The sequence below is a fragment of the Schistocerca americana genome, chromosome 1 (genome assembly GCF_021461395.2).
Source record: "Schistocerca americana isolate TAMUIC-IGC-003095 chromosome 1, iqSchAmer2.1, whole genome shotgun sequence".
NCBI classification, from domain to species: Eukaryota; Metazoa; Arthropoda; class Insecta; order Orthoptera; family Acrididae; genus Schistocerca; species Schistocerca americana.
Genome location: NC_060119.1, coordinates 201,148,384 through 201,220,472, shown reverse-complemented (window position 1 = coordinate 201,220,472; position 72,089 = coordinate 201,148,384).

Genomic DNA, 72,089 nt, shown 5'->3' with positions numbered 1-72,089 from the left:
ACGACATTCTTTGTTTCTTATGCTAGTCTGATGCTGCCATGGTCATGCTGACAGGAGAAGTTCTGTGGAGGTAATACGTTTTTCACCTGTGAGAAGAAAAGGAAAGGACAGTTAGGGGGAAACTACAAACAAGACTCCTTGTCTATGTGGATTTTTTAATTTAAGTAGACATTTTGCGCCACTTTCGTAAAGGCTAAATTTTTGTCTATTAGTAATTATTTTCTGTAAATAATAGAACTCATAGCCTGTATTTCGAGTTTGCAGCACTTCTTTCATCAGCATCTTCTGTTGCTGAATTTATGTTTTGTACCTGCACCAGACTTCAAAATGCAAAACATTTACAGGCGCACATGTAAGCATTGGCCACAATTTCTTGGTAATAAACTATTCATTAAAACTGCAGAAATTACAGAATGTTAAAATATGGCATATGGAGTAACTGCAAGTACCAAAGGTGGTTGGGAGTTTCAAAGTTAACATGAGTCAACATTGACTTTAACAGGAGTGAGGAACACAACAGAAGACGAGCAGATAGCATCGATAGATGAAATAGTGAAGACTTGAGCATGAATCAGCCAAAGAGACCAAGGTCAGTAGGAATTCTTGGAAAATGCACAAGATATTGAATTTATCTGACAAAGGGAGAAAGTATGTAAAGAGCAGCAGATGAAGTGGGTAAAAAGAAATATATACACTTAAAAACTTGTGCCAAATTGCAAAGCAAGAATGGTTAGATGAGAAGTGCAGGCCCCCCCACAAAACAGTTCGATGAAGCAGACCACTACTGCCCCAACACAACATGCAAGTCATGTGAGGCAGTATACATGCCAAGACCTGGCAAAACGTTTATTACCCTTGAAATGTAGGCTGCCCAGCAAAGCATGCCAAGAAGGCAGGGCGATACCACTATATAAGATTTCTAGTTTATTTCTGGTATGCAGTGACAGCGATATGAACTCTATTTACATTCTATGTGTTATACTTCATATCTGTATTCTGGATATTTTTCGAACAGTAGTTTTCAGTACTTGATTTGATGTGGCACAGACGATCTGAGTACAAGCACTCTGATCTTTAGGTGTCAGTTACATCATAGTTCCTATGGAATTATGTGAGTGTTGGCCACACTACTGAACAATCTGGAAACAGATTGTAGAACACAGGGATAATGACACAGAAGAGTTTAAATCTGGAAATGTGATTTTCAAAAAGATTAATCTGAGAATGTGAATATTTCTAGGTAATGTAGATGTTGTACTGATTCCATACACATATCTTATGATGTGTCTGAAAAAGGGACATTTTAGTGGAATTATTGTACAATTCTTCAGGTTAGTTAGTACAACTGTTGAAATGTGACTAAGCAAAATTATCTATTCACATGGCTTACGAGTAGTAGATTTACCGCTCCTTTAGCAGTCTATTAACTCATTTAATTCCAGAATCATGTTTTTCAGTCATATTTTTTTTCAAAAAAAATTTATTTTTGTAAAGATGGTTGCAGCTGTTAAAGAATCAGAGTTATAAAATAGTTTTTGGATGGTAGTCCCTTTTCAGTCAATTAGTAAGTCTAAATTCTACCACCGGCCCCTTGCAAATTTTATTCGTTGATTTTTGTGTTTCTCCTTTGCAGAATACTGTGATTGAAGCATGATCTCAACATAACTGTATGTCCTTACACTGCACTGTGAAGGTCTCCCTTTCCTTTAGCTGGGTTTCTGCTGCACTGTATTTTTTATGTTCATCGCTTTGACAGGTACTGAGTTTTCACTGCCATGGGTAAGGCACGATAATTTGTTAGTCAGTTTTACTTCACATTCATAAAAACAAAATCATTCATAGTTTGGTTTGCATTCCGAAATTGATATCAGGTTCAGATTAAGTAAAGCTGACTTTAAATTATATTTATTCTAACACAGTCGCAATTTTATAGAGCAGTCTCTTATTCGCATGTTTATCACTTGATGTTCAGAATTTTATTTAGTCATTTGTTCATTTAGAATCACTGATTATTTTTGGGAGAAACTTCAGTTTATTTATCCCTTCAAAATTCGTTATGTAATATCATGAAACATTTTTATTCTGTCAGTTTTATGTGTTGTAATTACAAGCATGTATTGAGATGTCAAGCCTTGATGCACTGTGCACTGTACTGTTTAACACAAGAGTTTCACAGGACAGCTTATTTAACACAGAGTTTTATGTTTTCTAATTAATTTGGTAAAATATTGATTCAAATATAGTTACAAAGTTTGGGTCAATTATGGGGACTCACTTGTATCAGGTAGCATTTCTGTAATCACTCCACTTGCATTGTTTAGGATTACAACACAGGCATATATGAAGTTAAAGTACGAATCCAGCTCAGTCCAGTACGGTTATGGTGGATGATATTCACTATGTTAATCATATTTATTAAGAAAAGTTTCATTTGGTGAATCCTTTGCCTATGATGTAAGATTTTAGGAACTCTGATTTTCTTAGTCATATGGTGGTAATGTCTTGATAGTGAAGTTACAACTACCACTTTGAAGAAAAAAATGCGTTTGGTTTGCTTTGGTGGTTGTTTGTAGCAAAGAGTTCCCTTTTTTGTTTGTATTATCACTTGCATATTCTTGTTTCTGCTCTTTTGGAGATTTTTTTTCAGTTACTTGGGGGACTTTTGCCAAAAAACCATTGTACTGACTAAAAGCATTATAGTGCAGATCTGGATTGTTTCTGTCTGATGCCCGCATCTCGTGGTCGTGCGGTAGCATTCTCGCTTCCCACACCCGGGTTCCCGGGTTCGATTCCCGGCGGGGTCTGGGATTTTCTCTGCCTCGTGATGGCTGGGTGTTGTGTGATGTCCTTAGGTTAGTTAGGTTTATGTAGTTCTAAGTTCTAGGGGACTGATGACCATAGATGTTAAGTCCCATAGTGCTCAGAGCCATTTGAACCATTTCTGTCTCATGCATTCTGGAATTTTATTAGTTATTCATTACTTGTAAATGTATTCCTTTTGTGGAGAGTGTATAACTGAAAGCTTTTATGTTGTATTTCACTTTTTTTACAAACTGATATCGTGACAACCGAATCTGTAGCCATATCACCCCCTATTGGCACTTCTCACTTCTATTGAGACTAATAAGGCCTTTATCGTAAAACTGGCAGTGGAGAAGCAAGAAAACTGGAAGAATATTATAGCAAACGGGAATACTGTTATAGGATACTGAAAGAGACAATGAAAAGTCATATAAATAGTTTATTAAGTCACTGAATGAATACAATGAATCACTAGAAGAATACAACAGATCATTGGAAACGATGAGTTGGTGAATAGTGAAGTATAATAGGTCACAGGAAGCATTTGCTATCTCACTATAGGAGTGAGATTCATGATAACTTTCAGCAAATAAAGAATAGTAATGAGGTCAGATCCCATTAAAATGAAACAGGACAGAGTCTACAGAACGAAAAACATTCATAAATAGATAAAACTTTAAGTAACATGAATTTGAATGTTGAAGGAAATCAACACCAGAACAAAGAAGAATAGTTAGGCAAGACACACAGCGTAATTTTTTTAATGCCAAATGATGTGACCTCACAAATTAATGAAAGGATTGAGCTACCAGAGATATTATTCTCGAAACATGTGATCGAAATGAAGCATTCAAATTACAATCAGGAACAGAGAAGGATCAAGTGGGGTACCACTTGTGAGAAAGGTGGCGATCTTACACGGACAGGAACAATTTGTCGACCAGTAAAGATGGGGATCACTTTCCGTAAACTGATGGATACAAAACTCCGAAACAATTTACAGATGGGCAAAAGAAAATCCACGTAAAACAGAAAGGTGAAGCACACACAATACGTGATCAGCTCACATACATCGAAAGAAAATTTGTTCTGGGTAACAATGCTAATGATTTTTGTCACTTCAACGCACTCAGTTTAAATGAACGTAGAAACCTATGGTGCATACGCGAACATTCTCGTAAATGTAATTTCTCTTGCAGATAAAGTTATTGATGGTCGAGGCCACACAACAAAGAGCATTCGAGTAGAAAGAAGAATGCCAGTTTTAATTACAGGCATTAGAACAGCCAAAGTATCTCGAGATTCTCTCAAAAAACTTAACATTATTTGCTGAATAGTTGATCAACAATTTTCTTTTTTGTATATTTGTACATTCTTGCATCCAATTCCCTATTATTTTTTATGATGGGTGAGTATTGCTATAGTTTTACGTTCTACTTTCAACCACGCATGCTGGACTATAAAGTAGGGACTATAGTGTATCCTAGAGAGTGCTTTCCTGTATAATGAAATATCTTTTTTATGTGAAAATGGATGTATAGGTTCAAAGAAAGTTAAAGTGAAAGCTGTGTTTTAAGAACAACTTCACAGGGAGAAATAATTACACTTACGTGATGAAAGTAACTGATGAAAACGATTATAAAACAGTGAAGAATAAGGAAAACCGGAAAGAAAGCATAAAGGAGCCATCCATCTTTTTATTTTGTAACATAATAAAAACGTTAAATTTTTCTGGTTTGAATTTTATTTTCTGCTGTGACACATTTCAACTGTTAATGTTATAAAATTACCTGTTGTACAGATATTTGTTTGTGATAACATTCTTTTCAGCATTTTAGGACCACAAATATTAAATGAACATTTCGACATGAAGCTCTAAGCCTGGAACAGAATCAGATGGAAGGAAGTTAACCTTCATTCTGCTTATCATGACTGAAAAATTAATATTTGAAAGTGTGACAGAAAATTAATATTTGAAGGGCAGTATCTATTTACGTTTTCTAGCTATGTTGTAATGTTGGTAGTTTTGAAGAAATCAGATAAAATTGGTGTAGGTTGATGGAATGTACCTAGGTTTTTCTAACTGCTTGTGGTGGTAGTCTTGAAGAAGGAAGAAGAATTGTGTAGAGGTTAGTGAGGAAGTTTCAAAACCGATATCAGGTTCAGATTAGGTAAAGTTGAGTTTGAGTTACACTTCTTTTCAGACAGTCTCATTCTTACAGAGGAATTTTATTTAGCCAGTTGCTTATGTAGAATGACAGGGCCTTTTTAGGAAATATTTTTCATTAATTATTCTCCCAAGATTCGTTTTGTAATTTCAGAATGCCTTATTTATTTTGTTAGTTTTGTGCTTCTGAACTGCAAGTCACATATTGCGATGTCATGCATTGTAGCACTGTCACTGCACTGCATAATACAGAGGTTCATAGGATAGCTTATTTAATGTGCTGCTTAAGTTTCCTAATTCATTTAGTAAAATGTTAATTCAGATAGAGTAACACAAATTCAGATTGCTTTGGCTACTCATTTTTATCTGATAGTGTTTCCGTAATTACACCACTTGCATTGTTTAGGATTTCGAAGCAGGAAGTTAAAGATAGCAAATCAGTTCAGTCCGGTGTAGTCATAGTTCACATTACCCACAATATTACTTATGTTGGTATACAAAAAAGTTGCAACTAGTCGCACACAGAACGCCTGTTGTGCTGTGCAGCCTCTTTGGTAAATTCTGAAAAACCACGTTTTCGCATTTATCTCCGCTCCTTTTGGAGCTAGGGGTCTATAAACACCACACTGCATACATTTGTGCAACTGGATGTTTGTGTGTGGAATTAGGTTGAAATCGAACCATGGATTTGAGAGTAGACCCCTGAATGTACAGGATAAAACAGACATAAATGCAGGTGTTTCTGTTTTTGACTGAGGAGAGTATACTAAACAACATTACATCAGTATTTATGTTATTTGCGTACTAGTAACTATAACTATTACAAATCGCATGTTTTCGGGTGGGGTAGTAAATTCAAGTCTGTGTTGCTTGTTTTCTTCTGTGCAGCAGACATAAAATGGTAGTCTGTATTGACAGTGGTCAGTAGTGGACAGTAGTGGTGCAGCTATGACTGCACTCGAAAAATCAGATAGTGAATTAAATGATTTTTTTTTGCAGGAACACTGTTCGGCACAGGGAAAACAGACAACATAGTGAAGTATGTACATTTTATGGTACCACATATATAAGTATCTCCTCCTATACTTTTTATACTTGTTTTGTTGTAATATGTTTTTCATACAAATTCCCGTCATGTGGGTTATTTCAACCTTTCTTGATCTGTGTGTATCCTAAAGTGATTGCACTCTACCTCTTAGGAATGAAATTCATATTATTTTACTAAGGTGCGTGCACCAAATTGTACATACAATCATCTGTTCCTTCCTCAATTCCTTCCTGTAAGATATCGCTTATGTTAATAATGTTTCGCTTGTGGTGAACCATAAAACTAAATTATTTTTCTTACTTACGTAAATATTGTTTAGGTAGTACCGGTAATTCTAATGTGGTAATAAAATATTACTATGTATGTAACAGATTGCCTTGGACCAGGTATACATACAGTTTATCTATGTAAAATGTCGTCAAGACTCAGACGGTTTTCGTGTTGGAACAAGAGAATATTAGTTACCTTGTTGGGAGCAGAATGCACCCAAAGAGTTGAAGATGCAATACGTGAATACTTTAATATAATAGTGACACACTGTGATTGGCTTGGACTTCAAGAAGTTTCGGAAGTGGTTCCACATAGACAAAGACTGTTGCACTTGGCTAAGTTACAATGATGTGGACACTGTGTAATAGCTACTTTGCACCCCACATTTTTGTGTAAATGGAGGCTACTGCTGCATTAACACAAATATGACAAGATTACACTCGTGTATTTGAACTTTGTGGGAGGTAGGAGATTAATTAACTTCCTATAAGAACTGCAAACTTTGTTAACTGGATGCTGAACTGTACCAAACTGTGATTTGTTCTTCAGGGTTGCATTAAGCAGAGACTGAGAGTTTAAGTGGTCGACTGAAGTTTAAATACACAGAAAGCAACTAAGCGTATGGGATGTTCTGCATTTGACTTGTTTTCTGAGTGAAAAAGACAATGTGCATGCGCTGATAAATTAAAGTTGGAATGGTCATGTACTGTTGATTGGATTAACAGTGTTTTGCACTACATGGATGTCAAATTCCCATCTTGGTAGCCATCCTTGACACTTGAGACTCTCAGCATGTTGCAGACTGTCGATAGGTGGGCTCTAAGCGCAAAACTCCACCATGTTGAATTTTAATCTAGTGTTTACTACGAGAAAATCGAGATAAGCTATTAGCAAGATCGTCCATTTTGTCTTGGAGTACCAGCGGTTGCATGTATTTGCTGCAGCATCAGCGACGCTGCATTATCCCACGGTATGTCTTCTATGACAACTGTCTCAACCTGTACGAAACTCAGCAGTGTTAAGAACTGATGATGCCACATTTGGAAATTCTGTATGCCAACATTTATTTTGCAGATATTAAAGTAGAATCAGAGTAAAGGCTAGAAAAACAGTGAAAAGGGTATTCGAGTGACGACTTGACATCACCATTCGACACTGTTTCAGGCTGAAAAGGATATCCCAGTAATTTATAATTTCATACAGATAACTTAAACAGAACAGAAAACAGCAAATCTTTATGAAGTCTTTTCAAGTGTCAGATATTGAATATCATAAAGAACTACCTCTCACAGAATTCTACTGTCATGACCTGTTTAATAACTTCCATCTGTAATCTTATTTACCTTTCTTTAAAATTTTTGTATGTTATTTGAATAACTTAATCAATAGTAAGATCGAGAGGGAGCACATGTATTTTGTGTGTGACAGCTACACTTACCTTTGACACACAGCATAGTGGTAGTAAATATATTTCGTGAGTGACAATGGCATCTCTGCCATTTGCAGATATACTTTTCTCTGCAATTCGTTTTTTTCTACAACAGACTAGTTGGAGCTGATTTCACTAAAACTGCCAATGAAATAAATATAGAACTAGAGGTATAGCAAATGAAACATCACTTGTTAGGATGAAGTAGTGTACCGAAGAACTAGTAACTGCCTTAAGGACACACAGTAAGTGAAATTTGTTGAAATTTGACATTTTGTGTTTGCTACTCCATAATGTACTTTGGACTTTCCTGAACATTTTGGTGTATAATACATTATTATCAAACAATCGTGAGACCTTCAAATAATATTTTTAATATTGATGTGTGACTGCCAGATATCGTGGAACTCAAATACTGCCAACGTTGCGCAGTCATATCTTAGGAACTACACCGTCTAGAAGGCTGTGAATGGCTTTGTTTTGTGCCTACTAGGGATGGGCAAATTGATACACGTAGCTGCTTCGAAACAAATGGGATAGTACAATGTAATGTTTCGATATGCTGTTTCAAAACAGTGAAACAGTTTGTGTTTTGTAATCAAATAGACCTAAATATTTTATCATTTTGAATATCTACTGTATAAGTAAGTCTATATAGACACAAATGAGGTGTGGGAGACCTAATCATATACCATAAAGTATGAAACTTTCACTTAGGTGTCTTGGCAGTTTTTGTATATCCTGCAGCAAATGCACTGCTTTCGTGTCGTGTTACTTTCATTCTTTTCAATTGGCTGAGGACAGAGTTTGTATGTATGAGATAATAGATTTTGCCAAACGCTTTTCCCTGTATTCTAACTCCTAATTTTGATAGGTTTTATGAGTGGAAAACCTTATGTGCTCTTGAAAAGTCATTTCATGAGATGTAATTTATTGAGATGGCATTCTGGCAAGTGGGGCACAGAATTAACATTTGTGAGTGTGCCACTCACAGTTTTCTTACAGTTAAATTTTCCATTGTTTGTTACAGAGAGCAGGCCTGCAAAGTGATTGGTGCATGCAGATCAAAAAATTACCATAACAACCTGGAGCATATAATGCAGTGGTCAAGTATGGCAGTCTTTTATCAAACATTCACAAGTCAGCTGAATACAGCTCTTAATATGTACACTTGATAGAACTGGAAAACATGTTAAAACTTTTCAAGGTAACCGAAATGCAGAGATCGGTATGTTTCCTTGAAATATAAAATTCTAATTAAAATTTGAAACGATTAATATAGTGCGATGCCCTTGTGAAACCTACATCATGGCAGATCTGGCTCTACACCACTTACAATTCTTGCTAATGAAGTTTGTTTGATGTACGGTTATGTGAAGTTCACTCAAGCACACAGCAAGCAGATATACTATCATTTTATTATAAACTTCCCCAGTAAATCAGAGATGAAGTGAAGTTGCTGTTGGAATGCACTTTTTATCATAGTATCTCAATGACAAAAAAAAGTATCAAAGTACCAGTGTTGAAATGTCTGAGAATTAAGACGCCTATATTGTGTAAATAACCAAATGTAGCACATTTACAAAAATACACAAACATATACATACATAAACCAGATAATTATTATCAAACACATAAATAAACGTAGATAAAAAATTATCTTCACTGAATGGTGAACAAAAACGTGTCTTCTGTGTGCACCAAATTTGAGAAATACATTCTTGTAAGGTAGCTACATGTACGATTTAGAGGACCAAACAAAATAAAGTCAGATACAGATTCAGTGCACATTGCCCAGAGAATAACAAAATCAACTGAAATTTAACTGTTTAATTTCTGAGTAGATCTACTTTACCTACTCTAAGTTGTAGTTTAGAAATATAATTTTTGATGCTGTTTTGCTTGAAGTACAGGGTCGTCTCTCTGTTATTGTTTGCTCCTGCTTTGAAAATATGTGCTCATATAGACCAGAGGTGGCCGTAATACATAGACGTCATTTCATTATTTCAAACAGCGGAGGACACAACATATGATTTTCTTTCCACCACGGGAATGGATCTTGTGATCTGGCATCTTCTTATCTTCAAGCTCAGCTTTACTTGCAGCACGTAGATTGTCTACAGTTTGGATCAATCCTCCTACAGCTTGGTCAAAATCTTGACAAATGTTGGCACTGCTCGAATTGAATGTCCTCACCACAACTGTTATGGCTGGTGGTGGAGTGTCTATAGAACACCTTGTGGGTTTCTGTTGTATTAAACAGCACTTATTAATTATAGCATCTTTTGTTTCTTTTAACTGATGCTGAGTTTATGGAAATCGAAACTCCCTGAAGTGAGGATCCAGTAATGTTGCCCCACAAGCAATTGCTTTATCAGCAAACGTTTGAACAAGGTGAGTACAGATTGCATCATCAAATTTATCAATTAGTGTATTAATGGCTTCATTGCTGTAATCTGAGTTTTTCAGTCTCAGACATTGACTTTGTAAACCTTTGCTTAATAAGACAAATTTTGACAAGGCTAGATTTCTTTTGCTGCTGATTTCTGTTGTGACTTGCTGAAAAGGAGATTGTGTTTCACAAGATTTTGCAATATCTGATCAGTCTTCATTGGACATTTTTGTTTATGAATCGAAACTGAGGATGGTGAGGGTGGAATGGCTGTTTGATTTTCAAAAGCCTGTCAACCATATTACACATGGAATGCCATCTCTTAGGGTAGTCTTGTCTCGGCGTTAAAATATGTAAGCCCATTTACTTCTGAATATTGTGCTATTTGACAAATGCTTGAGGACTTCTTTTGATAAATTCCACTATTGAGTTCACTTTTATTCTTGTCTCTGGAACTGCTTCTAGGCTTACTTGCACAATTAAATTCAGTGTATGTGCAAAACAAGGTATGTACCACCATCTGCACATCATCATGATCTTCACCATATTAGGTGTATTATCTGTAGTGCAAGCTATAATTTGATAGGTAATACCCCAAGTTGAAGTTGAAACGTCCCCTATGAACAATTATACATGACTGTGCTTAAACTGACACACACTATTTTGTTAGCGCAACGCAATCTGACTTTCAAAATTCCCTACAAAAGAATGGCCCTGACTAACATTAAACTATACCTTTCGCAAATCACTTATCTCACAAAAATCTTCGCTGCTCAAGCTACTGCAATACAGCGAGCGCCACTACTGCCAGCTAAATAAAAGATTCAAACTATGGAAGGCACTAACTACTGATAGGGATAGTTAGCAAATGAAAGATATTAATAGAGAACAAACAATGTATTTACCTTGATATTATCATATATAAATATAGCAGTTCATGACAAATTTCAAAACTCCGCCATCTCTCTCCCCACATCCACCACTGCTGGCGGCTCACCTCCAACTGCGCAACGTTACGCGCTGTTCACATCCAGCTGCCTAACACTACAATGGCGAGTATTACAACAATGCAGAGCAGCCACAGACTGCACACAGCACAGCCAGTGATTTTCATACAGAGTTGGCGTTACCAATAAAAAAACCTAACCAGCCTACTTACAAAGTCACATTTTGTAATTCACTGGAAATGTTTTCAGTTGTATGATGGTTATGGAATTTAAAACTAGATAACAAATATGACTTCAGATTGCAGTTTTCATCAATGAAGTGAGCAGTCACTAAAATATAATTCTCATTTTTCACAGATGTCCATCAAGTAGTCGCAATGCAGATGTAGGATGCAGCTTGCACTGCTGATCTTACTCACATTATTCTGTTGTCGAACGCTTGAGTGAGTTAGCTGTTGGAGACGGTTTTTCTACTGGAAGGAACACAGTTTTCATTTAATAAATAGTTAATTTTTCTAAACTCTATACTCTCATCTACATTAAACGGAAGATTTTCTTTAACAGCAAGACTTAAAATCTATTCGTCTATTATGGCTCACTTGGATGAAGGTCTTGGTGCAAATCCAGTAATCTTTGTTTATCTACCACATCTACCCATAACTGAACTGGCAGATTCCTGAACAGTTCATGTGGAAGTTGAACTGACTCCGTCACTGTCCAGATTCATAAAAACTGGTTTCGAACGAGTTTCACTTAAATTAACTTTTGGATGCTTATGGCGCAAATGTCTGCTTAAGCAACAGATTGACTACTTTTAAACGACAACACTGCGGAGCACAAGTTACACTTCATTTTCTCGGGATTCATCTTCGTAAAATAATCCCACATCATGCTTCATAACGCCATAGCTGAAGACAGATGAACCACCACGCACGGAGCAGGAGGTGGGAGCAAACTGCAGAAACTACGAATACGCTACTGGTATTCCCACATACCTTTAGTATGGGTAATATAACCATCCCACTAACTTCCATGCACACAAAAGGACTCATTGTGGAGAATAGTCACACTTACTATAGACTCACAAATAACGCCAAGTAATTCGAATAAATAAAATGTAACAGAAAAAATTTTTCGAACCATTACTATAAATACACCATACTTCTGAGCCCTTCTTATTCACCATTGCACCATCAGTGGTACGTCAAACAGATTGCTTGCAATTATGCCTACATTAAATTTATGCATGTGTATAAAAACTGTCAACCTACGCGTTTTTTAATTCAAAATCTTGTAGGCTTACTTGCTTTTCTTAATATGATTACTGTGCATGATCAGAGAAGCAAATGTTATAAAAGATGTGTAATTTAGCTGAATGATTTTCACACATTTTTGTTTTGAATGTGAATACTGTGCGTTATTTTATTATTTGGTTAGTGTTCATAAAGCAGATAATTACGCCATTTCGGAATAGGGCAGTCAGCTAGAAACGAAGCTTTATTTTCGGATATCTTAAGCATCATGCTGCTCCTGGTCAAAAAGATTTCGACACCCTTGAAAGTGCTTCATGAAGTGGTATGTTAAATGTGTTTCAGTAACTACGCCGAGCCCGAATCTCGCCCGACACATAGCGGAATGAAACATCACTGTTTCGATACAATTAGTCCGTTCCAAGTAAAAGCGGACTGAAACAGCGTTATTTTGAAACAACGATACAGTTTCTGTGTCTGGCTCGAGATCGAATCTGGTCCGGTTATCCGAGACAGGGCGGAATGAAACACCACTGTTCCGAAACACTGAAACAGTTCCACGTATCGATACATTGTATCGAAACATTGAAACAGTGGCGAAGTCTAGTTCCTACTGTTACGTCTCAGAAGTTGGCGTTACGAAAAAACAAATGAGTTATTTGTTTCTGATATTAGATTTCATAGAAAGTAGTGTGATTATCGGCTGTTTTTTTAGAAAGCTAACTTCTATCGCTTTTTATACGTAAATAAAACGCTAAGCGTAAAAGTAACTTCAAGAAACGCAAATTTGCGAATAACAGAGATGTGAGACCCGCATTTTCTTCTGAAGGTCTTGAAAACACCGATGAAAAGCAATGTCACGCTTTGTGTCCACCTCCATCAAACACTTGGTATAAATATAGGCAATCGGAATTTCCTGGCACCCTGCATGAATTTACACATAAACATCCTCTTCCTTTGGCAGCAAGGAGGCAATCAAACCTATTTACAGAGATTTGGCAAATCCTAACTACTGAAGAAGTGTTTAGATGCAAAGTCCCGGAATGTGAATAAGACCATCAATAATGTCGTGTGGTGCTGAGTGCCTAAAAAGGTATTTGTTGCCCTTTTGACTCTAAAGTTTGCAGTGTCTGATGTTGCAATAACTTTTGCCGGCCGCGGTGGCCGTGCGGTTCTAGGCGCTCCAGTCCGGAGCCGCGCTGTTGCTATGGTTGCAGGTTCGAATCCTGCCTTGGGCATGGGTGTATGTGATGTCCTTAGGTTAGTTAGGTTTAAGTAGTTCTAAGTTCTAGGGAACTGATGACCAAAGCAGTTGAGTCCCATAGTGCTCAGAGCCATTTTTGCAATAACTTTTAATGGTGGGACCTATGGAAGACTTAAGATTCTGGTGAAGTTGGGGGTAAGACTACGACAGAACATAGCTAAAGGTTTTGCAAGAACTGGATGAGCTTCATGTACGTGAAGCAGAGTTAGCTGCTCAGCAAATGACAAAAGAAGCACGAAAAAAAGGAGGAGGCAAGCACTGGGCTGTCGAGACACTGAAGAACAGACAGACTATGGGCCAAGGCAATTCTAGAGCATAAAAGACGCAGAAATGTAAGTCTGTATAAGAATTTGTAATTAAAAAATTTTAAATGTCAATATCTCTGAACTACATTTTCTGCATTAAATGACCCATTTTCGAAAAAAGGTATTGATGGTAGACACATGAAATTTTCACATCATGCCAAGCGTGAGATTCAACACATATGGAACTAGAATAATTAAAATATCCTGAGTTGCTTTGTTTTTATGTTAATTTATTTACAAAATTGTCAAAAAAAGGAGTGCTTGAAAAGAAAAAAAGATAACATGCCCCACAATACAATTTTAGTAATAATTCTAGTTCAGTGTATCTAGAAAGGTGCATTCAATAATTATGGAAAATTGTAAGTTAGTGTCTTAAAAAGTTGCCAAGATAATGGGTCACAAAATTCGATAATTTAACATTGGCGACATACGACATACAATATCCCCTTAACATCACTCGTACAAGTGTTTTAGCTTATTTTCAATCACAAAACACATGTTTATTATGTAAGCCTGAAAAGGTTAAAATTTTGTCCAATTAGACTTCAGCAGCTTTGATAAAAATTAATAACTGTGCCATGCAATACACAACTATACTTTTTTTTTTTTGAAAATTGATTTCGGTCACCCATCTGACAATCTTTGTTCTATAAAAGACTCTGTATTCCACAATTGCAATAATTGATCAACATCTTGAAATGCTCAACTTTTCTTTAATTTGGGTACATTTAATTATGTACTTCAGTCTTCCAATGTAAAATATCAATACTAGCACTTTACATGATTACATATATCACAATATGTATAGGAACATTTCAGCACCTTGTCTCGTTATTGCAGTTGTTGAAATCAAACTTGAATACATCTTTTATGGTTAAATGGACGAGAACGGTTGTCAAAATAAAAATTAGTGCTGCTGTGTATTGCATTATCCAGTTCCTTTTCAAGAGTAAAATTTTTCATAATGAATTCACGGCACCATCTTCTGCTTTGGCACAAGTAAAGGTACCTGAAGAATTGTGCATCTATTATGAGTGTCAGCGTACATATTTTAAACGATAAATGTTCATTTCATAGAAATAAGTTGACCCTATAAACAGAGCCTTGACATCTAATAAGTGGACCCCATTCACCTGTCAAGATTCGTGCTTTTCACACGTGAGAAATATTACTTTTCAGAATATTGATCTACTGCAGGAAAATATTTTGTTTAAAACACACTTATGATGGGGAAAACTGTTTAAGAACAATAAAATAGGCTATGACAGCGGTTACCACTGAGCCAAAGAAGTGTAGGTCAATGAGGAAAAAGCCACAGACAGAGAAACGCAATCTTTCTATTGGGACTTTGAGGACGTCAGTTGCAGTCCACGTCCGCAACAACAGCCGTACTCTCGCCAGTACATGCCCCGTCTGGACAGCTTGTTTTACTGCAGAAGAACACACCCAGCATGCGACTAGTAGGTGGCCTGTTACAAGTAGCAGGTAGAGAGACAAGTACCGCTGTATCTTCACTCTTATTTCTGGAGGAAGGGGTGATGCAGCTACCATTGTGATCACGTACATCAGAAACACTATGACGACGGTGTTGTAGAGGACGGCCAACAGCAACGCGGGGCCGAAATGTAGCGAGCAGAGGCGTCCCGTTCTATGCAGGACCATCCTGGCCTGCTGCAACGTACGCAGGCCGTTCTCCGCTGACATTGCCAGGGTTGGCGGCGCTGGTCGAGTCACCACCTCATCCAGGTCGTCCACGGAAGCGACCGGCGGCTGGACACTCCTCAGCATCAGCGCACTGACCACTCCCAGACGGCTGCGCACCGTGAGTACTACTCCGAGGAACTGCGTGTGCCACAGCAGGGAGTAGCCTCCCAGGCAGAAGTAGATCGTAGCTGACGGGTGCCCCAGAATTCCGGCCGCAGCGCCAGCTGTTGGCACTGCAGCGAAAAATGCAACTATTCCCAATAAAACAAGTGCCACAATCCACGTTTTCTTGTGGACTTTTCTCATGTATTTACCATCGACATGCGCCAACAAAGAGTCTACGTGTTCCAGATTTTGGACTATCTCGGTCAGATACTGATTTACAGTGATTATACAGCTGAACAGCATTGTAGCGGGTTCCAGCCAATTAAGCCATGTGATTGTCATGTGTAAGCGGTAGGTCGCTGGCACGTTGTGATTTTTTGAGAATACACACTTTTCATTGCCAATACATTGCATACCAAGTATCACGACAACAGTTAGCCAAGAAGTCGCTATAAGGATGTTTATAACTCTTCTGAGTTTGGTTTTGGGATAAAGTTCGGCAGATATAGTGCTGTTACATGTTACTGGAGCAAGACCCCATATTTGGTACGCCAGATACAGTGGCCTGATGGCGTGTCTAAAACAGTGTTCGTTTTTTGTGACGTTGCTGATAGCCATTTCTTCCCAAAAACTGATACAAGACAGTTAATAACAAATAAAATAGTTTAGCCAAGTGGTGTCGCAGAAAATCACTACCTCGTCGTGACAAACCAGCTTTACTCTTCGGGACACAGCTTTCTTTCAGCAGTTGCAGTTAAAGTTAATAATATATCCCAGGACGTTCTTCTCGTGCAAAAGCGGAGCACAGTCATCAAAAACAGAAACTGTTCAGTATAATTTTGCAGGCTAACGTTAGCATCCTGATGCTTGCATCAACTATGTCGCACTCGGGCAGCAAAACTGTGTGGCGCTTCGAGATGTTCCCTGTGGCAACGATCGAAAGACACTTGTGTCACTTAAGGAAATTAAACTTCAGTCATTAGGGTAGTGCTTTCACGATTACTTGCTTCTGGATATTGTTTTCTCATCATGAGAAAGCGGCTGCAGTGCCCTCGATGAAACACTGATAATCATTTTGTAGTTGCTTTTTGTATTCCACTCAATTTGCTTGAAAACATAGTTATGTGTGAGTTTTTAACGTTTCATAATACGATTTGCAGCAAAATTGGTAGTTACGATTTTGTATTTAAAAATTTGCTATTGATCTAGTCTTAGCGGAAGCGATGCGTTGTTAGAGTTTTTATAACTTGGGAGAAGATTTTAGTTTTTTCTTTTCTGCGACGTTATGTTAGAGCCAGGCGATTGATGTTCTCGTAGCGAGACTATCCACATTCTTTTCATTAGTGTCACAACGTAAGAGTACTTGCTAGGTGTCGATTACATTTTTCTTCCTATCAAGGAATCTCTAACTGCAGAAAACCAAAACTTGATCTTTTTCAGTTAGCTCTGAAGGGAGATACACTTTACAACAAAGTTAACTGAACATCTTGGAAATAATACGAGAAGATACAACACTTTCAGTTTAACCAAAAGCCTACCTTTTATTTCATTTTATTCTTAATTCTGGGCCAATATGCTACGTCACTTTAATGTCAGAAAACTTTCTTAATGTTGTGGAACAGACAAGGCAGAATGTAATGAAATAACGTTACACGCAGCTAGATGCAAACAACATATTTCAAGCAGGACTGTATCCCAAAAATGCGATTGACGTTGTGCTCCAGAAAATGGTTGACTCACGTATAAAATTTAAAAAAAAGCGCAATCTCAATTACTATATCAAACTGTCGTTCCATTTGTAACTGTGCTCACCCGTCACCACCAAAGGCAGCCAATAACAATCTGAACCAGTAAATACTGTCTCTATGTCAGAACCCAAAAGCAGCAACATAATAAAAGCTCAGACGACAACTGTCAGCAGAAAGCCGTATGAGTCAGCCAAGCTCTAGACACATCAAAATTCGTCACTCTTAATGTTGGGGAAAACGTCTGTTATTTCACAGAATCTTAACGTCTGAGCCACGTTCATAACACAGTCCATCCCTGATTTGAGGGAGGTGTGAGCATTACGTGCCTGCATAAGTTGGAAATACTTCCTTTCCGGCATCTTAAAATAAAATAAAAAGTCTAACAGGGTTTCCTTTGAGTTGTCTCTAAGGTGCCGCAGTATGGTATGCTTCATTTGGATGAGTTCTTACAGAAAGCAAATACAGTATGCAGCCAGGGTTAATTGTTCTGCTCATTAAGAAACAGCTATGTTTGCGGTTTCGAACCAATAGGTTCATCTACAGTCGGGTATTCATATATACGAGGGCGGTTCAGAAAGTAACCTCCGATTGGTCACAGTGCGGGTTGTGGGGGGAGTAGCGACGCCATCTGTGCGTTCACGCACTCAACAGGTCAGTCGGCATCAAGCCGTGGTCGAGTGAACTTCGTACCTGCGCTAGTTTAGTTTTTGTGGCAGTTTGAAATGTGTGCTGCAATAGAAAACCCCGCCAAATGTGAAGTGCGTGCTGTCATAAGGTTTTTACAGCCAAAGGATATTCTGCAGCAGCTATTCATCGTGAGCTTTGTGCCGTGTACGGACCAAGAATTATGAGTGAAGGAGTTGTCCGTGAATGGGTACGTTTATTTAAAAGTGGACGAGAAAACGTTCATGATGAAGAGAGGAGTGGTAGACCATCATTGGTGACTGACGAACTCGTTCAGACAGTTGATGCAAAAGTTCGTGAAAATCGACGTTTCTCAATGTCGGAGTTGTCTACTGGTTTTCCACAGATTTCTAAGACTCTCTTGTACGAGATAGTGACAGCAAGATTGGGTTACCGTAAGTTCTGTGCACGATAGGTGCCCAAAATTCTTACCGACCACCACAAAACTCAAAGAATGGCCTCTGCATTAGACTTTCTGTCACGTTATGAGGACGAAGGAGAACCATTGTTAAACAGAATCGTGACCGGTGACGAAACCTGGATTAAGTACGTGAACCCTGAGACAAAAGAACAATCAAAGATGTGGGCACATTCAAATTCGCCTACCAAACCACGAAAAGCCTCGCAAGATTTTTCTGCCAGAAAACTGATGGCAACGGTGTTTTGGGATGCCAAAGGGGTGTTGTTGGTTGAATTCATGGAACGTGGTACGACCATTAATCAAGACGTGTACTGGGAAACAATAAAAAAGTTACGACGGGCTATACAGAACAAACGCCGTGATATGCTGACTTCCGGTATCGTTTTTTTGCACGATAACCCCCGTCCTCACTCTGCTCGCAGAACAACGGCCCTTCTTGAGTCATTCAAGTGGGACGTTATCAACCATCCACCTTACAGCCCAGACCTGGCGCCAAGTGATTATCACCTCTTCATGCATTTGAAGAAATGGCTCGGGTCACAGCGGTTTGATGACGACGAAGAGCTCAAAGTTGCGGTCACAGGCTGGCTCCAGGCACAAGCGGGTGATTTTTATGCAGAAGGAATTTCAAAGCTTGTGAAGAGATACGATAAGTGCCTCAATCGCTATGGAGACTATGTAGAAAAATAGTGCAAAGATGTAGTTGTAAGATGTATATATTAAAATATTTTTATTTAACTTGGTGTATTTTTTTAAATCAACCGGAGGTTACTTTCTGAACGGCCCTCGTATCTTATGACGTGTACTTAGAACCGACTCTAAGGTGTCGCGGTGAAAAATTCTTTAGGTGAGACCTGAGTTTCTCCTAGCGTATACAACTTTCAAATAACTTCCGGGAATTCAGTCAGGTAACACTTTCGGCGACCGCCGATGTTTCGGCGACCGTCGATGTTTCGGCTGGAGAACACCCCGCCATTTTGAAGGCAAACTGCAACGGACAGGCGACGTACATGCAAATTTAAAACCTCGTTTCTCGGAGTGATGCAGGAAAGATAACACACGCACTGAACACTAGTGCCACCAAAGATGACAAAAGTCAGAGATATCGATAGGGAGACTACGAACTCTCATGTGAGTTACCATTGACTCTGTCCCTCTGTTTTTTCACAAGGGAGAGAGCCGGATTCCAATCAAAGTTTAAACAAAACCTCCATCCCTGTTAACGAGGTTGCTCGCTAATTTAATCTCAACTGCCTCCTTTATAACACTGTCCCAACAGCTGGACGTGGATGCCAATATCTCGGTGTTTTAATATAATATGGGGTGACCTGTATCCAAGCTATGTTCGGCAACAGCGGACCTACTTGGCTGCTGTAATCGTGTGTACCGTTTATGCTCAGTACATTGGTCCTCCACGGTCCTGATGGTTTGACCAATATGTGCCAAGCCACAGCAACAAGGAATGCGATATACACCCGTCTTACACAGACCAACATCATCCTTAACCGAACTCAAAAGCAGTCTAATTTTAGATGGAGGTCGGAAAACACATTTCACATCGTATTTCCGTAAAATAAGACCAACTGTACATCGGGTGATTGATGATAATTCTGAGTCGACACCTAAGTCTACTGCCTTTTTGCCTTGCGTAGGAAACACTTCGGACAAGATCGGTCGTATTTTACGGAAATACCATGTGAAATGTGTTTTACGACCTCCATCTAAAATTAGAGTGCATTTGAGTTCGGTTTAGGATGATCTCGGTCTGCGTAAGGCGGGTGTATATCGCATTCCTTGTAGCTGCAGCGTGGCGTATATTGGTCAAACTATGAGAATAGTGGAGGACCGATGTACTGAACATAAACGGTACACACGATTACAGCAGCCAAGTAGATCTGCTATTGCCGAACATCGCTTGGATACTGGTCACCCCATGTTATATAATAACACCGAGATATTGGCATGCACGTCCAGCTATTGGGACAGTGTTATAAAGGAAGCAGTTATATTAAATTAGCGAGCAACCTCGTTGACAGGGTTGGCGACTTTTGTTTAAACTCTGGAATCCGGCTCTCTCCCATGTCAAAAAACAGAGGGAGAGAGTCAATGCTACCTCACTTGCGAGTTCGTAGTCTCCCTATCGATATCTCTGACTATGGTCATATTTGGTGGCACTAGTGTTCAGTGGATGTGTTATCTTTCCTACATCTGTTACAGAACCGAGGTTTCAAATTTGCATTTACGTCGCCTGTCCGTTGCAGTTTGTCTTGAAAATGGCGGGGTGTTCTCCAACCGAAATATCGGCGGTCTCTGAAAGTGTTACCTGGCTGAATTCCTGGAAGTTATTTTAAATTTTTGAGGTGACGGAGTCGTGTATTGAGGGCTGATATTTAAAAAAATGATTACGTTATAGAAAATAATCTTTTTCCATCTATCAGTCGCTATTTTTGTTACAATAAAAAGAGTAATCGACAGACAGAAAATAAGCCCGTTTTCTACAAATAAGAAACACGGGCAACTTTCTGCGACAAGTGTGTTAACTTTTGACAGGAAATGATTACATTATGTCCTACGTTTACAGACCTAACCCGATCTGTAACAGGATAAACCGATTACTGATGGACAGATTGAGTCTACTGATGGAAGGCTTCATATTGAGCGGAAGGTTGCATCAGAAAGATTGTTTTTATGATTTAGAAAACCGAGCCAGTATAGCACACCATTTACATCACGCACAAGATACTCCTTTGTAGAGTGACTCCATTTTCGTAATATTCTGCCATTGAACAGCTGTCTACCATCTACTGACTTACCTACGACTGAGACTTCGTAATCATTCCATTTCATATCGCTAAATTTTTACAGCCACGTATTTGTTTGAACCAACAGATTCCAATTATAATTTACTGAAATTGCAGTCACAGGGTACTTCGGTTTCTCGTTTCGCGAACACTTCAGCCAAGATGCGAATCTTTGCACCACTTTGAAATCTTATGAATACCTCACTGAAGATTGTGAAACTTTTTTCGAGCAGTACTTCACTACAGAAATATGTATCATCTACGAAAATTTCGAAGTTGCTATTAATATTACCTGCAGGGTCATTAATATACAAAATGAGCAACAAGCGTCCCAACACAACTCCCTGGGTCACACACGATGCTACTCCGTACAACAGTCGACAAAACTGTGTCTTCTCTAAAAAGAAAACATAAATTCGGTTTCAAATTTCTCTAAATACACCATACGATATTACGATCAATCTTTCAGTAATAAGTGTACATGTGGGACTGAGTCAAACGATTTTCAATAATCAAGTAATACTGCAGCTCTGTAACTATCTTGATGCATGTCACCTGAGAAAAGAGCAAGCTGTGTGTCCGCATGTTCAATGTTTACGGAACCACTTCTGGTTCTCCGGGAAGCGGTCTTTCTTTCCGAGGTAACTCATTGCTTTTGAATTGAGACTACGTTCTAAGATTCTACCTAAGATGGATATCAAGGATATATGATGGTAATGTTGTGGATCCCTTCTGTTACATTCCATGTAGACGGTTGTGGTCTATGATTTCTTCCAATTAATGGACACAGCGTTTTGTTTGAGGGAATGCCATGGTGTCCTGGAGCTTTGATCAGTACTAATGAATTCAACCACCTGACAATAGTGCCTATTTTACTCATCTTTGCAATGTTGCCTGAGTTAAATTGAGACAATACGAGTGTACTTCCTTTTAAATATGAATATTTGGAAAAGGAGTTCAGCATGGTTGCTTTTGCTTGGCTACTCTCAATTACAGTTGCTGCGCCACTCATGAATGTCTTCACACTAACCTTGGTGCCACTGACAGTCTTTACATGTGACCGGCATTTATCTGTGGTTTGTGAGAGATCTTTCGTTAATATTGTGCTAGTGTAGTTATCAACCGCTTCACACATTGCCCTATTGACAGACAAACACGACTGGTCAAGGAAATTGACAACGGCCGGGCAAGCAGTATGCTCACTGCGTGCCTTCTATGTCCGCATCCAGTGACGCCTATGGGCTGATGATGGCACGGCGGTCGGTCGGTACCGGTGGGCCTTCTGAAGCCTGTTCGGACGGAGTGTAGTTTCAGTTTGTTTGATACGTAATGCGCAGCGATATTTCATTCTTTATAAGTTTCTTTAAAATGTAAATTTCTTTAAAAAATGAAATAATAAACTTTACAAGTACGTGGAATGAATGTCTTATCTGTGGAATGAGTACTGAACTCGAGTTGTCATGTTCCGTGTTGTAAGTACAAGTGGTGTGTTTACTCTGTGTTATTGTCAGCAAAGCTTTACACGAATTGATTGGGCAATACAACTCCCATTACCAATAAAGAAAACAGTCACTGCAAAATACATTCAGCCCCTTAGGGACTGAATCATCTGGCCCTGTTCAAAACTGCTAACTTTGGTCCCTGTGCACATAATAAATAAATTAAATTGTCTTACCTCTAGAGCAACAACAGTGGAATGCAATATATCCTGGTCTCTCATTCAAAAATATAAATGCAAGCTACATGCTCAGCAGTGTGGAATGCCGGCCATAATACTTTGAAATGCACATGAAATTCTTTTGGCTGATAAAAGAGAACATTTAAGAAAATCCAAGTTCTTTAAAGATGTATGACGTGGACAGGGAGGCGGAACTGATTGTGGTGAATTACTAACAGACTTCTTTAGCAAAATTATATTGCAAGTTAAGTTTGTCTTTACAAAAACATCTGACAATTGAAGTTACATTACTCACAATTGATTAACAAACAGAGATTTAAACAGCAAGTATTATCCAACTTCATTAATCCAACAAAAATGTAAATCATCAAATTAAATGTAGGACTGTTAACAAAGATTAGAAAGTGAAAAACTTAACTAGCCTTTCTATCAAAACAGTTTCCGTACATTCTGGAAGACTAATTGTGTGATTGGATTGAAGAGTTCCTAGATAAAAGAACGCAGCATGTCATTCTCAATGGAGAGAAGTCTTCCGAAGTAAGAGTGATTTCAGGTGTGCCGCAGGGGAGTGTCATAGGATCGTTGCTATTCACAATACACATAAATGACCTTGTGGATGACATCGGAAGTTCACTGAGGCTTTTTGCGGATGATGCTGTGGTATATCGAGAGGTTGTAACAATGGAAAATTGTATTGAAATGCAGGAGGATCTGCCGTGAATTGACGCATGGTGCAGGGAATGGCAATTGAATCTCAATGTAGACAAGTGTAATGTGCTACGAATACATAGAAAGAAAGATCCCTTATCATTTAGCTACAATATAGCAGGTCAGCAATTGGAAGGAGTTAATTCCATAAATTATCTGGGAGTACGCATTAGGAGTGATTTAAAATGGAATGATCATATAAAGTTGATCGTCGGTAAACCAGATGCCGGACTGAGATTCATTGGAAGAATCCAAAGGAAATGCAATCCGAAAACAAAGGAAGTAGGTTGCATTACACTTGTTCGCCCACCGCTTGAATACTGCTCAGCAGCGTGGGATCCGTACCAGATAGGGTTTATAGAATAGTTAGAGAAGATCCAATGGAGAGCGGCGCGCTTCGTTACAGGATCATTTAGTAATCGCTAAAGCGTTACAGAGATGATAGATAAACTCCAGTGAAAGACTGTGCAGGAGAGACGCTCAGTAGCTCGGTACGGGCTTTTGTTGAAGTTTAGAGAACATACCCTCACCGAGGAGTCAAGCAGTACATTGCTCCCTCCTACGTATATCTCGCGAAGAGACCATGAGGATAAAATCAGAGAGAATAGAGCCCACACATAGGCATACCGACAATCCTTCTTTCCACGAACAATACGAGACTGGAATAGAAGGGAGAACCGATAGAGGTACTCAAGGTACCCTCTGCCACACACCGTCAGGTGGCTTGCGGAGTATGCATGTAGATGTAGATGTAGATGTACTCAACAGTTACGAATTATCAGCCAACTCATCTATGTTAACACACTGGCAAAAAACAGAAATCATAAACATTTAACATCTTTACCTTGCTTGCATGAAGACTTGTGCTTCCAAGTTCCAGAATATTGACATACCTACATTAATCTACCACTTGGTGGCTTCACACATCACACCACAAAAACTGCTACTGCATCGTCTGTGCCTCACAGTCATCTACCTACAACTGAGCGCCAAGCGCTCTCTTACTCCGACGGTACAATAATCTCAGACCAGAAGCAGTACCTCTGGGTCTGCGGTCTTACACAAATTGGTTCCAGGACACCTCTTTAAAAAATATATCATGGAGGGTGCCTCCCAGATGAAGTATTTTACTTGGTAGATATTATGATTTATTTATTGGCTCTTTGTGTAGTTTGTTGAATAAATAAACTTTTTATTTTGATAAAATCTGTTCACTCTCCAGGCCTCCAGCTAAACTTCGACATCTGATGAACCATCCGACAGATAATGTCCGCCTCAGAAAGCAAGGAATATAAAGAATACCGTGTGCTTGTGGATAGTTTTATGTTAGTCAGAATGTGTGCACTGTCGAACAGTGGATGTTTCCGCCTACGGTATCCGTAGAAATCATCCGTAGCAGAGTACGCTCTGAAAAAAAAAAAAAAAAGACACGAAACGTCTATTATTAAAATGACATATGGTTTCTGGGATATCGTCATAAAATAAGCGATGGAAATCAAAATCTCTGGAAACACCATCAATGAAGACGACGGGATGCAGATATGCTTGGCTTGGGACCTCAGCACTGGGAGGTTTATATGGCGAAATATTAGCCATGGTGAGGTCACAGGAGATAGCGTCGCTATGTAAGAACGGCAGCAGCGAACACACGTCAGTCACCACTTCACAATGGCTGAAGAGTTCTCAGCCGAAAGCTCGTGGACTTGACGCTGCTTGAAGCACGATAGAATTCTGTCAGTATATGTCGCCACGAAACATGCGTTAACATTAAACTTTCTGTTTGTTTTGGTTAGCCTTTGTACTTTATAATTAATGTACCTACAGCTGCCCCATGTCACTAATATCAGTTTCAGTGTGGGTATTCTCAAACATGGCAGGTAGGTTTTTTTGTCATTAGATCTGATACATTTCCATCATGAGTAGGCTTCCGTGCTATTTCTTGTACATAGTTTTCAGATAAGGTGTTCAGTACTGTTGCACTGGATTGATTGTGACGTCCATCAATTACAAAGCTATAATAACCCCAAACAATCGTTGGATGCCTGAATTCTTTTCCTGCGATGAGATTCTAACTGGGGGATATAAGTGTAACTGAACTGAGATCATGTACACTGCAAGAGTACTGCGTTTTGTCTGTTTTGCCTGTTACGGTACCCGTCACTTCCTCAGTCTCCCTTGACTTCTTCTCCCAGCTGGCTTACACCTTCTTGCTTGGAGAGGTAATCTTTCTTCAGTCATTCTTTCGAGATCTACATTCCAGTTTCTCCTATATTCCTGTATTTTATGGAGGATTTTAAATATATTCCGTTCTTCCTAATTTACGAATATCGAAAACTGTTGACTCTTGTGGAACCCTTTACTGCTCTTAGAACCCTTATCACTGTGGCTTGTATATGATCCACGATTTATTTCCATAAACAAGCATCGTAACTGCCATTGTCTTGTAAAATTTCAATCTCGCTTCTTTCCTTTTTTCTACACTTCTGTATATTATTCCACACATGCTCCCGACCTTTGTTAATTTCTTCTTTATGTCTTCACCATACTCACATGTGACGTCACGACCTAAATAGTTAAAGTATCTGATCTGCTTTACTGTCCGTACAGGATATTTCCCTTTGAAAGCCACTGGTTTTGCCATCCTTTCTGAAATCGTTACATGGTACTCTTCATTAACCTCACCTAATGAACGTATTCCCGTTTGTGGGTCATCTTCATTGCCTGCCAGTAGTGTGGCGTCGTCTGCATATAAAAATCAATTTTAGTGGTAATGACAGTTAATCTTAATTCCCCCGTTGAAAATCTTCTTCCATTTGCGAATTGCGTCATCGAAATAAACGTTAAAAGTGTGGGCGATATGTTACACCCTTGTCTTACGCCTTTGCTTATGGCTATAGGCTGTGTTAGTGTGGCATTTAAATCTAGAGTTACAGTCGTGTGTTCGTACAGACTATTTTCACAGCGTTTATTAGGTGTCATGGATATTGTCGTTTTCTCATAATTCTACATAGTTTCCATCAACATTATCGAATTCCTCAATAAAATAATTGAATTCTGAAAGCGTTTTCCTGTTATACTCTCTCTGTTTTTCTGTTATTTGTTTTGTTATAAATACTGCATCTGTTGTCAACTACAACCCCGAAACCCCATTTATTCTCCGCTAAATAAACTCTCAGCTATAACCATTAACTTCTTGTTCACCATTCTGGCATAAACTTTGAAAGCGGTGTCCAGTAATCTGATTCCTCTGTAGTTCCAGCAGCTATCGCGATAAATAGTGATATCACCTTTCCTTGTGATCTTGCTTCTGGAGTAGCTCTCTTTACCTAGCATGTATTAAATAAATGTAGTAAACTCCTTTGTCGTAGAGTGCCTCCATATTTTAGCAGTTCAGTGACGATACCATCCATACCAGCAGCTTTTATGTTTTTTGCGGGGGTGAGTACTTGTCTTAAATCATACATACATAAATCGCCTACACAACATATTTCAATTTCATCCTCAATATTATCTGTGCAGCATGTTTCATCATACCACAAGATTTTAGAATGTTCTATCCATTGTGGTTGTTGGATGTTATTTATCTGAGCAAAATCATTTTCTGTTTGATTTGGCATTTTCATTGTTTTATAAGTTATGATTTGCCTTCCGCGAATATCCCAAGATTTTGACGAGCTCGTTTTATCGCTCGATTTGCTACAATTTTCTCTTGCTTGTAAATTTGATGATTATTCTCTGTTACTTCATTGAGATACGTAAGATATGGGTCTGGTTTTTCCTTGTAACTTTATCTAATTGTGGTGTCATAATTCTTAACCATTTCTTCCCTCTTACCTTTTTTTCCCCTAAGGTACTCTATATTTTGGCTTTCAAATTTTAGATCAAACATATATAAGTGTAAACCTGAAATGGCTTAAATTCAAAGAAATAGTATGGCAGCAATTGAGAGATTTATACCAAATAAATCAACCAAGGACGGAGATAATCCTCCTTCGTATACAAAATGGGTCAGAACACTGTTGCAGAAACAACGAAAAAAACATGCAAAATTTAGACGGACGCAAAATCTTTTACAGAAGCTCGAAATTTAGAGCGGTCTTCAATATGAGATACTTATAATAGTTACCACAACGAAACTCTGTGTCGAGACCTGGCGGAAAATCCAGAGAGATTCTGGTCGTATGTGAAGTATGCTAGCGACAAGACACTATCAATGCCTTCTCTACGCGATAGCATTGGAGATACTATCGAAGACAGTGCTGCCAAACCAGAGCGACTAAACACAGCCTTCTGAAATGCCTTCACAAAAGAAGACGAAGTAAATATTCCAAAATTCGAATCAAGAACATCTGCCAACTGAGTAACGTAGAAGTAGATATCCTCGGGGTAATGAAGTACCTTAAATCACTCAACAAAAGCAAGTCTTCTGATACAGACTATGTAGCAGTTAGGTTCATTTCAAAGTATACTGATACAATAGCTCCATACTTAACAATCATATACAACCATTCGATCGACGAAAGATCCATACCCAAAGACTGGAAACATGCCCAGGTCACACCAATATTCAAGAAAGGTAGCAGAAGAAATCCACTAAATTATGGGCCCATGTCATTAACGTCGATACGACGCAGGATTGTGCAACATATATTGTGTTCGAACATTATCAGTTACCTCGAAGAAAATGGTGTATTGACACACAGTCGACACGGATATAGAAACACCGTTCTTGCGAAACATAACCAGCTCTTTACTCACATGAAGTGTTGAACGCTGTTAACAAGGGATTTTAAACAGATTCCGTATTTCTAGATTTCCAGGTTTTTAAAACTGTGTCGCACAAGCTGCTTTTAATGAAATTGTGTGCTTATTGAATATCGTCTCAGTAATATGACTTGATTTGTGATTTCCTTTCAGAGAGGTCACAGAGCGTAGAAATAGACGGGAAGTCTTCTAGTAAGACAGAAGTGATTTCTGGCGTTCCCCAAGGTACTGTTATAGGCCCTTTGCTGTTCCCTACCTATATAACCGATTTGGGAGACAATCTGAGCAGCCGTCTTAGGTCGTTTTCAAATGACGTTGTCGTTTATCGACTAGTAAAGTCATCAGAGGATCAAAACGAATTGCAGAGCGATTTAGAAAAGATATCTATATGGTGTTATAAAGGCACATTTGCATGCCGAGCGTGAGTTTCCTCGGAAACGCGAGATATTAATTAAATAAATAATCAGTGACAAATAAATAAAGCCTATGGCACACAACTGCAGCGCTGTGTCGCTGATAAAACAAAAGCACAATTACGTTACTCGTATGTTTGATTAAGAAAAGAGAGCTCTGGTTGAAGTGGTGCGAGAAGCACGTATTTTAGTTTATTGTCTGGCACACCGCCATATTTCATGTTATAGAAAATTACTGCGAGTTGCAACCATACTAGGCACTCGATTCTGAAAAGAATTTATATTTATAAAAGTAAGTAGGATTGTGAACTGTAGGCTTATTCATTGAATATATCTGATTTAACTAACTGTGTAATTTTTTTGTTTAGTAGACAATCACCTCTGTACGACGTTTTGGCATGGCTGGCAAATTATTGTAATATTGAGATTTAGATTATGAGTCCACACCTACCGCAGCAATCTTTGGAAACGATTTAATTACGAAGTCCGATTATTTCAGTTTTATTTCACGGTCAACTACGAGTAACATTGCCTTTACGAAAAAGCCATTGTCAAGCGTCTGATACCGAATAATTAAAACCTGGCGACTCATAGGAGAGACAATCATACAGATAAAATAATTAATATTTTATTTTATTAATTTTATAGTGTGAAAATTGGCAATTGACCCCAAATAACGAAAATTGTGAGGTCATCCACATGTGTGGTGAAAGGAATCCTTGATCTTCGGTTACACGTTAAATCGGGCAAATCTAAGGATCGTAAATTCAATTAAATACCTAGGAATTTCAATTACAAACAACTTGAATTGGAAGGAATACATAGAAAATGTTGTGAGAAAGACTACCGAAAGACTGCGTTTTATTCCCAGGACACTTAGAAAATGTAACAGATCCACTAAAGAGACTTCCTTCACTACGCTTGTCCGTCCTCTTTTAGAATACTGCTGCATGGTCTGGGATCCTCACCAGATAGGATTGACGGAGCACATTGAGTAAGTTCAAAGAAGATCAGCACGTTTTGTATTATCGCGAAATAGGAGAAAGAGTGGATGGAAGTCACTAAACCAAAGGCGTTTTTCGTTGCGATGGACTCTTCTCCCGAAATTTCAATCACCAACTTTCTCCTCCTAATGCGGAAATATTTTGTTGCCGCCGACCTACATACGGAGAAGTGATCACTATAATAAAATGAGGGATATCAGAGCTCGTATCGAAAGATACAGGTGTTCGTTTTTTCTGCACGCAGTACGAGACTGGAATAATAGAGAATTATTGTGGAGGAGGTCGATGAAACCTCTGGCAAGCATTTGAATGTGATTTGCAGAGTGTCCATGTAGATGTAGATAATACACTTAAGAATTGCACACGTATCTTAATGCTACCAATTTCCAGTTTTTCTGTCATAAATATAGCAAATGTGTAACCTTCATCAGTGACATACTATAATGGTGTCTCGAAAAGCAAGTCAGCATATCCCTTATATTTCTGTGAATATCATTTAGAGGAAGTATTGGTGGAAGAAATAGGGATCTTCAACCAGGTGACATCAAATTGATATCTCATTATGAATATTGCTCGCGTGAGAAAATGTGTACCATTTATGTTCTTCAGCCTCTGTGGAGTTCCGCGAGAGAAAACAATAATATTTGATGAGTTTAAGAATAGCTATGTGATCTGTTTAGTTTTCTGAAAGGTACAGATAAAAATAAATGTATCTCAGGCTCTTTGTGATTAGTACTTTTAAACAGAGACAGTTTCTTAATTCTAATCTGATGATTTGTTGGTACGTAGTACTGACTTTGGATAAATGTAATGGTAGTGGTCGTCATGATTTTTGTCGAACATTTAAATCCTGCAATGAAGAATTACACTTTCGAGACGGTTGTCAGGTCTTTTCATACGGCGAGATGTGTGTGTCAGCTTTCGTCCTTGATTAGAAACGAAGGATAAATTATAGTTCCGAGTATTTAAATTGTGGCACATCATAACGTCGTTATTGTTACTTCGTGTTTTAGCATGTGGCTCTTGCTGCAACTATACCGAATTTCGTGTACTCCAACTATCCAACGCGCTTCTGACATTGAAGTTTCCATTGATGTACGTCTCATTCACACATTGATTGCAACCAGCGGCAGTATTTATTACATATTTTACTATGGGAACCACAGTATCTTTGTGTAGTTATAGATACACTAGAACCACTCTGGTGCGGCAGTTGGAGATAGCAAAATGAGAGCCGAAGTTTTAAACTTCGCGTTTAAGAAATTGTTCATACAGGAGAATCGTGCAAACATACCGTCTTTTGACCATCGACTTAGTAGTAAGCATCCCTAACCAGATACTCGTAAATCACTGAAAGAGATGAAATCGAATAAGTCACCAGGTCCAGATGCAATCCAAGTTCGGTTTTACAAAGAGTGCTCTACAGCATTGGTTCCTAACTTAGCTCGCACTTATCGCGAATCTCTCGTGCAGCGCCGAGTCCCAAGCGACTCGAAAAAAGTGCAGGTGACTCCTGGATATAAGAAGGGTAAAAGAACGGACGCGCAATATTACGGATCAATTTCTGTGATATTGGTTTGCTGCGTGATCCTTGTATATCTCCTCATTTCGAATATTATAAATTTTATTGAGACGGAGAAGCTAATGTCCACGAATCAGTACGGTTTTAGATAGCATCGCTCGTGTGAAACTCAGCTTGCCCTTGTCTCACATGATATATTGCGAACTATGCATGAAGACCAACAGGTAGATTCCATATTTCTAAATTTCTGGAAAGTATACGACACGGTCCCCCACTGCAGACTGTTAACGAAGGTAAGAGCATACGGAACAGTTTACCACATACCTGAGTGGCTTGAAGAATACTTAAGTAATAGAACATAGTATGTTGTCCTCGACAGCGAGTGTTCATCAGAGACGAGGATATCGTTAGGTCTGCCCAAGAGAAGTGTGATAGGACCGCTGTTGCTCTCTGTATACATAAATGATCTGGTGGACAGGATGGCCAGCAGTCTGCCGTTGTTTGATGATGATGCTGAGGTATACGGAAAACATGTCGAAGTTGATTGAATGTAGGAGGATACAAGGTGACTTAGACTAAATTCCTGATTTGTGTGATGAATAGCAGATAGCTTAAAATGTACGAAAATATGAATTAATGCCGATGAGTAGGAAAAACAAACCGACGTTGTTCGGATACAGCGGTAGTAGTGTCCAGCTTGGCATAGTGACGTCGTTTAAATATCTGGACGAAACTGATATTAGTTGGAACGAGCATGCGAGGAATGTGATAGAGAAGGCGAATGGGCGACTTCGGTTTGTTGGGAGAATTCTGGGAATGTGTAATTCATCTGCAAAGCAGACCGCATATAGGGCGCTCGTGTGATCTATTCATGAGCACACCGCCAGTATTTGGGATCAGTACTAGGTCGGATTAAAGGGAGAAATCGAAGCAATTTAGAGGAACGCTGCTAGATTTGTTACTGTCAGGTTTGAAAATGTATAAAGAAAACACGGGTAGGTCCCAGGCCTATTGCAAATGTCAGATATTATAATGTTGATCACTGGCTACAACAGGCCCACCAGAAAGGCGGTTGCAACGTATGCCCTAAAGGGTTCAGAGGGTTTTGCAAACAATTCGAGGTGTTCCTATGCCTAACAAGTGAAAAGAAATTGCTTTATGTCATACCATACCAAGGAATAAATAAAGTTTTCCATAACTTATTTTGACAGAATTTTTGTGATATGTTGTGTAAGATAAGCCAGCAGCCTTGCCACAGCGTTAACACCAGTTCCCGTCAGATCAGCGAAGTTAAGACCTGTCGGGCTTGGCTAGCACCTGGATGGGTGACCGCCCGGTCTGCCGAGCGCTGTTGGCAAGTGGAGTCCTCTCAGCCCTTGTGAGGCCAGTCGAGGAGCTACTGCACTGAGAAGCAGCAGCACCGGTCACGGAAACTGACAACATCTGCGAGAGAGGTGTGCTGACTGCATACCCCTCCATATCCACATCCACTGATGCTGCCGGTCGGGGTGGCCGAGCAGTTCTCGGCGCTTCAGTCCGGAACCGCGCGACCGCTACGATCGCAGGTTCGAATCCTGCCTCGGGCATGGTTGTGTGTGATGTCCTTAGGTTAGTTAGGTTTAAGTAGTTCTAAGTTCTAGGGGACTGATGACCTCAGATGTTAAGTCCCATAGTGCTCAGAGCCATTTGAACCATTTTTTCCACTGATTCTGAGGATGACACGGCGGTCGGTCGCTAACGTTGGGCCTTCAAGGCTTGTACGGACGGGGTTCAATTTTTTTGTTTTATAAGATAAACTTATAAATGGTCATATGATCCACGTAAAGATATATTCCCCTTTTCGAATTGGTTTTCTTCCTTATACCAGAATTACATCTTGTTTTTGTATTCAGTTTTTAAAAATGAATGATTTTATGAAATTCCTAAAAATAATTTCGTTGAGTATTAATGTTGCCATACTGCAGCATTTCCTTTTTTCAAAATGAGTGGTGGAATATTTTGGGAAACTTCAGTTACATTTCCAAATACCTCCTAGATTACATATGTGAAAACAAATAACTTTTTTAATCTGAGATATTAATTGGGCGCTGATAGGGCTGAATTTACAATTGTTATCGAGCTGTGGTACCCGCCAACATTTGGACCAATGCAGTTGTCGGTATTGGATGTGAAGTACATTTTGTACTTACTTTGTATGAGACACAACTGGAGACCTTGTATGTAACTTGTGTGTAAACTACACTGAACTCTACAGTAAAAGCCAACTATCTCTCGAGATACTTTGTTGTCGTAAGGAGAAATAGTTACATTCTACCCGAAACAGTATAAGGCCAAGTGTACAATTTCCAGTTCCTTCTACTAACGCTATTACTATCAACTAAACGATAAGCGGCCCAATATATCACAAATATGGTGTGCACATCAGACATAAACGTTAGTATCATTTACAAGGACACCATCCCAGACCCTGTTATGACGTGAACATCAGTTCAACATCTCATCTGTCATGGGGGGATTATGACTCAGTTCATCAGATGGTATGAGCAGCATAGTTGACTATGTGTGGACATGAAATCTGCTTTATGAATAGACTGGAATTGGTGCAAAAAGTGGCAAAGCAGAATTTTAGCAGTCCACGAGTCTGCAGCGGGTGTCCTTAGTGTGTTTTGCGATGAAGAGCTCAGCTGTGAACGTGCTCTAGGGCAAAAACTGATAAAATGAGATACAGGCTGCCGAAATTAGTTTCTTAAGAGCAGTATAAGGACTTTCAGACAAAATTGTAAATAAAACAAAATAAAGGAAGAACCAAGGACAAATATTTTGGAAGGAAAAACTGTAAATTATAGAAATAGTAGGACGAAACATGTTGACAGAATTTTAAGGGTAAGGATCCCAAGAAGCGTGTTGCGCTATTGGCATACGGGTAGAAGATATCAGGGCAGAACAAGGACACTCCGCAAGAAGATTACGTTACAAATGTAGTCACTACAGCACCAGCAGATGGTAAAATTTCCAGCTACATTTTATGTTGCTTCCTCTTTAAGCTTTTAACAACGCTATCCGATGTGAAAAAGTTTCGGGGAACGAAATTTCACTCGTAATTCAAGCAATCATACATTTAAATAATGATTAATATTAAATTTAAAACTAATTCAAAACGTAAGATTTTCAGTTGGATGAACTACTTCCTGTGTCTTGACCGTGTTTCCATGGAATTAAAAGCGTGTTTTAAGACTGACTGTAGATTCCATAAACTTTTTTGTTGTTGTTGTTGTTGTTGTGGTCTGCAGTCTGAATACTGGTTTGATGCAGCTCTGCACGCTCGTCTATCGTGTGAAAGCCTGCGCAACTACTGAAAGCTACGACATCTACTTGTACCTGCTTAGTGTACTCACGCTTTGACCTTCCTTAACAATCTTGGGACCTGCACTGCCATCCGTCACAAGTGCGCCTCTTCCTTGATGCCTTAGTACCCCTTCTTTTATTGAACGCGCGCCACAACTATCTTTTCTCTCCAATTCGATTTCGTACCTCTTACTGGCTATCCGATCTAGCCATCTGTTCTTAAGCATTCTTCTGTAACACCACATGTCTAAACTTCTATTTCCTTCTTTTCAGTACTGTTTACGATCGACATTTTACGTCCGCGCAGATACTTTCAGGAAACGATCTTGCAGCATGCTGCAAGTGAAACATAAGTCCACAACTTGTTTTATAACTGAAATAAATGGTTGTAGCTCCGTCCTAAGTGTCACTAAGAAGTATCTTCTTTACTTCTTGATGGTGATTAGCTTCGGACACCTATGTCCATTTTCAAGCCACCCTACTAAGAAAATTACAGTTGGCATGACAATTTAACAGAATTTTTTTTTCTTTATTGTTATTTTGAAACCTGTATTACAGGCAGGCCTGCAGCAGCATACGACGCCGCTCTTTAGCCGCAGAGAACACAAATATACAAATGAAGACATTTAAAGAAAAAACATGGTGGACATATAAACGGAGACAAACACTTTTTAAAATGCAAGATGCCGTTCACGGGCGTAGAGTCCAAGATAAAATTGTTCAGACACTTCGACGCAGACAGAGACGAAAATTGTCACACGTGAACATAGGGGCACATAACGAATAAAACTGAATCACTGAAGCACAAAACGACGGCACACACAGAACACGAGGCGTTGATCTCCGGCGCGCGAATGTTCACTATCTGTGTACGAGTCCGGAGACCTGCCAAGAGAGGAGGAGGGGAGGGGGTGGGAGAGGGAGAGGGGAGAGCAGACGCCATGGGCAGAGGAGCTAGGGGGAAGGGAGGAAGGGGGAGAGGAGGCCTGGGGGAAGAGTGAAGGAGGGAGGGGATGGGGAAAAAGGAAAGAGAAGGGAGGGAGGGTGCCTAATGGAAAGGACACAGGATGTGGGGGGGAGGATCAAAGTTGATAGGAGGGGTAGGTGGAGGGGAGGAGGACATCATCAGGGAGGGGGAGCTGGCGGAAGCCACCTTAGGAGAGGGTGAGGAGGGTGGAGAGATGGAGACCAGGTGGGACATGGGAATACAGGCGCAGCAGCGGGCGGGGGTGGGAGAGGATTGGTGAGACAAGCGGATGAGGAAGATCGAGTTTGCGGGAGGTGTACAGGATCCATATCCTTTCAAGGAAAAGGAGGAGGTGGGGGAAGGGAATGAGATCATACAGGATCCACATGGGGGAGGGGAGACAGATGTGATAGGCGAGGCGGAGAGCATGGCGTTCAAGGATTTGGAGGGATTTATAAAAGGTAGGGGGGGGTGGAGATCCAGGCCAGATGGGCATAACAAAGGAGAGGGCGGATGAGGGATTTATAGGTGTGGAGGATGGTGGAGGGGTCCAGACCCCACGTACGGCTGGAAAGGAGCTTTAGAGAGATGGAGTCGGGTGCGTGCCTTGGCTTGGATTGTCCAGAGATGGGGAGTCCAGGAGAGGCGACGGTCGAGGGTGACGCCAAGGTACTTAAGGGTGGGAGTGAGGGCGATAGGACGGCCATAGATGGTGAGATAGAAATCAAGGAGGCGGAAGGAAGGGGTGGTTTTGCCTACAATGATCGCTTGGGTTTCAGAGGGATTGACCTTGAGCAACCACTGGTTGCACCAAGTGGTGAACCGGTCAAGATGGGATTGGAGAAGGTATTGGGAGCGCTGCAGGGTGAGGGCAAGGGCAAGGAAGGCGGTGTCATCGGCAAACTGGAGTAGGTGGAGGGGGGGTGACGGCGGCGGCATGTTCGCCATGTACAAAAGGTACAGAAGGGGGGAGAGGACAGAGCCTTGCGGCACACCGGTGGAGGGGAAAAAGGTGTAGGAATCTGTGTTATGGATGGTGACATAGGAAGGACGGCGGGAGAGAAAGGAGCCGATCAGACGGATGTAGTTAATGGGGAGGGCGAAGGTTTGGAGCTTTAAGAGGTGACCGGAATGCCATACGCGGTCATGAGCTCGTTCGAGGTCTAGGGAGAGGAAGATTGTGGAGCGACGGGAATTAAGCTGGCCGGAAAGGAGATGAGTGAGGTGAAGGAGAAGATCGTCAGAAGAGAATGACGGCCGAAAGCCACACTGGGTAACGGGAAGGAGGCAGTGCTGGTGGAGATGCTGGTGGATGCGGCGGGTGAGGATAGATTCCAGGACCTTGCTGAAGGATGAGGTAAGGCTGATGGGACGGTAGGAGGAGATGGCGGACGGCGGTTTGCCAGGTTTAAGGAACATCAGGATACGGGAGGTTTTCCACAGGCCGAGGTAGTAACCGGTGGACAGGACTACATTGTAGAGCCTGGCCAGGGTGGAGAGGAAAGAGACAGGAGCTTCACAGCTTCACAAAGTTGACGATAGGTGACACGATCGTGACCAGGAGCGGTGTTGCATGTCGTGCAGAGTGTAGCAATGAGATCCTGTGTAGGGATAGGGGCATTGAGTTCCGTGTGTGCAATGTTGTCCAAGTACTGGAAACCAGGAGCGAGGGGAGGGACAGAAGTGTCAGTTCGATTGTGGACATCCGGGAAGAGGGAGTAATCGAACTGGGGATCATTGGGGATGGAAATGACATTGGAGAGGTAAGAGGCAAAGTGATTGGCCTTACTAAGGGAGTCAGGGAAGGGGTGATCATCATGGAGCAGATGATAGTAGGGGGAGGCGACGGAAGGCTGACCAGAACTTGGACGAGTTGATAGGTAGGGAAGCATTTAAACGGGTGCATGTCTGTCGCCAGTCCCGGCGTTTCTTAGTCGCGAGCAAATTACGAATGTGACGCTGGAGTTGCTGGTGGCGTCGTAGTGTGTCCGGGTGATGCGTGAGGAGGAAGGCATGGTAGAGACAGCAGGATTCACAGAGTAGGAGGACAGCCTGTGGGAGTAAGGTAGGATGGGGGGGGGGTGGACGGCGACAGTAGGGACGTGGGCCTTCACAGCCTCAGACAAGGTCTGCTGGAGAAAGGAGGTGGCATGGGTTACATCGTCAGGGTGGTGGTAGGTGAAGGGGTGGCTATCGACCTGGGTGGAAAGGGTATCCCGGTAGGCATTCCAGTTGGCACGGGAATAGTCATGGATGTACTTAGGGTGAGGGTCATGACGAGGGTCAGGGCGGGGGCGACGACCGTCTGAAATGGTAAGGAGGACAGGGAGGTGGTCGCTACCAATAGGCTCCAGGACATCCACCGTTATGCGGCCAAGGAGGTTGGGGGAGGAATGGATAACATAGGGAGTGGAGTTGGATTCGGGACGGGTGTGCTGGGGATGGGGATGAGGTCGCCTTGAAGGGAGGAGAGGAACCGATGCCACCGCCGTAACTGGGCGGCGGAATGACTATGGATGTTGAGGTCGGCGGCGATCACATAGGAGGAGAAGGTACGGTCAATGTGGGAGAGGAAGTCGAAGGGAATAGGGGCGTTAGGGCGGACATAGATGGTGGTGCAGGTAACGGTAAGGCTGGGGAAGAAGAGACTAAGGATCAAGTGTTCAGTGGGTCAGGAAGGGGAGGTTGGAGTCGAACGGGGATCTGGCGGTGGTGCCCAATGGCAACTCCGCCACGCGCAATTGGGAGGGGATTATCGGAGCAGTGGAGGAGGTGGGGCGAAGTGTGGACGATGTGGTGGGGTTGGAGGAAGGTTTCATTGAGGAGGAAGGCATCCATGTGGTGGGTGGCATGGGTGTGCAGGAAGAGGTTCTTGTTGGCGGGAAGGGAGCAGATGTTGTTGAAAAGGATAAGGTGCTGTCGCGCCATGACAGGGATTTAAATGAGGGTGTCAAGACGGGAGAAGGTGAAATGGGCCTGGTTGTTGGAGTAGGTGGCGTACATTTTGAGTTGGAAAACGGTCTGGGCAGCGAGGGAGATCTGTTGGAGGGTGTGCGGGCGCTGAAAAGGATGAAAATTCTGAAGGACAATGGTGAGGAGCCTGACGATGTCCTCAGCGGTAGAGGGTGGGCGAAGGGAGTTGCCGGGAGGGGTGGGGGCGTCCAGAGGGCGGACAGGAACGGTGAGCTTAGGAGTGGTAGGAGGGGGTTGGGCCTTAGACTTCTGGGAGTAGGTAGGATGAGGGAGGTTACAGGTATTACAGGAGGGAGGGGGGGACTGGAGATTGGGGCACTGCCGTAAAAAGTGGGCATGCCTACAGTGCGGGCAGGTGGGGGCCTCGCGGCACTCAGATGTCGGGTGCACATTATACCGCAAGCACCTTTGGCAGCAGAGGGATTGAGGAGGGGAACGGGAGGGGTCAACTTTATAACGTTGGTTGAAAAGGAGGGCACCCTCCTTTAGGAGACGGTCTATGGAAGGGGTGTCCTCGGAAAAAACCCGCATAAGGCGGGTGGGGCCAGCAGCATTGTGGATGCGACGAACCGCACGCACCTCCAGATGGGGATGGGCCTGAAGCTCCGCCAACACCTCCTCCTCCATGATCGTCGGACTAAGCCGAGTGATCATGGCGGTGAGGGTAGGCGGGCAATGCAGGGGTTGTGGTTGGCGGGAGGGAGGTGGGGAAGGAGCAGGGGTGCGGGAGGCATGAGGGCCAAAGCGGGTGACGGGGATGTGGGAAAGGAGGTCTGTGTGGAGGGTAGGGCTGGGGGAGGAGATGAGCACCAAATCACGGCGAGGAGTGAGGAGGGAGATGGGGGCACCAGGAAAATTCTGGCGAAGGAAGAGAGTGAGGTTCTGGGCTTCAAGAAGGGAGGGATCAGGACGGGAGAGGAGGTAGTGGTAGGAGGAGGGGGTAGAGGAGGAGGAGGAGGGGGCAGGGACAGGCGGGGAGACATCCATGGCATCATGGGTGGGGGAAGGGGGACGAGGCAGAGCCTTTTTGGGAGTAGAGGAGGCCGGGGTGCCACTGGGGTGCTTGACGGCGGCGGAGGAGGTGTGGGGGATGGGAACAACTGGAATGTGGCGGGGAGTGGCAGGTCCTGGTGCTTGAGTCAGCGCCGGAGGTGGTGAGGGCGATGGCGAAGGCGACGGTGAAGACGATGATGATGAAGGCGAGGGGAGAGTGGAGCGTGGGCCGTAGCCCTCCGGGCGATCACCCTGGTGGGGGCCGCAGAAACGGAAGGAGCAGTGGGAGGGAGTGGAGGGAAGGGATCGGAGGAGATGTGGGAGGGAGGAGCCGGGGATGGGGCGACAAAAAGGGAGGGAGATGAGAGAGTGAGGAGTGGGGGGATGGACTGAGGGGGGAGTGAAGCGGCACACCACGTGATAGTGGTGGCAGTAGCGGAGGGGGAGGTGTATATGATGGCAGTGGTGGTGGCTGTAGAAGAGGTGGTGGGGGTTGACATGATGATAAGGGGGAAAAAACACAGTACTAGACAAAGGAGCAAACGAAAGATGGGCAGGGCGACGAGAGACACAGAGGAGAAAGGGACGAAGAATGACGAAGGGGACTGGGGCCGAAGCCCCACTCTGTTGCCGCTGGGGCCGGGGGGGGGGGGGGGGGGGGCACCCGGCTGGCTGGCCGGTGGGGACACCTCTGCTGCTGCTGCTGCTGCTGCTGGCGGATGGTGGGGGCAGCTAGAACCACTGCTGGCCGCTGGCTGCGACCGCTGGTGGCTGCGACCACTGGCGGGGACCGCTGCTGGCCGCTGCCGGGGGCTGGTGCTGTCGAGGACCGCTGCGTGCTGCTGGCGGGGACGCTGCTAGCTGCTAGCGTGGACCGCTGCTGGGTGCTGGCGAGGACCGCTGCTGGCTGCTGGCGGGGACCGCTGCTGGCGGGGACCGCTGCTGGCTGGACTGCTGCACGCCGACGTGCTGGCTGGCTGGCTGGCGGAACCTGCAACACCTATCGCTTCGATTGGTACCGGAATAGCACAATCGAAGGGCGGTATTCAACTGAATTACCGCCGGAGATGGACAATTTAACAGAAACGAGGCATGCATATTTAAAGTACGATGATATCGCACTATATACGAGTAAGGTATCAGGTTTTCTCAGGGTTACTTAGTTTTGTAAGTTGCGTTACTAGTTGTAAACCGTATCGTGTGACAATACAGGCGAAAGCTTATCTACAGAGTTTGTCTCTGCAGTGACGATCAAAACGGCACTACCGGCGACTCAACAACAGTAAACAGATCACATAGGACAGACACTGGAGAACTGGTGTGCAAAAGACACCTGTGGTTATCAGATAAAACCCTAGAGATCGTTGACAGCGGTGCGCGTCGAAGATAAAACGTTTACTGACTGAACAAATCATGTTTTTTCTTTCATTAACATAGACTTGAAAACCATACAATGCCATGGAACATTTTTTTTTTTTTTTTTTGCTAAGACCACTCATTGGTCTGCAGTGGGTCGAATTACACTAAAATATTATGTAATGTCGTGACGTCACCAGCCGAACATGCTACAGTTTAGTGAGCTACGTAGTTACATCGTTATCATTACACTTTTTATGTCCAGTCCCTAAAACGTTACGTATCTTTACTACAGGTCAAAACCAAAAAGTGTGGCAGCCACTTTCCAAAAATAAGTTAACCTGCCAGTTTACAATATGACAGCCCCTAACCAGATCATCTCAACAGTAATACATTAGTTTATATTCAGTCCTCTAATGGAAAAGACCTACTTACACTGAAGTGTTACTGTAGTTTCGCTTCATTTGATTACTTACAAGTAATAACAGTTTTGATATGGCTAACTGTGATAACAATAACCATTTCGTACTTTTCATTGATATACTTTGACTGATGGAGAAGTTGGACTTCCTTATTTATTTTGTATTACGTGTCACATCCACTTTTCTGCTTTTCTCCTTTTCTCCTTCTCCATCCCTGTGTGAGAGCTCGTATGAGGGTGATTATACATTGCATTTAGAGGGGTAAGGGCGGACCAGAGGTAGACGAAGTAGTGTAGAGACAATACCAACTTAGTCTGGTGAGAACATTCAACAAAAAGAAGATAGCGCCAAAGATAACCTATCTGGCAAAATAAGAGTCGTCAGCCTTGTCACAGGGGCGGTCGGGGTAATTATCATGATTTTGCTGGAGTAAGTGATAGACAGTAGGGACTCAGTTGGGCGTGGACTTGGATTATGGACCATCACTTCACGCCGTTATTTCGTTCGCTGTAAGCTTTTATTTGTTGTTCATTTACGCAAAATGTCTTTCTGTTGCTGTAGCAGTCTATTTTGGTACACTAGTTACATAATTTTGGGCCCTTTCTTAGGGTACATGATGGCACCACTTGCTGCATGCCTGCTAAAGTGTGGTTAAACTGTATGTCGTTTCTTTTTAATTGTGTTCTATACTCTGTTAAAGCCAATAGTCACAACTATAGCAATTTGAGGAGTAATTTTATTTAATTTTCAGTGTTTCTTTCATGATTTGTGACTGATCACATATTCACATATAATGCGCTAAGTAAGCCTGTTTTGTCTGGGATTATGTTTTGTTGTTACCATATTTCTTTTAAAATGAAATAAATTCTAAATCTTTCTCAGAGCTGTAATTTTGTGGGGAATGTTGGTTTACTTTTGCAGTTTTCTTTTTGTGTTGTGTTCAACCATACAGTACATGGGTGCCCCCTCTTAGATTATATAGTGTCTATTGCTATCTCATTTTGATGTTAAGGCCCCTGCAAAGTTAATTACGAGAATTCGAGCTATGTCAGAGATTTCTTTTGAAAATTTTAATTCCTTCTATAGTGTTCATTGTGCGTGGTGTATGACTACATGCCGTGTTACACAAAAGTTAAGGTCTCCATCTGCAATCTTCTGTAAATAATTGTAGTGTCGAGCCATATTATTTGAGATAATTTACAATCAGTCATTCATTTCAGTCTGGAAGCTTAGTATTTTAGAGACTGTTTAGAGATTAAACAATGTGTCCAAGCATTCCATCCATCTCATATCTTCCCGCAATTATGTACTGTTTTACTAATATTTCTACATTAAAGTAATAAGGTCTTCCCTGATTTTAATGGTAAAGCCAGCAGTAATACTTGTTCCACTGCCTAGATTTAGCTGCGTACTGAGACGTTAATAAATAACTATTGCACTAGACGGCCGCTGTGGCCGAGCGGTTCTACGAGCTTCAATCCGGAACCGCGCTGCTGCTACGGTTGCTGGTTCGAATCCTGCCTCGGGCATGGATGTGTATGATGTCCTTAGGTTAGTTAGGTTTAAGTAGTCACAAGTCTAGGGGAATGATGACCTCAAATGTTAAGTCCCGTAGTGCTTAGAGCCATTTGAACTATTACATTGATCACCTCAGAAAGTAAATTTCATATGTATTGGTTAATTATATACCGGTTTCACTATACCGGCAATGAAACACACAGTTAATTAATATTCGTGCACTTGATAACTATGCAGAAATTTACTCACCACTTTCAAGTTGATCTCGGTTCGCACCGTATGTTGTTCTAACTGTACGTTCACGTAGTTGAATCGGTGTGTACAGTGTACTTGAATGAGTCGTTCATTTTCCTTTCCATTATTTTCCATGAGAAGAAACGTGTGACCACAATCATGTACTTAATGAGACCATTGCTGGTAATTTTTGCAACTGTATCGCCAAAGTAATTCAAAATGTGTAGAATACGTTGCATAGAAAGCATTATAAGGTTTTCAGCTACTGTTTTACCGGTTTTGGATAGTTAAATGCAAACTATAGGCAAGCTAAATTTCGTCAATTGCTCAAACTCATGCCTCCCACTCTTCCCTGTGTCTAATTCTAACGAATCTTATTTCACCAAAGAATTTAAACCATTGGCACAGTTACTAAATAAACAGATGTAACAGAGTTCAATGAATAAGTTAATGAATGGACCAATGCTTATCCCGATGCTACGATTACAAGCTCTCGCTGATTTACGTGTTGCTTCGTGATAACTCGCCCCATTGATGTTATCCGTTGCTCATGTAATTAATTTGTTCAATAGATTTGGTAATAGGTCGATGTTAAGTTCTATTTATAATAGTTTCTCGGGTGTTTGCCTAGATCAGTTGAAGACGAGTTCTTAACCATGTGGTAAAACGTGTAGCAAGATTGTCCGCAGCTCGTGGTCGTGCGGTAGCGTCCTCACTTCCCGCGCCCGGGTTCGATTCCCGATGGGGTCAGGGATTTTCTCTGCCTCGCGATGACTGGGTGTTGTGTGATGTCCTTAGGTTAGTTAGGTTTAAGTAGTTCTAAGTTCTAGGGGACTGATGACCATAGCTGTTAAGTCCCATAGTGCTCAGAGCCATTTGAACCATTTAGTAGCAAGATTAGGAGCGATCCTATAAATAAAATATCATTGAATCATTTATACAGAAAAACCAAGCGGTAATCTTACAACGCTTAAATTCACTATAAGTGTTAAAATATTTTTCTTTCCCAGAAGACCATGTCTTGCTGTTGTCAGTCTGCATTTTATGTCTTACTTTCTTCGACCGTCTTCAGCTATGTACTGCCAAAATGGTAACACTCGTCTGCTACTTTTATAGTTTCGTTTCTTAACTTAATTCTCTCACAACTGTCTGATTTAATTCGGCTATACATTGTCATCTTTGCTGCACTTTCTATATCTACATCGATAAACTGAAAATCACCTCACTGTCTGTGACGGAGGGTATTTTGTGTACCACTGTCGTTTCCCCTTTTGCTGTTCCACAAGCGAACGGTTCGAGGAAAGGACGATTGTTAGTAAGCTTCAGTGTCAGCTCCACTCTCTTTTCCTTTTTACCACCACAGATTCCTCACCAGGAGAAAAGAAAATGGACTAGTGTACCAGTAGACACCTCTAGGAATCTACTCTAGGAATTTCAGCAGTGAATGGAAACGTCTCTCTTGAGGCGCCTGTCAATGGAGTTGGCTCAGGATTTACGTAACTCTTTCGTGCATACTAAATGAATCTGCAATCATGAATCGCTCTTTTTTCGATCTTCCCTGTTTCCCCTATCAATCTTTTCTGTTGCGGGTTCCTAAATGGTGAACAATATTCAAGTATTGGTCAAACACGCGTTTTGTTAGCTACCTCCTTTATGGTTCGACTAAACTTCCTGAGGATTGTTGTAATGAGTGTGGCATTTGCCACATCTGCGGTTAGTTTAATGCGGTCGTTCCGCTTTACAATATTTATCGTTTCTGACATGTTCCAGACCCACGAGAGTACTCTCATTGTTTGGGTCTATGGAACGAAAATTGAATCGAAACGAATCTGATCTCTGTACGCATAGTCCTAGATATATTACATTTGTCGCTGCTTGCATCATTCTCCTGCAATCGTGCAATCATAAAGTAATGGGTCTTTGTGTCTATTCTCGCGAAATACATTACGTTTGATTATAATGACGGTCAATTGCATTTCCGTGCACCAAAAGCCGATGCTTTCCATGTCTTCCTGCATTTCGATGCAATTTGCTAGCATTACGACCTCTCTGCGTGCAACAATATTATCCGCAGAAAGTCTCATGGACTTTCCACCTTTTCCAGTAGATTATTAATACACTGAGGTGAGGAAAGTCATTTGATAGTGATATGCGTATATACAGACGGCGGTAATATTGCGTGCACAATGTGTAAGAGAGCTGTGTACTTGTGGATCTGTTATTTGCATGCAGGAGATTCATGTGAAAAGATTTCCGAAGTGACTATGGCCCCAAGACGGAAATTAACAGACTTTGGATGCGAAATGGTAGCGTGGGACATGCCATTTCGGAAACCGTTAGGGAATGCAACACTCTGAGATCCACGGTGTGAAGGATGTGCCGAGAATACCAAAATCAGCCCTTACCTCCCACCATGGGCGCGGCAGTGACTGACGGCAATAACTTAACTACTGAGAGCAACGGCGTTTGCGTAGAGTTGTCAGTGCTAATAGACAGGCAACACTGCGTGATACAACCGCGGAGATCAATCAGGGACGAACGACGAACGTACCCGTTTGGACAGTGTGCCGAAGTTTGGCGTTAATGTGCTACGGCAGCAGACGCCCGACCCGAGTGCCTTCCCTAACAGCTCGACATTGCCTGTACCGTAGCGCCTATTCTGGGCTCATGATCGTATTGGTTGGTTCCTGGACGATTGGAAAATTGTGGGCTGGCCGGATGAGTCCCGATTTCAGGTGGTAATAGCTGATGGCAGGCTTAGTGTGGCACAGACCTCAAGAAGCTATGGGCACCAGATGTCAACAAGGCACTGTACAAGCTAGTGATGGCTCCACAATACGGCAGGCTACGTTTACACGGAGTGGACTGGGTACTCTGGTCCAGCTGAACCGATCATTGACTGAAAATTATGTTCGGCTACTTGGAGACCATTTGCAACCATTCATGAAGTTCAGGTTCCAGGGCAACGTTGGAATTTATGTGGATGACAATGCGTCATGTCACTGGGTCACAATTTTTCGCTATTAGTCTGAAGAACATTCTGGAAAATTTGAGCGAATTGAAACTTCCTAGCAGATTAAAACTGTTATAATCTGACACGAAGTTTCATATCAGCGCACACTCCGCTATAGAGTGAAAATTTCATTCTAGAAACATCCCCCAGGCTGTGGCTAAGCCATGTCTCCGCAATATTCTTCCTTTCAGGAGTACTAGTTCTGCAAGGTTTGCAGGAGAGCTTCTGTAAAGTTTGGGGTGTAGGAGACGAGGTACTGGCAGAAGTAAAGCTGTGAGGACGGGGCGTGAGTCGTGCGTGGGTAGCTCAGTTGGTAGAGCACTTGCCCGCGAAAGGCAAAGGTCCCGAGTTCGACTCTCGGTCTGGCACACAGTTTTAACCTGCCAGGAAAGTTTCATACCAGCGCACACTCCGCTGTAGAGTGATAATTTCATTCTAATTCGAGCGAATAGTCGAACATTTATGGGCCGTAACAGAGAGGTCAGTCTATGCACAAAATCCAGCACTGACAACACTTTCGCAATTACGGAGGGCTATAGAGGCAGCGTGGCCCAATATTACTGCAGAGAACTTCCAAAGACTTGTTGAGTCCATGCCATGTCGAGTAGCTGCACAGCGCTGTGCTAGAGGATGTCCGACACGACACTAGGAGGTATCCCATGACTTTTGTCACCTCAGTGTATATACTTTGCAGCCGTCTAACAGCGTGTGGCGGAAGAGAGCAGCAGAATATATGTCATTGCCTTGGTATCTGTTCATTTGATTAGTCCATCTCCTCAGCCATCCTCCCTGTCTGTCTCCTCCTCGCCCTCTCTCTGTCCACCTCCTCCCCCCCCCCCTTCCCCACACAGTTTATCTCCTCTTGCCTCTCTCTCAGTCTATGTTCTCCTGCTCACTCTTTCCATATGCTCCTGCGCCCTCTGTCCATTTGTTCTTCCCCCTCCCCCTTTCCATCTCCTCCTGGGCCCTCTGTCCATTTATTCTTCCCCCTCCCCCTTTCCATCTCCTCCACCCACTCCCTTCTGAGTTCATCAAATGGTTCAAACGGCTCTGAGTACTATGGGACTTAGCTTCTGAGGCCATCAGTCCCATAGACTCAGAACTACTTAAACCTAACCAACCTAAGGACATCACACACATCCATGCTCGAGGCAGGATTCGAACCTGCCTCTTTATCTCCTCCTCGCCTCATCTCCTCTAAACATAAGAAACAGCACCAATGTAGATGTAATGAATTAAGTACATGAGTTATTGACAGCAGGCCACTGGAAGCAAAGCATCACAGGTGCTCAGGAATGAGTCACAGTAGGCATGCTATGGAACAAACACTAGCTGGCTGACAGAGCACCCACCAGATTGGTCATCTGTCCATATGGAAATTGTAACTAGGACAGCAGAACAGAAAGAGACTATCACGGTAGAGTAGAATGAACAGAAGTCAATAGATAAGCAAGAAGAAATGTTAATATACTCATGGGCAAGAAAGAAAGTGCGGACAACAGTTTAAATAACTGTGAGTAATTGCAAGTTGCTGCAAACAGTTTGGTGATCTGCACCAAGGACTAAAACAGTATGAGTGGGAGAATTTCAAAAGGAATTATGTGACCACAGTGTTAGGTGGTAGTAAAAGGAGAAAAAGTGACAATGAGAATAAGATGTGACCCAACAGTATGGAAAAAATTGAAGTAATTAGTGCCACACAAAGGTCACAAGTAGCTACTGTTAAAGAGGTGGAAGATAGTGAGGTAAAGGGTATCACATAAAGTACACAAGCCGACTGTAATGAGGGGAGTAGTAAAAAGAAGTAAATATGGTCATTACAAGAAGGAGAATGGCAGAATATGAAATCCCCAGCCTTGCAGAAGAAGCACTCCTAACTAACAGATCACCAACAGAACAAATTGTTGTCATTAGGTAGGAAGAGGTAGATGGAGATTCTTTATGAGTAATTGAAGTTCACAAAGACAACACAAAATATGAAATAAGAGTAGACATTATTAGAGGCAATGCAGAACAGCCCATATGAAGAGCCTGCTGTGAAAGAAAAAGAACTAATAACATTTAGAAAGAACCATGACTCTGAATATTTAAGATCTGAGAAAATTCAGATGAAAAAATAGACATCCATCTAAGAAAAAGTTTCTGTTAGCACCAAACAGTGACCCATTGTAGTCATATTACAAAGATAGTTTGGGTGAAGAATATGGTGAGGTAACAGAAATAGAGGAATGTACGATGGAAGATTTTTGTACACAAGAAGGATTAATATCATACCAACACCATGAAGTAACCCAGAAAGAGAGAACCATCAGATGATACTATATACTATCAAAAACAGATTTAATATTTCATAGACTTTGAAATCCTGAAACCAATGAAGCCAAATGATATAGACTATGTGCAAGCAGATAGCATCTATTGGGACAAAATTAGACTTCTTTAAGACTTTTTATGGTGAAATCAGGAAAATGAAATTATACTGTTTACAGTTGCCCACACTGCCATGATAATTAGAGGGTGTGAGGCAGGTTTATTTTCAAATTTCAATATATTTATAGTGCCCTGTTTGACGTGGAAGGAACTCCTCTTACTAGTTCATATTATCTGGTGTACCCCAAATCAAAGAAGCCCTTAAGTGTCCATAATATAGCAATCTCAAACCATATGTCCACAGAACAGAATAAAAAGGAGTACTGTCTAGAAATATGAATTGAGTAATATGTACTATATTGTAGAATGTTTATTCCTATTTTGTAACTAAATATTCTACTGTTTTGGAGACATACTGTTAAAGTTTTGCTAGTATATGTCTATAAGTTTCGGATTCTTGATGATGTAACTGAGTCTAAACTGGAATGGGTGTTACAAAAATGTGAAATGACAGGCTAAAAGGCTGTTTTTTTTTCAAAGAGTTGCAGCTTAATAAAAGGAACTGCCAATATTGTGAAATTTACACCATAATAACTTTCTGAGTGAATAGTGCAGGAAAGGGTGTTTCAAATGAACTGTAATAAAATATCAGAAGACGACCAAGGGTTTCCTTGATAAAACAAGGTCTGTAAATACAAGTGTTTTGAATCAACTTCATGAAATAAGGATGGAGCAGTTAAAAATTTATGCTTATTGTAAATAGTATTGTATTATTTTGCTGAACTGCATAAAAATTCACATAGCCAAAAGGACCTCTCTGCTGAAAGTAATAATTTTTCTTAACAATTTTTCTTGTGCACAAACCGAAAGTAATGTACTGAAGATTATAAAGAGTCAAAAACTTAAGTGCTTCCTTTAAAGCAAAGAAAACAGCATTGATGCGTTCAGTTCCTGATATATACACTTTGAGCTAATGCCATGGCACAAATTACAAACTACTTCACAGACTGTCAAGGAGCCAGAGGAAATATGACTCTTGATCTGATCTCTAATGGGTATTTGTACAGCTCATGTGGAACTCAAACTCAGTGGCCCCATAGGTGATGTTCAAAAATCATTGCACCCACTAAATGCTGTCCATACACATACAGAGTAGGACAACACATTGCAACAGTCAGAAAATATAAATGATGAAAGGGAGGGAGCCCTTGCAGATTTTGTCTTGTTTTTCCTTTTTTTTCTTTTTTTTATCAAAATATATCTTTCTTAGATGAGCTTTTTCTGGTGGTGAAACCATGGTCTGTCATATATTTTCTTGCAGAAGTCTTTGTCTCTTGGTGCTAGGAAGTGTGTTTATCCATGCGTCCATTTCCTTTCCCCTAAACATAATTTCAGCAGGTGTATGTAAGGTTCAAGTATGTGGAGGATTATTTACTATCTGTTCAAAGAGTACTACGTATTCAGTCCACCTAGTCTGCTGACTAGCATCATATATGTGAGTGAATCCATTAAGCTCTCTAAAACTCCTCCCTAGTGGATTCACTTCCAGCTAAAATATTGAGATTAAAATTTAATTAATTTGTTGTTCATCAAGGAATGACTTCCATGTGTACTAGTGAAGATAGGTACTTTATACAAGAGTATAGCATCAAGTTTACCAATTCTTGGTTTGTAGTCATTGGTTGTTTCCTTGATGACAGTGACACGAGTAGCTGTTTTGGGCACATATAATCCAATATATTTTGAGGAGATCTCATGTAGTGATATTTAATACTTTGCTCCACTGTGAGCTTGAAGTAGGGGATCAGATGCGTGAACAGACACAATTTGCCATGGTTTGGTTGGTAGAATTGAGTGTAATTTGGTATGACAGTACCTATTTTGTGGTTTGGAGTTCTGACTAATTATATAAGTTTTCAAGAGTTTATGTACACGATGATATGTGTTCAGAAAATAGCAATGGAGAACAATATATCTTGTACATTTTGTAACAATGAAGTGGCCTATGCACAATGAAGGTAGCAAATTAAATAATTTGAAAAATAGAGGGGATACGTACCCACCCTGAACAGGACTGAGTGTTACTCTCTTATTCTTTTTGTGTGAACTCCCTTTCTTCCTTCGTACCATGTTTTACCATTTTTGGTCTCTGAATTTTCTTGGAAACTCTGACATATTATTGAAAATATCCAGGAATGAGATCTATTTGAGTTTCTTCTCAAATAGATCTCGTTCCTGAATATCTTCAATAGTGATGCCCGTTTCCAGAAAATACCATTCAGTGGCAGTGAACCAACGACTAATGCTTTTTATTTGTCCAGCAAATAGAGATAAAATAGGTTTGGGCCATTCATGTTAGGTGTTCACAGAAAAAAAGTCCTTGTTTTCAACTAAATGTCTGTCATGATACGATATGAAGTAAGGTTATGCTCTCTTCTAAACTCACCATTCTCTCTCAAACTGTTCAAATGTGTGTGAATTCCTAAGGGACCAAACTGCTAAGGTCATCGGTCCCTAGACTTACACACTACTTAAACTAACTTTTGCTAAGAACAACACATGCACACCCATGCCCGAGGGATGACTCGAACCTCCGGCGGGACCAGCTGCACAGAGTATGACATCACCATTCTCTCTCATTGGGACAAAGTTCTTATGTAAGATTTGCCCTCTCTTAACTTCTAACATCTCTTAGGGCCTTTCCAGTTAATCACAAAGTATTATGCTCTGTGCAATGTCTCTGGATGAAAAACTAGAAAACAGGGTCTGACCCTGGCATCTGTTAAAATTGGAAATAAAGTTTACGAAGTTCATCATATTTGTGATGCTTTATATCTTTGGCATGTAAGACAAGTTGAATCCATGCTGTGTAAAACTGTGTTCTTCCCCTCAGTCTTTTACATGTTGGTGTTCGAGTAGCCTATGCAATGAAAATGTTAGCTAGTCGGAAATAAATAATCTTAACAGCATCAAACACCACTGATTGTTGATTGGAAGCACCTTTAATAAGGCTGTATCTCATTTCTGTCTTGTTCATCCTACACATGAAGACCTCTTTTTCAGCGATGTTTCATTCTATACACGCTCCTGTTAACACTGTCTGATCAGAAGTATCCGGACACGTCGACCACTAGATGTCATGAGCAGAGAACCAGTCAGTATAAAAGCAGGTAGGGAGTATTGTGTGATTTCCAATGTGAACTAGTGATGAAATGTCACGTGAGTGACAGATCCATCACAGACATATCAACCCTTCTAAAGCTAAACATGTTAACCATTGGTGACATGATTGCAAGAAATGAGAAAGAATAACGACAGCTAAACTGAGACAAATAGATGTCAAGCACTGATGGCAGAGCCCATCGAACATTGCAGATGGTGGCTGTACATAATGGCATTAAATCAGCTGAAGGAATTACTCATGAGCCTTAGAAGTGTCACCAGCAGTCAAGCCAGTGCAGTAACTATGCCTGGGGAGTTAAAATGAATGGGGTACAAAGACCAAACATCTCCTCATAAGCCACACACTTCTATAGTCAGTGCTAAGCAATGCTCAATATGACGTAAAGGACAATGCCAATGGACATTGGATGACAGAAAATGAGTATCCTGAAGTGATGGATTACTCCATACAGTTGAAATCCGGAAGATGAGTTTTGGTTTGACAAATTCTTGGACAACATTACCTGTCTCACATTTTGTAACAGCAATGAAGTACAGAGAGGGCGGTGTTAGAGTTTGGGGGTGTTTCTCATGGTTGTGTTAGATCTCCTTATTGCGCAAAATGAGGAAGGAAATGAACCCATTTTACAGCACTATGTCCTGTGTCCAGCAAAGGAACAGTCGGGAGACGACGAATGTTTGCATCAGCATCTGTCATATAATGGTTTGTGGACAATAACATTCCCGATCTCGATCCATGTCTAATTCTCAGGGCATAAGCTCGGTTGTGTTTATGAATTCCATCTCCTCAAAATATATCTAGAAGCTGGACTTGGTTGTTTGTGTTTTAAGCTCAATAATCTGTTTTGTAGATATATTTAGGAGATTATGAAAGATACAAGATCATCTGTGCAAGGTAGGCTCCCAATTGTCACGTCTCAATGTCTGCACCCATTCTGACCCCATTTTTGATCCTTTCATTACAAGCTGACTTCCGTCACTCTTAAATGACTTTCTTGATAAGTGGAAGCAAGAGTTTGTGTATTCAACCAATACCAGTCCTGTTCTTGAATGTGTCTGAAACCTTAGCTCTGTTTTTTAGGAGATGGTGACAGTCAAGGTCTATTGCATTGTCATTCTTGTTTTGTTGCCTTAAGTCCACTTCATTCAGAATTTCAACAAGTGTGTTTCGATCAGTTGAGTTGTAGTCCTTCGAGGAATCAACAGAGGTGACCATGAATTACTTGTTCCTGAGTTTCAGTTATGAATGGACAAATTTAAGACTGGTTGCATGTTCTTCTTCTATTCCCTTGAGACAAAAATGAGAGAATAATTCCAAAATGGAGTTACCAGTTTCTGTCAGACAGTGGTCTTCAGCAGACTGTCTAAGTGTACATGTCATAAACATTCAAGCATTGACATAAGGCTCCCATTCCAATGTCGACATAAGTGCTACATGTTTGGCCTACTTGGTATTTTTCCCAGATGTGAGCCAAGTTGTTCTGCTGTCAGGACCTAAAGAACTTACAAGAAAATCTTGTATATCTTCAAGCTGAGTGAGATGCATCAGTTGTTCCTTCTGTGGAGGGCAAATCAAGGCTGAGGCCCAGTCACTGGGCCCTTTCCTTTCTTTTCCTAATCTCATGGATAATCACTGCTACAATGCCAATAGATTTTTCATCTATGTGCTTCCAGAGTTGAGAGGTTATTGTGTTCTTGTCTTGTCTTTCAGGGACTGGATAATCTACCTGATTTCTTCTTTTGTTGGAGTAAATATGTTAGTGTTGGATTGTGTAGTTTCTTCAGTAGACATTTTGATTGTGACACCTCACAATTGAGAATGGGCAGAAACTATTTAGTCAGCTGCACCAGTTGTCCTTGTCATTGTAAACAACTTTTTCTGGGGATTTAAGAAGTGGAGTCACAAAGAGGAGTATTTACTGAGGCTGCATCTGAAGATTCTTTTAGAAATATCGATTCTGGCTTTTCTGAGTTGTCCTCATTTCCGTATGTGTTCTATGTATAGTTCCTGTTTAAAGTCTGATTTGTTTATGAGTATTTATCTGTAGCACCTACTAATGTTATCCACATGGACCCTTCTAGTAGTTTGGAGAAGATTATGGACTTAAACATATGAGAAATAGTGATCAAAGTTAGCATTGTCATTTCCCAAGACTTTCACATTTTGAATGTAACAAGAGGATCTGAGGATGTCCAAGTCTTCCATTTCTCGATCAAGTGTCACTTCTAGAACAAAGTTGTATGCCTTACAGTCATTCTATATTGCAGTTGGTTCCTCGATGAACCTGGACAGTTCCTGATGATGTTTTAAAACTTCATCCCTTTGAGAAGGTATGGACTTTATTTTTCTTAGGAAATTTAGAAATGGTAGTTGCACGCTCTTTCCAAAAGCAATTTGTTCCTGCAATATCTCTTTTGTTCTCTTGATTGACTACTTCATGCATACATCCAATCATTTAAAATTTGTCCATCTTTGGAGTCTAAGCTCCAACACTGTCATGGGAGGTAAAACATGTGACTGATCTAAAATCATCCTGCTGACAATTTCATAACATGTTTGCCACGGTCCCTATGAAGATCATGTGATGTTCTGATTTGAAGGGATGCTTGTCAGTAGATGTCTCTTCGCCCACTGTGATGAGAATTTCGTGTTTGGACAGAGTGTCAATGAAGTTTCTGAGCTTACCATGCTTCAGCAGAGACTTCAGATTATCGACTGGGAACTAAAAAGAAAAAATTGGTCAAGTATGAGTAGGATTCTAGTATTGAGGGTTCCATACAAACTTAATTATATACGGTATTCATATAGTTCATCCATCATGGAAATAAAGAATGTCAGCGATTTTTGCCTGTTGGTGATATTGATACTGACAAGATGTTGGTCCCAAAAATTGCAAAACTGTATCAAAATCACTATAGAAGTTCCTCAGACTAGCCTGGACATAGAAAAAGAAGTGAGCAGGGGACTTCAGTTTACAATTGTAGACAGAGAAGACCTAATAAAGCATTTTTTATTTGCTTATTAAAAAACCACTTTCAGAGCAGACCTTGAAGGCCCAATGGTACCGACCGGCTGCCACGTCATCTTTAGCCCTTAGGCGTCACTGGACCCATGCCACTACTCAGTCAAGTAGCTCCTCAGTTGGTCTCACAAGGGCTGAGTGCACCCTGCTTGCCAACAGCAATCGGCAGACCCTGTTTGTGACCCATCCAACTGCTGGCCGAGTCCAACCGTGCTGAACTTCTGTAATCTGATGGGAACTGATGTTATCATTGTGGCGAGACTGTTGTAATTTACTTACTAAAATATGACTAAAATCTGCATTTTATGATTGCATCGTCTGTTATGCATTCGAGGGTTGATGAAGGCAATCAAATGGCGGAAGATATTTTTATGCAATGTAAATAAAACTCAAAAAGTTTAAAATTTTTTACTGTACTTATAATTTGAAACCTTTCTTCTTGCTGAATTTTATGATTTTAGGTCAGTGGAAAGCACCCTACAAGATATGATGGGAGAGATTTAGAGCATCAAAATACGTGACATGAAAGACCAGGCCTTTTGATTTTAGTAACTTAGAAACTTAAATTTTTTACAATGACAATGGACCATAGACATTAGCATGAGACGTAAATCTGAACTTGATACATCGAAACGTTCCAGAGGTAAAGGGTCTTAACAGACGAACAGACAGACATAGGGATAAAAAAAAAAAAGACAAGAATTTTTTTTCGAGTGATGTTGTTAAAAGTTAAGAATTTTCGAATTTTTTCCCTTACTTGTACTACAAAATCTTATTTATTGCCAAATTTCATGATTGTAGGTCAACGGGAAGCATCCTATAGGTTTTGATGAGTGAGTTTTTGAGGACCAAATTATGTGACATGAATGGCCGTATCTCTTGGTTAAAGAGACTTAGAAGCTTAAAAGTTTTACATCTCAAAGGGACCATAGACCTTAATGTGCGACAAAAATTTGAATTTGATACGTCAAACCGTTTCATGGAAAAATAGTTCTTAATAATGGTATAGACAGACAGAGCAACAAGAAAACTATCCGACAAGGGTTCCGTCTTTACAGGCTGAGATACGGATCCAGATTGCTTGTACATGACCAGTTATCTGTCAGGATTATTGTCCTAAGTAATGGTTCAAAGTTCAAATGGCTCTGAGCACTATGGGACTTAACATCTGAGGTCATCAGTCCCCTAGAACTTAGAACTACTTAAACCTAACTAACCTAAGGACATCACACACATCCATGCCCGAGGCAGGATTCGAACCTGTGACCGCAGCGGTCGCGCGGCTCCAGACCGAAGCGCCTAGAACCGCTCGGCCACAACGGCCGGCTCCTTAGTAATGACGTTTCAATTTTTGCTTGTGGTTACAGGAGTACTAGCTTTCGTAATACACCATCTCAGACGAGACTAATGTAAGAAAAGCTTGCTATTAATTTGGGGAACTAGCGTTGCTCTGTGTTCACATACAAGTATAATCATGTGAGCCTTTCAGTGCACTAATTCTGATGAAATTCGATCGCTCCGCCATTAACAATATTTTGCCTGTGACAGCGCTCCAGTCTTACCAGTCGCAATTATGACACTGATGATGAGCTGGAGGTCGAATTTAATCTATACTAAGTACAGTATGAAGACTAAAATGTTTTTGTGCCCAGTGCCCAGTGGGAAGTTAGATGCGGCTGCGTGTGCTTCAGTGGATGGTAACTCCTCACTGCCAGCAAAGTGTTACAAACTTTCTGTTTGCCGTACTCTGTCAGTAGTTACTAGTTAGTGGTTAATTAATTATTTCACGACGTCATCGGAAGTGACGTAAGAGAAGAGAATAAAGGTTATTTCATTCCAGTTGGGAGAAAGTAAATCACACAGCTATCACTTCAATTTTGTCCGCAGGTTTTAATGGTTTCTCATTAAGTAAACAAGCGTTTGTATTCGTCAGCTATACCTGTACTATAATGAATAAGTACAGTTTGAGAGATGCCATCAGACCACTACATTTGCTGACTCAGATATGTGGTCTAGCTCCAGTTCCAGGTGACAGTAAAACCTCTTCAGAGCGTAAAGCGATCCATTCAGATGTTAATAGGCTTACTGCTATAGGTGTGGGTGTTGTGTGGCTAATCTTCATAGTAGTGACTGGTTCATACTGTAGCTATAGACAGTTACCAGTACAGCCATATCCTGGCCTTCCAATAACAGTCAGAATTATGAATTTATTGACTTCTCTCCTTTACTGGGCAGAACCGGCTGTGATGTTGACGACATGTTTAATTACGATGAACAGGCATGTAGGAGAAATTTTTGAGCTGTTGCGTTTCGTAGACGAATTGTTTGCCAGATATGAGAAAAATTATTTCCAAAATAGTTATAGTAGAACACGGCTTATTGGAATCATATCACTAATGTCCAATTTTGTGTATCTTCTCGTACCTGTGATGTACTTAATATGCAACTTTTTCGGCTACCTTCGGACGATGAACATCCTTTTCTTTCTCCAAACATACTCGTTGGTTTGGCGAACACAATTCACCTGCATCGTTCTGATGGTAAGAGACCGCCTCGGCACTGTGAAGGTCCATCTGTTGAGAAGTGTGTGGCCACGGATCGATAGAGAAAACGACCTGGACGAGGCAGTGACGAGAGCACGGCTGCCCGCAGCGCCTCAAGCGGCAGCAGGGGAACTGCGTCGTCTGCAGCGCGCCCGGCTGGCATTACACCGCTGTGACTATCTGTGTGGCCGGCACTTCGGGCCAGCCCTACTGTTGACCGTCGTCAACAAGTTCGTTATCATCATGTGCTTGAGCAATGGCCTTCTAAAGGGAGTGGGAGAAAATCAAGACAGCGCGCTCATGGTGTGGTTCTCCATTTGGGTCTTGGTCATACTGGGAAACTTACTCAACACTTGCTGGACGTGCTCTTCTGCAGCCCATCGTGCTGACAGAGTTTCTCTGTTATTCAACAAGGTTCAGGCGTTGATGAAGTACAGTGAAGTATGTGACACTTTTCAGCTGGAAATGGGACCACTACACTTTTCTGCTGCAGGTTTCTTTGACATAGATTTGCCTCTGTTTGTGTCTATTGTTTCTGCTGCTGCCACCTATTTATGTGTGATCGTGCAGTTTTCTACTCAAATCGTGACCTCTAGCTCTAACGACACCTAGGAACTACGAGAGCTTGTACCCTCTTCTCGAGATACACATATAATTTTACTTAGTATCTAGGTAATTTTTATACAAAAGCGCTACTGCATAGTTATTTTACAGTTTTCCAAGGACCTTCATCAGAGTTTACTAATTAAGAAGATGATATTCATTAGTCATTCTGCAAAGAGATAAAAATAAACCACCCAACTATCTTTTATTTATAAGTCTGTTATTCTTGATATCATATTTTACCACATCATTTTCTGAGACAAGATCTATAGAATCAAGATTAGAGCACCTTTTTGCCTTACCCCATTTCTAGAAAGAGTGTTTGTTATTGGTCATACCACTAGGGTTTTACATGTTAATAAGAGCAAATTAATGGATTATGCATAAATTAATGTATCCATACGTTTGTCAGTCGAAGGCTTCATTGGTTAATACTTTTTTATATCTCTGGTCTTACAAATTTTGTGGTCGCTTTTCTTAGTAAACTCTACTGTTTGTTAATATTTTATACATACAGCTAATAAGAAATATTGTATACTGTGATGTATAAATACAACTTAAAAGTGCAGTAGTTACACTATTTTGTAACCGTTTCCTGTGTCCTCGAATTTGTAGCAAAACAATTACAAATTTGTGAATAGGTTTTGAAAAAATCCTTTTCCTTCTATTTTCCTGATGACAATAAGATTGCATTCACTAACATAATAAGAGAACTCCCACCAGAAAAAACAAATGGAACATTAAGAAAATTTGTATATGTTCAATATGTAATAAAGTTACATTGAATATTAACGAAACAAATATCATGCATTTCTATATGAGGAAGGAAAGTGACAGTGATAAATTAAATGTAAATGTAAGTGCTAAAGGGCTCTATGGGAAACATTAATTCACAAGGAATGAAATTTGATTATGTAGTTAAAGTTATGTCAACATACATACATACCTGCAAACAAAATGCCATCAACATGTTATCCCCATCAGTCTTTTAGTCTTTTAGTTACATTCGGAACATACATTTGCACTCATTTCTTAGCTACGCATTTCTTATCTGGGTAACAAAACATAAAATATGAACACATTTTTCAAATTACTGACATTAGAAAAAAAAGAAAAAATAGATGTCAGGCTATTTACAATAATCTATTTAAAGCAACTGGAAGTTTCAATACACCATGTGAGTATGTTTATTAAGCACTTAAACACATTCAAAATAACCTTGACTATTATTGCACAAACAGCTCTGTCAGCTCCGGAACAAGATATGGGTTGTTCTTACATTTACCAAGAAATATAAACATAAAACGCAAAACAGCATGTTCTACCAAGGAATAAATAGTGCAATACATTGTCCAAGGAGATAAAAGATTACTAAAATGTATTTATTTATAGGAGCAGTTAAAAAGTGACTGTTAATGAATACATTATTATAGCAAAGGAGAACTTAGATATTACAGACTAGGATGTGGTAAAAAGTGCAACACAAATGCATAGTAACAATAATAAAACATATCTGCCATTTCAACACGGCTTTTGCTTTATTTTATTTCCAGTAGACCTCTGCTACCAATGCTCTACAACGTCTAATACCAGTACCTTACACTATTTTTGAGCGCAACTTCTCACTCATTTTTCAGGGCTGCTGACTCAGTTTTCCAGGTAAGTTAATGGGAGGTTATGGTGCACATAATGGGAACTGAATGTCATTTCTATGGTCCTAATGTCAGCTGACAGTGTATGTAGTGCTGTGATATGACATAATTTGGAAACGGTGCATGTAGTGTGAGTGGTGACTGATAGGGAGAAATGCATGAGCAGTTTTGAAGTGATTTTATAGATTAGTAATAATTTCTTTGCAAAACAATACTGTATGCTAGGGATAAATTGAATGTCATACCACAGTTTTAGAAAGACTAGCCTTGTATTTGGGAGAATTGTGGCTCCACCTTCATCCTGCCATCCTGATTTAATTTTTCTATGGTTTCCTTAAATTACTTCAGCCAGATGCGGAGCTGGTTCCTACTATGTCATCTATGTGAACTGCAGTTACTGAACTAGACCTGAAAATATGCAACTGGCTCTATAGTTGATCTATGTTTTTTCCCTTATTCTTAAAGTGTTACATCGTGACATATTCAGAATCCTTGTAAAAGTGGTCTGCATGTGGATAAGACTACTCCTCCTCCTCCTACTATTACAACTAAAAGTTCTCATTTAGAAGGTACAAGCCACTAGCACATGTGCGATGACACAAATATAAAACCTATAAAATTACTGGCAAATAAAAGCGCCTTCTGCAGTGAAAAAGATGGATGAAAGCCAATGCTGATATATTCCCATTGTAATTTATAAAATAATTTAACACATAATCGCAGAAGTCTTCTGTGAGAATATTAGTACTGCTGTATGGATAAACAAGAGCACTGCACAGTTCAAGGATCACTTTAAAAAATTTGCATCAGATCGAAACGATAATAAATATATCTACATGTATGTTATGATATTACCTATATCTTCTGCTGTGAAGATATTAGCTACCATGAAGAAATTTAAAGCTTAAATTCGCTTCTATAACTCAAGATACATTATTTTTGTTTCTAAATACATCGTGTCTCTTTCTTCTCTTTTGTCTGTACATTTAAATTTATATTAAAAATGTACTACATGCGATATCGTTGATTACTGTGGAGTAGTTTGCTTCATGATGTGGAATATTCTACCACTAGTTATATATTTGCTACTAAGTCTTTGCATCTACTAGAAGACTTCTACATTTTCCTACTTGGTGAAACAATGTAATTACGTCATTAACATGTTGCTACAAATTCAAATGCCTGACTGCCAGGGTATTGTGCTTACTGCCACGGAGCCTTCTATTCAGTGCACCAATATTCTGTTGTACTGAGAATCAAACGCCTTCTGTCCATAAATGTGGTTGTGTTATCAATGTTTGTTCAGTGCACATCCTGAAATATTTCTGCACTAGTATGATTTAAACATTTTATAACAGTGATCCCTCCCCCTTCCTTTGCTTTCCTTTCTTCCCCTGCAGATACTGGGTGGTGTCTGTTCTTTTGGACGTGTCTCAAGGAATGGACACCACACTTTCATATAATTTTGTATACCACATTGCCTTCTCTGATGTTACTGGTACTTGCTTCTGCAGTATATATGAGGCAATGTTTTCGTTACATGCCTACTGTACCCAATTCAATCTTCTGATGGAAGGGACTTAAGTGATGCTTAGCTGCAGGCTGCCATCTTTGTTGAGAGCGTCGTCACACATTTGTATGTCAATCATTTCTTTTATAACCCTACTCAGAAACTATTAACTGATGTAGTAATATATGTCTCACCAAATTTAATAAAATGTCCATTTTCTAGAGCATGCTCTGCTACCACTGATTTCTCAGGGTATTGAAGGTAAATACATCTATCATCAGTCACAGGTGGATGGCTGTTAACAGACACCACACATACAATTAAGGTGAAGCCAGCCATGGATGAGTACAGTGCAGATGCACACCATGCTGGAATTCATATGGCTATTGGCGAAATGCCATGAGTTACGAAGATAATGGTCAAGGGCCACTACATCAGTACTGTGTAGATAATTTCACAATTTGGGTATAACTGGGAGCATACTGGCGTAGTTCATGCAGTTGTGGCGACCACTGTGCCTGGATGGCAGGACGCCCAGGTTTGTATCCCAGTCCATCACAGATTTTCAACTTCATTGTTGTAAATCAGTGCCCACTGGCACCTTATACCTTTAATTCCTTTGTGTCTTGATTCATAATGGCTGAAGGTTAAAAATAGTGTCTGTGCTCTCAGACATGTCTGAAAAAACGGACACCACATATAGAAATGTAGCATGTTTGTGACAAATGCAAAAGTTAGTCACCAGAAAATGAAAATAGTTAATGTAGTTCAAAACAAAGATTAAAAGCATTTGTAACAAATTTTACAATGAAACATCACATAAAAGTGATATGTCAAAGAAGTTATATCAAAAGCAAATACATTCTCTACAAAAAAAAATACTTTTAACATATCTTAGTTAAAGTTATATGGTAGTTAGAGAGGGAGAACTTTAATTTTTGAAATAAAAGGAAACATTCAACTTTTATAAGAAACAATGATTTAAGCAATGTAATTAGGTATAAGATTACAAATTTTGTGACATTATAAGACATTAATCAATATGATTAACTATTTGATAATGTGATGGTAAATTTTACATTGATTAAAAAACGTGCTCTCTGACCACTAGATAGCGACAACATCTGTGACAGCGATAAACAATTGCAAGGCTAGAGATGATTATTAACAATTAATACAGCATGCACTAATTAATTAATAGCTGTATATTTATGTTGGCCAAGGGCCTTGCTGCAGTGGTAACACTGCTTCCTGTCAGATCACCAAAGTTAAGTGCTATTGGGCTGAGCTAGCACTTGGATGGTTGACCATCTGGTATACCAAGTGCTGTTGCCAGGCAGGGTCCACTCAGACCTTGTGGGGCAAACTGAGGAGCTACTTGACTGAGATGTAGTGGCTCTGGTCTCATAAACTGACATACAGTTGGGCGATCAGTGTGCTGACCACATACCTGTGGGCAGAGGATGACACAGTGGCCGGTCAGTGCCATTGAGTCTTCCAAGGCCAGTTAGTTTCAGTGTCTGTGTTGAGATATGGAAGAAACCAGCAGCATATGATTACTTATGGAAAAAGTTTATGCACACCAAGTATTTTAACTTTGTGAATGTATTACATAAAGGTTGTGTGTGAAAATACATACAGAAGTATTTTAATAAGTTGTTTTAATGTTTACTTATTAGTCCACGAAACTATATCATAATAAATGTTTGGATGATCGTGAGGACCTACAAAGACAGCAGTAATAATGGTGGGAAACACTATCATGTCACTGCAGTGCTGAAGAGGTATAAGAAATCACTTCAAGAAAGAGGCATAAGAAAATTTTTAGTTTTTGTATGTATGATCTGCATAACGAAATCTTACTGCTCAATTTTTTCTTCATTAGCTATGATGACTATGCAGGTAGCCAAAACCCCTATTTATCTCATCACATATTCAAGAATAATCTTAAAAAATCATTTAACCCTTTAAATAATATTTCCCTTATCGTTTCCAAATCCTTTTCCCAGTAATTTTACAAATGGCGACTGAACAGTGACTGTGATCTACAATAATTTTGTGTGTAAGTACAGTAAAAATTAGGATCCATTATTGGAGATCGACATTGTACTAATTATTATTATTTGTTGTATATTTATCATATTTGGAGAAGTAAGGCAGAACAGCCTGTTAATAATTACTGGGAACAAGAAACATTTAAACCACCCAAATATACTGGATATTACAAAATTCCGAGTTATGTGGAAATGTGAACAAGCAACAGTCAAGCTAGGATCAAGAGTACTGTTAGATCTTATGCGTGTGAGAGCAATTTCACTACGATCCCATCCTTTGTTCAATTTCCCAACCCTTGTAACAAACAACAAAGTTCAAACTTGTAATGTGTGTTCTTGTAGTGTTTGCAATGTAATAGTGCCACAGTTACATACCATCTTGTTGCAAACGAAAAGTAATTTCCATAGATAACAAAAATTTCTGTAAGAATTTAACATTTTTTATATATTCGATTATTACACGTGTTTGTCAAAAATGGAACGCACCAACAAATAACTATTAATAACAGTGAAAATGTAAATGTCAAAGTATAAGCAGTTTGCCAATATGAGATGAAAATAACAAATCGCAACAAGGTGGTAACATGTCAAATAATGAGAATATTCAATTACATTCTATTATTAGTAGAGAATTGATTGTGGATTTAGGGGATAACAGATTTGATGGGAACGGCCTTCAATCTATGTTGGAATGTAAAATTTTTGATCGTAATGGAGAAAGAAGTAATGGAACTGACAATGAAAGTTTTTGCGAATCAATTTTGAGCGAAGAAAGCGAGTTCACAAGAACTATTAATGTGGATAGATCAATACATGATGATAGGAATAAGATAGAGAGTAACCAAATATGGCAGGCAATATTAAAGCTGAGTCTATAAAAGTGCAGCGTATGTATAAAGATGACTAACATATATTCAGAAATTGCTGGTATTCAGTCAGGTAACACAAAAATGAGTGACAAAATAAGTAGTCTAGATTCAAAATTAACTTCAAAAATCGAGGGTGTAGCAACAGAAGTCAGAAATCTCGAAAAAAAACTTTCTAATAGTTTCAGAGAGATAGAACAAAAAGTCATTACGTTACTCAGTGTAGTAATTGGATTACAGGTCTGACAGAGACCACTAACGAATGTGACATGAAGTTTTCTAGTATGAATTAGCAGTTAAGCCAAACATCTTCAACTTTTGTAGTCCTGTCTTGCTCAGTTGCGAGTAATATTACGGTATATTGTTAAATTTTAGATGAGCCAAATGAAAAAATATATGAACTCCACTTGGACAGCAACAAAGCACACCAGATCATAAAATTCACATTTGGAAAAGAAAATCAAATAAATTTTCTTGACACTACAATAAAACATTGGCGAACATATATTTAACATCTTTAGAAAACCGATAGCCACAGGCACAATAATACATTCCAATCACCCCTAGAGCCAGAAGCTTGCAGGACTAAGACATATGTTACATAGATGAAAAAGGATCTCACTCAGTAAGAGGAACTATGAGAATGAAATAAGTACAATCACATAAATAGCTAGAAATATTGTGTATGACACACATGCATTATACAGGCTCAAGCAAAAAAATAAAAACACAAATACAAAATGAACACAACACTTCCAGAATACAAGACAACCCACAAGCTGCAAACTTACAATCACATTCAACAAACACACGCAATGACAACATCACAAAGAAAAGAAGCTGATGGTACACTATGACTTACACACATAAATCAACACACAGAGTTGCAAACATACTAAAGAGACAGGGCTTCCAAATAGCATATGAGGCTGGGCAAACCCTCTAATCACACCTAAGCCAACCAACTACCAAGAGTTCAGGAATATATAAACTTGAATGTCAAAGTTGTGATGCAGTATACATTGGCATGACATGCAGGAATTTTAAAGCATGGTACAAAGAACATACAAGGTGTTGGAAGTACAAAAGAAACCATTGCACCCTTGTAGAAAATTTAAAACACCATCCTACAAATATGGAACAAGAAATGTAAATAATGAGAATAAACAACCATCACAAATACCTTACACAAAAGCAATAATTCTTCCATATTCAGAAACCTATCGCTGTAAGCAAAGAGGTGATAAACGAGCAGACACACATCAGTACAGGCTTCCTACTACACTTAATAAAAGAAATGATGAGATAGAAATCTTCCGTCTCTCACGACATGCCACAAAAAAATGCTTACCAAAATAAATGTTATTTCACACCAAAACACACACACACACACACACACACACACAATCATGCATACACAAAAAGATCACAGATACTTCAAAAATTAAGCAGTTCACCGGCACCAAGGAATCATGACGTCTGGCCAGAAGCAGCTTGCGGGCCCCGAGGAATCATGATGACATATCGTGAAATTACGTTGTCTCTCATGCTAGCCTATATCTCTGGTAGTTTTCGAATCGCCAATACTCTTTGAACCAACAACAAAGTCATTCTTTGCGGATGGCTTATGGGTGTATGTACAATGGCGCATTTTGTGTTTTGTGTGCGATAATGCATATTAGTTACGGAAAAATTCATATCATGCACTTTTTCTGGTGTGTGTATGTAGAGCCAAATACGCAAGGTACGGTGTAGTGCCGCAGCACGACTGCAGTGTTTCGTTCAACATCTTGGCAGATTTGAAAACACATGCTACAGAAGCACATGGTTGCAGAGGAGAAAGGAAAGTTTGTATTCCAGACAATGGACGGTAACTTTGTATAATAATTTTGTGATGTGCACAAAAAGTAAAATGTCTGGTAAATCTACAGAACTTCGTTCTTTGTGCCTACAGTATTATGATGCAATATGTTACACTGTAAAGTGTCTTTCAGTGCTTCTATGTGGATTGTTTGTGGTAACGGCGTGTTCTCATAAGAAATGGCTTCGGTATTTAGGCTGCCGCCATCGTAACTTTTTGTTGCTCGTGAATTGTGTAGTAACTGTATTCTAACTTCAGTACCGCTCAAATATTTGGTTTCGGTAACATGTTCCTGAACACTTGAATGTCCAAAACTGCATCAGTGACCATAGTATTTTTTACAGTAAAATAGCTATGAATTGCTGTGACAGAATCCAGATTTGTGAGTGGTGTAAACTGTTTTTGTAATGAATGTTTCAGACTTTCTGAAGTGGAAGTCCAAAGAAGAGAAGTCAGCGATAAGTAGCTTTTTGTGTGTTTCATGGTTTATAGGCCCACAGGTGAAACTCGCCATGTAGAAAGAACTAGTAATGCATCAAGTTTTGTACCTCTATGGTGATGTGGAAATTTGGGCAATTTGATAAAGATATTAATTCAGTGTTTTTTTCTTCTGATTCCTGTATCATATTGCCTGTAGTTGATAAAATTTAAACATTTTAACATAGATTGGACTATGTGCTTGGCAGTCTCTAATGGCTTTGCTGCTTTTCACAGGTAAAGTATGATAATTCACCATTCCTATGGTGTGCATGTTTACTAGTCAGTTGTGGCAAGAGAAATCACTGACGCAAAGCATAATTTGCTTGATGGACATAATTGGAAATTGCCTTTTTAGTTATAATTTTATGTTTTGAGATTCTTGTATTCCCTGATAATTTATCTCACTGCCTTTCTTGTATACTGACATGGTTAGTGACGGATATTTCTCCACCAGGTCAGGCATACAGCGTTAAGTGTGGAGCTCTGCTTTTGCTGGTGGCAGTGGCATGGTAGTCAGTGTGTTAAGCAGGCACTTGGGAACCTTGAGCATGAAGTATATGCATCTATAATAGTCTTGGCTAAAAAGATGCAGCTTGAAGGCTTACTGTTTGAGCGATTATCCTTTACAAAGTTAAATATCTTACATTAAATGTGTACCTGAAACTGAATTCATGAACAGCTTTCTAGTCATTTATTCGTTTACTTTTGTAAGACATTCAAATAAAAATACTTCAGACCCAAAAATCGTCTGGAAATGGTAAGGAATATCAGATATAAGAAAATTTTTTTGGTCACCAAGATTAAAGTGTAAAAATGTTGATATCTGGTTGTTACCATGAGACCACTGCTGGCCAAAGCAGAGCTATCTGCTGTGACCACCACCACCTTCATATCAGCCAATGGGTCAATACCCAAAAGAGGGCCATGCAAGACTTGGTCCATAGTTCTCTTTGGTTGAAGCAACTAAAATTAAATTTCTGAGGCATACTGGTACTCTGTTACGGCATATTCCCCTGCGTGATTTAAAATCTTTGTATTGGAACAGCACTGACAGTGCATAATATGTTCTGCAACTGAGAATAGATACTTATAATTTGATTTGGGAATATATTTCAAGAAACACTCTAGAACCAAACCTGACAATTGTATTGACACACAAATAAACCCATCTGAATGGCACACTGGGTTACACAAGCATTAGCTTTAGGTATAGAATAGGTAATTTACTCACAAGGGGAGGACACGACGTTTGGAAAGCGGATTTAGTGTAAACTTCGTACGCTCGTAGTACTCCACGAGGACAACAAAATGTGTAGACAGTAGCGCGTACTTTTCAAGCATTGCTGGGAAAATCGCAAGATAGTTTCAGTCGTCAAGTATATACCTGTGCTTGGCCATTTTTACCATGACGCTTGCACGGTAGGTCAGCGTGTTCGCTCAGAGCGTTAGCTTCTCTTTCTGATAAAAAAAACTAAGCGAATGGATGAAAGAAACAAACTGAACGGGCGTCATCGGACGTCCGCCCTGAACAAATTCAGCGAGCAGAATAGATAAATGTTATTAAAAAAAAATGTGGTAGGTGTTCAAGCCGCTTGATCGCTGGATCGAATTCCGTTCGTCAGTTGTTTTTATTTTTTATTTGCGACACAGTCATTTTCTTTAATATTTATATTACAATTGACATAATGGGAAAAATACGTGTAATCGGATGAACTTTTATTGAATTTACAATGTTATTTGACAGTCTACTAATTTTTACTATCACATAAAATATAATATTCATAACTATCGACTAGTAAACAACCAAACGCATAAAGTGATACTGAAAATGTATGCTTGTCCATGTCTTCAAAACTGTTCGTATTTAATCGAAAGAGAAATTGCTTCTCAGAAGACGCTATTAAAACACACTCTGTGGTGTCACCGCCAGACACCACACTTGCTAGGTGGTAGCCTTTAAATCGGCCGCGGTCCGGTAGTATACGTCGGACCCGCGTGTCGCCACTGTCAGTGATTGCAGACCAAGCGCCGCCACACGGCAGGTCTAGAGACACTTCCTAGCACTCGCCCCAGTTGTACAGCCGACTTTGCTAGCGATGGTTCACTGACAAATTACGCTCTCATTTGCCGAGACGATAGTTAGCATAGCCTTTAGCTACGTCATTTACTACGACCTAGCAAGGCGCCATTATCATTTGCTATTTATCTTGTGATGCATGTACCGTGAGACCGATGTTTACCAATTATGGATTAAAGTTAAGTATTCCAGAAGCTACGTACTTCTTTTACTGGACTCAACTCCTTTAACGGTTCCAGACCTCACGCCAGCCTGCGTGAGCTTAAACACGTGCCTTTCGGCTATCTCATAGTGGCTTGGCTGTCTTGCCAAGTCACAACACACTCGATACTGCATAACCAATTATCAGCGCCGATTTTTAAAGAAATACTGCGTTATGCATGGTTTGCTTCCAAACTATCGTGTGAAAGAGAGGTTTTTGAAAATGTTAACGATGTTTGTTTTTTCCCGGAAAACGACAAAAGACCTAGCGTATGCGGAAACATAGCATTTCTTCAATGCAGCTGGTGCCGTTAACTTTATTTTCCATTTTTTACGAAAAATACCGTCCTGCAACTTGCACTCGTAATATCGAAAGCGACGATTAATTGTACATCTTTCGGAAGCCGTCTATGCCGGTCAAAACTTGGAGGTAACAAGTCGTTTCGGGCTCCTTCCAGCTATAAGGGATTTATCAAATCATGGACAAGCATACATTTTCTGTATCACTTTATGCGTTTCGTCGTTTACTACCTGATAGTCATGGATATTACATTATTTGTGATAATAAAAGTTAGTAGGCTGCCAAATAACATTGTACATTTATTAAAAGTTCATCCGACTACACATATTTTCCCCATTATATCAGTTGTAATATAAATAATAAAGAAAATGACTGTCTTGAAAATAAAAAAGAATCTGACGAACGGAACTCGATCCAGCGGCTTGAACGTCAAACACTAAAAAAAAAAAAGAAACATTTTGTTCAACATTGTTCGTTGAATTTGTTCAGGGCGGACGTCCAATGACACCCACTGAGTTTGTTCGAAGATCTGTTCGCTTAGTTTGTTTATTATAAATGCTGACTAACGCTCTGATCAAACACGCTTTTTTTATGAAACCTTTATTAAAAAAAAAACAATGTTACACATTGCAAATACATACTAGGTTATACATACATGAAGTTATTTAAACAAAGCGGTTTATCATTTCAATTGCGCTGACATTAAGGAAAGACAACAGAAGATTGTTTTACTGACTAAATCATCAGAAACAATTAAATTAAACATAAATGCTTGAGAATGGCGGAAAGGAGATATATAATAAAGTTGACTAGCCTTCCAACTACACTTTCTGGACATTAATTGAATCTAAGTATTAGAAGTGATCAGATCTATATAATCAGTCTTTCACTGCAAAAATGAACTGGGCAATGTGCCAACCATTGAATATTACATTTATCGGATAGAATCTTATGGTTTTAACCAATCGATAAGGAAATTTCTATAAAAACTGTCTATTTCCAAATTTCAAGTATAAGCCAATAATGCACCTTTCATGTTTTGCGTTTGGCACTATTAGACACACAATCTCAATGTCACATAAGTTCTGTACATTAGCTTATAAATTTCAAAAAACTACTCTCTGAAGTAGAGAAAGCACACATCATAAATATACTGTAAAATCTTAAATAGTATCCTTAAGGTAACTATAATACATCACTGTCAACACAGTCTTCTTTTTATATTAACCAATGCCCATTCTTTCAAGTACAATTTTTAGCATATTACCGAACTTTTTCTTGTGATTCGAATAGCTTCTAATTTTGTGGAACTCACACAGCATGTGTACCTTGAACTCTATGATGCTATCAGATCCTAATTTGTTAAGGACGTAGTTAACAAAATTTCCCAGCAACCAGTACACAGCGTTATTTTTTGCTTCTGGGAAATAGCGTGCATCAGGCCTGTGTATCAATGACAGCAATATATACTCAGGGGATGTTCTTGTAATCAGAGCTATTTGCTCCCGGATCCACTTCCAACTATTCATGTGACCACTGCAAGTATATCGATGAATTGCTGTGTCAACTAGATGGCATTGTTGACATAAATTTGTTTCACAGAGTCCGATTGCGTGCAGTCTTTCATTGGTGCTAACTATGTTGTTAACTGTCTTGTACCATGACGTTTTTATATTATACGTGAGCACATTAGAACTAATGTTTTTCCAAATCTCAGTCCACTCAATGTTTGGAAACTGTCGTTCTATTTTGTTTCTTCCTTCGCTTTTCTTTTGTTCCCGCATTATGGCTCTCGATGTTAAGTATCGGGACTGCCTGAGTTCGACACTGACATAACTAAACTCAACATAGAAAATCCTCACGTGCTGTAAGCGACTGTTGATATTCTGCACGTCAGTCAGGGGAAGCAGGCTTGGAGGTTTAATGATCTCGAAAAGTTGGATGGTTATGCTTTCTCGCGAGTCTCTTGTTAAATTAACTTGCCTTTTGATCAAAAGAGCAGAGGCTTTATCCGTTATATCAGTTAATCCTAGTCCACCATTTTTAGGATCTAAAGTGGCTACTTTAGCAGGTACTCTGAACACTTCACCTCTCCACAAAAATTTTGTGATTTTGGACATTATTCTTCTCGCTATCATTCTCGGTATTGGAAACAGCTGGGCAGTGTAATAAGCCTTAGCAAGGATGCATGAGTTGATATACTGTGTTCTTTGAACTTGGTTCATACATCGAGTTTAATTCTCTACAACGGCTCCTTGCACTTTATCTGCTGCAACTTTCCAATATAAAGCCGTCATTTTCATAGGGCATGCTGTCAGGGTGATCCCAAGTGTTTTATGTTGTCGTGCTAATTTTCCCCACTCGACGTTGATATTATCAAAACCTCTGAGATATAACATCTTACTTTTTTTTCGTTTGCATTGGCTCCAGATGCTCTACAGTACGAATTAATCACTGTTGCTAGCGTGGTTACCTCGTCATTACTCCTTATCGTCAGCATAGGCTCTTATAACTGTTTTGTTTCCTGACAATGTTAAGCCTTTTAATGTAGCATGGACGTGTCGGAGGAAAGGTTCCAGCGAAATTGCGAAGAGCAACATGGACAGAGGACTTCCTTGAGGAACACCTAGTTGTATTTGCATCGGCCTGGATTGTTGACAATTCACCGCTATTTTAGCATTTATTCCAGTTGCTATGTTCTTAATCAACTGTATAACCCTATCGTTGAAACCTATTTTCTTCAATGTCTGTAGAAGATATTCATGGTTTACTACATCGAACGCCTTATAAAAAACTAAAAACAATAAAGCACACTTTATGTTTGTTACAGAAATTATTGCAATGATATCCCTGAATTCCGCTAGATTTTGAAAAATGGTTCTGCCTTGCGCACAGTTCTGATGTTGACTAATAATTTTATCTGTAAGTCATGAAATTCTCTTGTTTATTATTCAAGATATTAATTTATAATCAGAATTCAGCAGTGAAATTGGACGAAAATTATTTAAATCTTTGTTTGCATTATTTTTTGGCACCAGAACAATTTTACTCTCCTTAAACACAGCCGGAATCATTTTACCCTGAATAACCTCATTTACAATGTCCGTGATTTTCGCAC